The sequence below is a fragment of the Triticum urartu genome, chromosome 4A (assembly GCF_056163025.1).
Source record: "Triticum urartu cultivar PI428250 chromosome 4A, HENAU_Tu73, whole genome shotgun sequence".
NCBI classification, from domain to species: Eukaryota; Viridiplantae; Streptophyta; class Magnoliopsida; order Poales; family Poaceae; genus Triticum; species Triticum urartu.
This window is the reverse complement of record NC_141876.1, coordinates 589,721,488-589,792,133: the sequence shown is the minus strand read 5'-3', so window position 1 is coordinate 589,792,133 and position 70,646 is coordinate 589,721,488. Positions and strand designations below refer to the sequence as shown.

General features: G+C 48.1%; 4 protein-coding genes across 8 annotated transcripts; 2 read left to right on the top strand and 2 right to left on the bottom strand.

Moving 5' to 3' along the window:
* Positions 1-25,443: 25,443 nt before the first annotated feature.
* On the bottom strand, positions 25,444-33,909 carry LOC125553014 (putative RNA 3'-terminal phosphate cyclase-like protein). 5 transcript variants are annotated; one of them, XM_048716749.2, is made up of 6 exons: positions 33,576-33,907; positions 33,350-33,499; positions 32,549-32,730; positions 32,290-32,471; positions 31,968-32,178; positions 25,444-25,576 (listed from the first exon to the last, which is right to left on the bottom strand). In XM_048716749.2, exons 1-6 carry the CDS (start codon positions 33,772-33,774, stop codon positions 25,538-25,540), a joined length of 963 nt encoding a protein of 320 aa, XP_048572706.1. In that variant the 5' UTR covers positions 33,775-33,907; the 3' UTR covers positions 25,444-25,537. The 5 variants fall into 5 exon arrangements, with proteins under 5 accessions (XP_048572706.1, XP_048572703.1, XP_048572707.2 ...); XM_048716746.2 differs by lacking the exon at positions 25,444-25,576 and adding an exon at positions 28,167-28,838 and having other exon boundaries at positions 33,576-33,908; XM_048716750.2 differs by lacking the exon at positions 25,444-25,576 and adding an exon at positions 31,092-31,518 and having other exon boundaries at positions 31,956-32,178; positions 33,576-33,909.
* On the top strand, positions 29,109-30,948 carry LOC125553013 (uncharacterized). The gene is made up of 3 exons (XM_048716745.2): positions 29,109-30,117; positions 30,225-30,264; positions 30,391-30,948. Exons 1-3 carry the CDS (start codon positions 29,226-29,228, stop codon positions 30,689-30,691), a joined length of 1,233 nt encoding a protein of 410 aa, XP_048572702.2. The 5' UTR covers positions 29,109-29,225; the 3' UTR covers positions 30,692-30,948.
* Positions 33,910-61,694: 27,785 nt separating the features above from the next.
* LOC125553015 (Pectin lyase-like superfamily protein) lies at positions 61,695-65,886 on the top strand. The gene is made up of 7 exons (XM_048716751.2): positions 61,695-61,966; positions 62,048-62,178; positions 63,218-63,538; positions 63,786-63,906; positions 63,997-64,171; positions 64,265-64,335; positions 64,866-65,886. Exons 2-7 carry the CDS (start codon positions 62,161-62,163, stop codon positions 65,591-65,593), a joined length of 1,434 nt encoding a protein of 477 aa, XP_048572708.1. The 5' UTR covers positions 61,695-61,966; positions 62,048-62,160; the 3' UTR covers positions 65,594-65,886.
* A 373-nt stretch (positions 65,887-66,259) lies between these two features.
* LOC125553016 (guanosine deaminase) lies at positions 66,260-69,014 on the bottom strand. The gene is made up of 5 exons (XM_048716752.2): positions 68,748-69,014; positions 67,997-68,056; positions 67,633-67,823; positions 66,672-66,776; positions 66,260-66,584 (listed from the first exon to the last, which is right to left on the bottom strand). The coding sequence occupies exons 1-5, from the start codon at positions 68,761-68,763 to the stop codon at positions 66,396-66,398; spliced, it is 561 nt and encodes a 186-aa protein (XP_048572709.1). The 5' UTR covers positions 68,764-69,014; the 3' UTR covers positions 66,260-66,395.
* Between the last annotated feature and the right edge of the window lie 1,632 nt (positions 69,015-70,646).

Sequence of the window (70,646 nt, the reverse complement as noted above, 5' to 3'; positions counted from 1 at the left end):
AATACCTTACAGAAAAAGTGCCTATAAAAAGGCGTGATTGCAAAAAAAATAACAGGATTGTACTGCTTATTGTAGGGGCCACAACTGAAGTGGCGACCCTTAAGCAGGCGCTGTCTGAGGCCAAAAAGAAAACGGCCGCGGAGCGCACCGAGCGAGACAGACTTGGGGCTCAGGTCTGCGAGGTGCAGCAAGAGCTTCAGGCTCTCATGAAAAAACATGAGAGTTTGGAGCTTGAGTCAAAGGCGCAAGCATCCGAGCTCGTGACGGCCCTTGAGACTGCCAAGTCCGAAGCCCAAAAGGCCCTCCAAGAGTTGGAGGAGATGAGGAAGATAGCAGCGGGTAAGGCATTCTTTATGCAAAGCAGAAATATAAAAGTAAACTACTTGTTACTTACCCGAATCCGGAGCTCTCCAGGGGCATTCGCAGATCTTCCCCGCAGCGTATCCGACGCCGCCACATTCTACCGAGTTGAAGAGGGCGGCTCGACGGAGAAGGTGTTTTGGTCTCAGTATTCTGAGGCCGGACACCCTGTGCCCTTGAGCGACCAGCTGAAACAGCTGGTCGAGCTCCACAAGGCGGCCGAACAGGCCATGAAGGGCTTCATAGTTCGGCTGTGGCCCGGAGAGGCCCTGCCTGGGAGCTATTTCGGGCTGGTGCGGCGGCTGGTGGAGGCCTGTCCGCGGCTCGAGGTCATCAAGCGCTTCGTCTGCATCGAAGGTGCCCGTCGGGCCCTTGCCCGTGCAAAGGTGCACTGGGGTAAGCTGGACGGTGAGAAGCTTGTGAAGGACGGGCCGCCGCCGGGGAAGGAGCATCGCAAGCCCGAGAACTACTACAAGGATGTTCTTGTAGGTGCTCGCCTTGTGGCAGATGAATGTATCAAGGATGTGATTTTTGAATGAACTCGCTCGTGTTTATCCTGTGCACTGAAAACTTGTTCATATGCGCTAAGCAATGCTTATTGAATTTAAAATATTACTTTTTGTGCGGCCGTTTATCAAAAAATTGAGAGATGGCCAGTCGTCGGCTTCTGCCCCCATGCCACTAGTGCTGGGGTGTTCGGGATAAACCTGAGCGCTCTTTTTCCCATAGTTGGGTCCTTCGAGGGAGGCGCTCAGCACAACGAACCAGGCAATCGGACTATAATGCTTGAACACTCTCACTTAGCCATAGAACTCTATAATTTTAAATTTCGGCGAAGCCCCTAGTTCGGAAGACCGAGTTCGGGGCGCTATCCACGCCTTGGCTGGACAAAGCCAGCTCCTCGCTCGAAGCGGCATAAGTCTTTAGGGACTCGAAAAACCTCTCAAACAGCGACCGGTCTCTCGCCTCATCATGACAGTCAGTTTTAGCTTTCTCCACTGAGGTGCTTAACCCAGCTGAACTGGGGCACAATCGCAGTGGTTCTCCTAGTGCTACCTTAGCCGATATAGCGGAACGTAAGGCACCAAAACATAGGAGCCGGGAAAACCCAACTATTGACCCAAATCATGATTCGGAGCCGATGCATCTAGTGCTATAAGTTCGGGGTGCCGCACTTGTGAAAGTGTACGGACTTCTCACACCATAATGAGGGGTACTGAAGCCCCTGGCGTGTTTGCCGTACCATGGTGTACGGGTGCAATCAAGTCATTTAATAAACATATATGTGAAAAGAGGATAATGCAAAAAAATAGACAAAAAGCTATGCATTGTTTATAGAGAGGCTATTTATCAAAGCCGAACGATACAAATAGTGCGATAAGCAAAAAGATATTGGACTATTTAACATGTCCTGACCAGGGGCAGGCCGCGGAATTGTATTCAAAACAGGTATACTGCTCGTAACAGAGACCACCTGGGAGTTCCATAATGCGGCATGGCTTGTCTGCCTCCCTGGATCTTGCATCGTTTTGTGCGGCAGTCGAATTGCCGAACAGGTCGTCCGAAGTATGGAGTCCTAAAAGTAAGAAAAAATTAAAAAAAAGAATCCGGCAGCCCCTAGTATGTTTTAAGCCGTATTTTGGGCATGCCGTTATTGTGCCCCTTCCCCTGTGCCCATGGTATTTCAAGGGCGTAGTTATGTACGTGAGGCACTGGTTTCGCTATGTCGCGAGAGCTGGGGTTGGGGCCGCATTGCTACACTTGCTCAGAGCGTGCCAGGCGGTCCTGCTGTGGGTTACTCCGGGCGCGCTTGGTAGTGTCTGGCTTTTTAACGGCTGGACTGGAGAATTGCCTAAGAAGGCTACATTGTACTTCCGCTGCGAGAGCCGCCATGTGCTCCTCCGTACGGAGGGAGCGTTCGGTGTTTTCGTTGACCGTGATTACTCCTCGAGGGTCTGGCATCTTGAGCTTGAGATATGCGTAGTGCGGCACCGCATTGAACTTTGTGAATGCGGTTCGTCCGAGCAGGGCGTGATAGCCACTGCGAAACGGGACTATATCGAAGATTAACTCTTCGCTTCGGAAATTGTCCGGGGATCCGAAGACCATGTCAAGTGTTACTGAGCCTGTACAGTTGGCTTCTACACCTGGTATAACGCCTTTAAAGGTCGTTTTTGTGGGCTTAATCCTTGAGGGATCTATGCCCATTTTCCGCACTGTATCCTGGTAAAGCAGGTTCAAGCTACTGCCGCCGTCCATGAGGACTCTTGTGAGATGAAATCCGTCGATGATTGGTTCGAGAACCAATGTGGTGAAGCTGCCATGATGGATGCTAGTGGGATGGTCCCTTCGATCAAAAGTGATCGGGCAGGAGGACCATGGGTTGAACTTTGGGGCGACTGGCTCCATCGCGTATACGTCCCGTAGCGCACGCTTCCGCTCCCTCTTGGGAATGTGGGTTGCGTATATCATGTTCACCGTCCGCACTTGTGGGGGAAAGCTCTTCTGTCCATTGTTGTTCGGCGGCCTGGGCTCCTCCTCGTCGTCGTTGTGCAGCCCCTTGTCTTTGTTTTCGGCTCTTAACTTGCCTGCCTGCCTGAACACCCAAAAATCCATGTTAGTGTGATTAGCTGGCCTTTCGGGGGTGCCATGTATCTGGCACAAGCGGTCGAGTATTCGGTCCAAACTGGACGGGCCCTGAGTATTCTTTTTGAATGGCTTTTTCCGCTGACCGGATTTATAGCCTCTGAATCCGGCATTGACTGCCGTGTCTTCATTGATGTCGCTGCTAATGCGGCGTTTTTGCTTATTCCGACGTGTCCTGCCACTTTTGTCCTTGGTATCTGAATTACCAGGGTTCTTTGATAAGTTGTTACTGCGAGCTAGCCAGCTGTCTTCTCCCGCGTAAAAGCGGGTCATGGGTGTCGTGAGGGCTGCCATAGATTTCGGCTTTTTCTGTCCCAGGTGCCGGGCAAGCCACTCATCGCGGATGTTATGCTTGAAGGCTGCTAGGGCCTCTGCGTCCGGACGGTCGACTATCTGATTTTTCTTTGTTAGGAACCGTGTCCAGAATTGCCTGGCCGATTCCTCTGACTGCTGAATTATGTGGCTTAAGTCGTCGGCATCCGGTGGTCGCACGTAAGTGCCCTGGAAGTTGTCGAGGAATGCGGCTTCCAGGTCCTCCCAAGAACCGATTGAGTCTGCTGGCAAGCTGTTAAGCCAATGTCGGGCCGGTCCTTTAAGTTTGAGCGGGAGGTATTTGATGGCGTGTAGATCATCGCCGCGTGCCATGTGGATGTGAAGGAGATAATCCTCGATCCATACCGCCGGATCTGTTGTGCCATCGTATGGTTCGATGTTTACGGGTTTGAAACCCTCTGGGATTTTATGATCCATTACTTCATCCGTGAAGCATAGCGGGTGTGCGGCGCCTCTGTACTGGGCTATATCACGACGCATCTCGGAAGAGCTATGTCTGTTGTGTTCGGCCCGGCCGAATTTGTTATATCCGGAGTGAAGATCATCGTCACGTGCCGTAGGGAGCCTACGTGATCCGTAGATCAATCTTGTTTGTCTTGCCTTATCCTCCAGTACGTCTCGCAGGTCTGGCGCATTTTCCCGTGCCTTAGTTGAGCGGCGTCAGGGCATGGCTTGGGTGGAGGGCCGAGAGGCCTCTCTGTCGCGGCCGCGAGGTGGCCGGTCTGCCATGTCGTGCGCTGGTGATGTAGGTGCTTCCTCCTCTGATCGGGGTAGCGGCCTGCGCTTTGGGTAACTCTTGGAGGGGCGTTCGAGTTCATACTCTTCGGCCGCAAGGACTTCAGTCCATCTGTCAGCTAGCAAGTCTTGGTCAGCTCTAAGCTGTTGCTGCTTTTTCTCGAGGCAGCTTGTCGTGGCTAAAAGCCTGCGTTTGAAACGCTCTTGTTTGGCGGGGTCTGATGGTACAACGAATTCGTCGTCATCGAGGCTTGCCTCGTCTTCGGAGGGAGGCATATAGTTATCATGCTCGACCTCTTGGTCTGCCGCTCTCTCATGAGGGCTGGCTTCTCCATCTTCCTGTGCCGAATCTTGCTGGGGTGGGTGTTCTTCGGCGCTATCCGGGGTAGTATTATCTCCCGTGCCGGAATCACCGTTTTTGCTTTGGCGGAATTTAGAGCGGCGCCGCTGACGCCGGCGTTTTGGCTGTTTCTTGGAGGTGTCATCCCCCGCTGTTCCATCGCCATCTCCATCTTTTGGAGTATCCACCATATATATGTCATATCACGAGGTGGCCTTCCAGCGCCCTACAGGTGCCGGTTCCTGTTCGTCTCCTACATCGTCGTCCATACCGTCGATGTCTTCAGAGCCGAAGTCAAGCATGTTGGTTAAATCGTCGACAGTGGCTACAAAGTGGGTGGTGGGTGGGCTTTGAACTTCTTCATCGTCCATATCCCATCCTCGCTGACAGTAATCCGGCCAGGGCTCTCCTGATAAAGAGAGAGACTTGAGAGAATTCAGGATGTCGCCAAAAGGCGAGTGCTGAAAGATGTCCACGGCGGTGAACTCCATTATCGGCGCCCAATCGGATTCGATTGGCAGGGGCGCGGGGGGTTCGGAGTCCGGGGAGGAGTCCGGATCCTCGGAGTCACGGGTCATGCAGAGTGCGGGGCTGGCGCTCGGCTCGATCGCCTTTGAGATTGCAGCCCCCGAGGTGACGTCCAACCGCTCATCCTCGATTGGCGCAATAGGCTCCGAGTTAGGGGTCGGAACCGGTGCATGTGCGGCCTCCAGGACACTATCCAGAGGCAGAGCTAGATCATGCCCCTCGAGATAGTGCGGCACGCTTGGCCGTGGCTCGAACCCGTCGAAGATCAAGTCTCTGCGGATGTTAGCCGTGTAGTTTAAGCTTCCAAACCTGACTTGATGGCCAGGGGCGTAGCTTTCGATCTGCTCTAGGTGGCCAAGCGAATTGGCCCAGAGTGCGAAGCCGCCGAAGACGAAGATCTGTCCGGGGAGAAAAGTCTCACCCTGGACCTCATCGTTGTTGATGATCAAGGGAGCCATCGGGCCTAAAGGCGACGACACAGAGGAACTCTCAATGAAAGCACCAATGTCGGTGTCAAAACCGGCGGATCTCGGGTAGGGGGTCCCGAACTGTGCGTCAAGGCCGGATGGTAACAGGAGACAAGGGACACGATGTTTTTACCCAGGTTCAGGCCCTCTCGATGGAGGTAATACCCTACTCCTGCTGGATTAATATTGATGATATGGGTAGTACAAGAGTAGATCTACCACGAGATCAAGGAGGCTAAACCCTAGAAGCTAGCCTATGGTATGATTGTTGTATATGGAGTTGATGTCCTACGGACTACAACCCTCCGGTTTATATAGACACCGGATAGGGTTAGGGTTACACAGAGTCGGTTACAATGGTAGGAGATCTTGAATATCCGCATCGCCAAGCTTGCCTTCCACGCCAAGGAAAGTCCCATCCGGACACGGGACGAAGTCTTCAATCTTGTATCTTCATAGTCCTGGAGTTCGGCTGAAGGTATAGTCCGGCTACCCGAACACCCCCTAATCCAGGACTCCCTCAAGCAAGATTAAGGAGAAACTCTTCTTCGGTCTTCCAATTTGAGAATGACAACGAGAAACACCACCATGAATTATTTATACGCTCCGAAAGAATCAAAAGCAAAGAGATTTAGCCAACGATGAAAAGAATTTAACCGATCTTGGAGAAAGGCGTTTGACTGATGATAATTCATTCTTACGTCAAACTTTGAAAAGAATTTAGGATAGCTCCGGAAAAAATTAGAAGAGTCAGGTAAGATCCTGGGAAAAGACCTGTGGGTTAGGGCCCACTCAAAAGAAACACTGTAGAACGATTAAAAGAGAGAATGCACCGGTTAAATTAAAGGCTTGAATGAGATAACATCCTCGAAAGATCTTGAACGAAAGTAGAGTGGAAACACGAATCTTCGAGATATCTTGAGCACTCCGGAACAATTGAATAGCAAGCGGGGAAGATTAAGAGGTGCACCGGCATAAGTAAGCATTGAAACGAGGAAAACATATGATCAACAAAGCTTGACTTGAAACCACCGAAGAAGAAAAGAATGAAGAATGATGAACTTGAAGCTCCACTAGAATCTTCATGAGAATCACCGGATAAGAACATTGACGGAAAATAATGGAGAGACTTCACATCAATAAGAGGATACTTGATAAAGACATCCGAGTCCTCGAAGAAAAAGGGTGGGAGGGTGGGAAAACAAAGGTAATTTGGGACGGATGAAACAACACCGTTAAAAGACTTGAGTTGATCTTGCGGATGTTGAAAAAGATTGGATCCACTAGAAGAGAAGCACACCAGTTGAAAAAGGAATTGGCATGATAATCTTGATTATGATGAAGGATTGGTATTCACATCGGAGTATGAGAACACCATTTAGGAAAAGTATGGAATCAACACTTGACTTCGAAGCAACTCGAATACCACAACTCAAAACAAAAACAAAGGATTGGCTTGCAGAATAAGCCGGAACAAACATATGATAGAGATTTCGTCTGAAGTTTTCGTGGTGGGGCCTACACGGGCTCGATCGTACAGCACCATCATGTACAAGGCAGTGCACATGACATACGAAGCGTCCCCGAGTCAGCATAGCCAAGGACTCTTTAAGACACAACGAGACCACTATAAAACCGACCGTGGATAGGCGGACCACTAGACGTCGAACCCCAATTTCATATCATACATCTGTCAGAAAAATATCCTAAGAGCTACTTGAATTCCCACTTATAAACTCCCAAAATTCTCCCAGTTATGCAATCAGGTGTTGGGGATACAGGGGAAGCATAATATCTCACCCAAAACTAGCAAATCCTACATCCAGGTGTATCCATCCTTCAACACATAACCAAGAAACCTTCGGAAATCGTTTACCTCAACCTTCGAAAAGCATCTGTTATACAAGTTATGGCAATACTCCCGAACTCCCGCCCCAGTACTGGGTGGCGTCGAGGTTATCTCACCAACAACTGCATAAAAGAGATTTTCGATGTCGGTGAAACTCAGGTATTCTAGAACTGCAACGATAAAATTGTGACGACAACACCTCGGAGCTCAACTCCTCGGGACACTGCCACAACCCCTAAATGACAGGAGGCACCAAGAACAACATTCTCGTCACAAAACCATCGGAACGATTCCAAGATACCCGTGTGATCCAAAAAAAATTTAGTGAAATTTGAGAAGAGAAGAGTCAAAACTCTACGTCAGGATGCCTCACCAGAGCGACGAAAGGACTGAGGAGTAAAAAGAATTCCTAACTCTCCGATATATATAATTCCTAAATGACTCAAAACATTTTTCTAGACTCAACAACGCCAGCGATTCGATCAAGCAGGGGGATCCTAAGTCGGGGAAGGCTCTGATTACCAACTTGTAACACCCTCGATGCGGCCATATCTCCCACGTGTCGAAGCACGACTTAGAGGCATAACCGCATTGAAAGGAATGTCGCAAGTGAGGTAATCTTCACACAACCCATGTAATACATAAGGGAAAGAGATACATAGTTCGCTTACAATCGCCACTTCACACAATACAAGAATAAAGCATTACATCATACAGATACAATCAAGGTCCGACTATGGAACCAAAATAAAAGACGACTACCCCAAATGCTACACAGATCCCCGATCATCCCAACTGGGCTCCACTACTGATCAACTGGAAACGGAACAACATAACGAACACGGTCTTCATCGAGCTCATCCTGGAGCTCGGTTGCGTCACCTGCACGGTTTCATCGGCTCCTGCAAACTGGTTTTGGAAGTATCTGTGAGTCACAAGGACTCAGCAATCTCACACCCTCGCGATCAATACTAGTTAAGCTTATAGGTAGGGTAAGGGTATGAAGTGGAGCTGCAGCAAGCGACTAGCATATTTGGTGGCTAACATATACGCAAAAGAGAGCAAGAAGAGAAGGCAAAAGCATGGTCGAACAACTATGATCAAGAAGTGATCCTAGAACAACCTACGTCAAGCATTACACCAACATCGTGTTCACTTCCTGGACTCCGCCAAGAAGAGACCATCACGGTTACACACGCGGTTGATTCATTTTAAGTAAGTTAGGGTTTAAGTTTTCTACAACCGGACATTAACAAATTCCCATCTGCCCATAACCGCGGGCACGGCTTTCGAAAGTTCAAATCCCTACAGGGGTGTCCCAACTTAGCCCATCACAAGCTCTCACAGTCAATGAAGGATATTCCTTCTCCCAAGACAATCCGATCAGACTCGGCATCCCAGTTACAATACATCCTCGACAATGGTAAAACAAGTCCAGCAACACCGCCCGAATGTGCCGACAAATCCCGATAGGAGTTGCACATATCTCATTCTCAGGGCACACTCAGATGAGCAATCCGTACAACTAAAACCAGCCCTCGAGTTTCCCCAAGGTGGCGCTGCAAGGGGCTCTAGTTTGGACCAACACTCAGAGGAGCACTGGCACGGGGGATTAAAATAATGATGACCCTCGGGAGCGCGACTCCCAAGGGAAAAGAGGCTAGGTGGCGAATGGTAAAACCAATGTTGGGCATTGCTGGAGGAGTTTTATTCAAGGCGAACTGTCAAGGGGTTCCCATTATAACCCAACCGTGTAAGGAACGCAAAATCCGGGAACATAACACTGGTATGACGGAAACTAGGGCGGCAAGAGTGGAACAAAACACTAGGCATAAGGCCGAGCCTTCCACCCTTTACCAAGTATATAGATGCATTAATTAAATAAGAGATATTGTGATATCCCAACAATAATATCCATGTTCCAACAAGGAACAAACTCCAATCTTCACCTACAACTAACAACGCTATAAGAGGGGCTGAGCAAAGCGGTAACATAGCCAAACAACGGTTTGCTAGGACAAGGTGGGTTAGAGGCTTGGCTTAACAATATGGGAGGCATGATAAGCAAGTGGTAGGTATCGCAGCATAGGCATAGCAAAAGAGCGAGCAACTAGCAAGCAAAGATAGAAGTGATTTCGAGGGTATGGTCATCTTGCCTGAAATCCCGCAAGGAAGAAGAACGAGTCCATGAAGAAGATAAACGGACGTAGTCGAACGGTTCCCCACAAACGCGACATTATCAGAACCAACCCGAAGAAGCAACATCGGAAAGAAGCACACAACATAGTAAACAACCAACACATGAACATGGTATGATATGATATGCGGGATGCGATATGTGATGCATATGCATGATTTGGAAATGAATGATTAAACCTGACCTCAACTTGGAAAACCAAGAGTGCCACTGGAAAGAGGAGTTGATTTCGGTTGAAATCGATATAAAGGTCACCGGAATCGGATGCACGGTTTGGAAAAGGCAAGCAAAACGAATATGGCACCGGTCTGCGATTAACAGCAAGTAGCCTTGTAAATGCATATAGATAACTATGCTACAGCACTCAAACATAGCAACAAAATACATGGCAGGGATACACTCATGATGATTGACAAAAGATGAACACTAAGCTATGGCTAATTCACTCATTAACAGGTTCAAACAAGCATGGAAAAAGAGCAAAAGATAACAGGTTTCAGACTTAGTGAAATTAACAGCATGTCAGGAATTTATCATCTGGAAGCAATGTTTAGAGCATGATAACTACATGCTACGGGAACATATCATGGCAAATCAAGGCATGGCATGAAGCTCCTCAAAGTATAAAACAAAAGTCCCTTAGTGACCATGAGCCAAAAGGGATCAGAAAATACAATTGCAAGCATGTGAACATAGCAAAAACATAAACAGATTCAGACACTAGAGCATGGCAAAACAGATAACAGGTAGGCATGTTTACGAGCTCGATACACTCACTACAAAGCATGGCATGATAATCTAAGAATACATCCATCAAGAAGACATGGCATAGAATCTAGACATGGCAAGAACAACAACATAGCATGCACGGATCAATAGCAACATCCTCGGCAAAATCGCTAAACATGTCAACAATCTGCCAGGAACATTTAATAGCAAAAGTAGAGCTCGATTGACTCAAGCTAGGGTGCTCCATAAATGCAAACAAAGACATGGATGGATAGAGAACCACAATATTAATAAAACATCCTTACTGATCATGCCCAAAAGATGCATGGATCACTAGGAAACAACATGAACATATGGCATAACAACAAAAACAGGACAAGGACTTAGTGAAATTCTAAGTCCCTGAAATCAGCATCATTGAGTAAGCTACTTTGCATGCTTGTGCTAGTCACCACAAAGATCACAAAAATATATGGCATACACCCCTGTAAAGATGGCATGGCATATAACAAAACACATGTAGAGCTCAGGATCATAGCATGCACACAATAATCATGGAAAAAATGACAAAAGGCCATTTGCTGAAACAGATCTGACATATTCATCACATAGCCCTCTTCCAACAGCATTTCGGGCATCAAGATGAGCTCAGATGAAAATGATGCAATGAGATGAAATGATGTACTCGTCGAGACGAACATTTTGATATGCTACACGCGCGAATCAGAGCTACGATGAAGAAGTTAAGGCATGACGAAGTATGCAAAATAATTAGGGTTAGAGACGAAAAAGTCAACCGAGGGGGATTTTCAGATCTGAGATCCAGATCGGGCGGCACGTGGAACGAGGAACGCCGGGGAGCTGTTCGCCGGAGTGGTTGAAGACGGCCGGAGCGAGCGGGGCCGGCCGGAGAGGAAGAAGGAGAGCCCGGGCGGAGGAAGCTCGCCGACGAGGGGCTCGGGCGCGTGGTGGAGCGGGCGGGCCGCGGCGGTGCGGTGCGGCGGTGCTGCACCGGCGAGAAGGCGCCGACAACAAGGTGATGGCGATGGCGGTGGGGAGCTTGGATGGCGGCGCGGGGGAGGCACGGCCTCGGCGGCGGCGGGTGCTCCCAGGCGCAGGGCGGTGAACGGAGCGCGGGGCGCTCGGGGCCCAGGGCGGCTCGGGCGGGCCTCCCACAAGCCTCAGCAGCGCCGGCGGAGAGAGAGGGAGGCGGGGACAGGTGGCGCGTGCTGGTTGGAGGAGAGCGGCGGCGGAGACGACATGGCACGCCCTGATTCGTCGGGGTGACGCGTCCGGCGGACATGTCCGGTGCGGGTTGGACGTGTCCGGCGGCGCGAGGAGGGAGATGGCTAGGGTTTTGGGGAAAAGATCCGAAAACGAAAATGAAGGGGTCTATATATAGAGGTAGAGGGAGCTAGGGAGCTCCAAATGAGGTGCGGTTTGCGGCCACGCGATCGTGATCGAACGGTCGAGATGATGGGAGAGGTTTGGGTGGGTTTTGGGCCACTTTCGAGGGGTGTTGGGCTGCAACACACACGAGGCCTTTTCGGTCCCTCGGTTAACCGTTGGAGTATCAAACGATGTCCAAATGGCACGAAACTTGACAGGCGGTCTACCGGTAGTAAACCAAGGCCACATGACAAGTCTCGGTCCAATCCGAAAACGTTTAACACCCGCACACGAAAAGAGGTAAAAAGGGACACCGGGTGACATAGGAGCGCCGGATTGCAAAACGGACAACGGGGAAAATGCTCGGAAGCATGAGACGAACATGTATGCAAATGAAATGCACATGATGACATGATATGCAATGCATGACACGCAAGCAATGACAAGGCAACAACAGCGAATAACTGGAAGACACCTGGCACATCGGTCTCGGGGCGTTACAGGTAGGTTAGCGGCGGCTAGGTTGGAGCGCCTGGATCGCCCGCGGGGGGCGACACGGGGCTGGGCTCGATTCAGTTCTGGTGGATCCAGAGACCAGATTGCTAGCTTTGCTTTCTATGTGGATTTTCCACATAACTTGGATAGTTAGCTTTCTTTGCAGAAACCAGCCGACTCGGGTTCAAGTCATAAACATGTCAAACATGTGTGCTCACTTGTCATTCTCAATTTTCACCTCCCGTCTCTAGTCGTGCGTACATCCGACCCCTTCGCCTCTTCTCCAAGAAAAAAAGGCGGCTAGGGTTTCTGCCTCTCGATGGCAGTGCCGCCGATCTGCCTCTTCTTCTGTGGCTTTAGGACCATGGGGGCGCGATGGATTCCGGTCCTTAACAGCGGGAGGGCTCCATTTTAGCATATGTTTCTTTGAGTGTTGCTATGGTTTGTGTCCTGTTCGGGAAGAAGAGACGACGGTGGATCCCTAAAAATGAAATAAGATTCTCCCCGCCTAGACCCCGTCCCAGTGAAGCATATATCATCGTCGGAGGATGTGTGGAAGTATGTCTCTGGTGGATCACGCAGGATTTGGGTGATTATTTTTGGTGGATCCGTTCGGATCTTCGCTTCGTTCATCAACGTCATTGTGTTTTTAGGTTGGATCCTTTAGATCTACGCTTCTCTTCATTGGTGACGATTGTTGTTCTGGTGCGCTGGTCCAATGGGGCCTTAGCACGACGACTTCGTGACTATCTACTACAACATGTTTTACCCGACTCCAGTGAGGAAGTGGTGATGATGGCGGCGCGCCTTTGACTCGCTTTAGTGATTGTTGTCGTCGTTAGGTGGCATACGAATTTGAGTGTAATTTTTATTATTTCTAGTGTTCGTTGTACTACCATGATTGTTGATGAATATATTAGAAAAAAATTCATATTTTTTTCACCGGCTCAGTTTTCATTGGCGTTGGCAAGGGGTTCAAGAAAATGGAAGCAAGTTGGGCCGGGATAGGTACTCTCCGTTTATTTCTTCGTCTTGAAGGAAAAAGGCGACCGCACTGGTGCCTCCCGCCAGAAGAGCTTCTCCGCCGTCGTCCTCCGATGGCTATCCTCCGCCGGTGATCTCGGTTGTCAATGGTGAGGGAGTTGTCAGATCCACGTGTGTGGATAGTTTTAGGCTAGACTAGTTTTAGTTTTTAGATTGTTCATCGTCTTAGCTTTGGCAGCGGTGATGACAACGCTTAATAATTTTTTTCAGATCCTACTCTGATGAGGCGTTCGGTCCTATGGTTGGAGGTGGATCTGGAATCCAGACTGTTCAAGTAAGGATGGTGCAGCAGTGGCGGCATCCTCGTGGTGGATTTGTGTCCTTGGGCTCCGGCATTGTGATGACGTTTTCTCCAACACCCAATGATGAATCTTGAAAGAAAATGAAGAGGAAGGTGTTGACACACGAACACGTCACGTGTACCCTCGATGCCGGGGGTGATGCACCGCAGCTCATGTCGAAGGAGACCCGACCGACAGCGCGATACGCAAGACAGTCGGCGGGCGCTTTTGCAGACCCAAAACCCCGCGCACCCGGGAGGGACCCCGTCAGGGATTGCAGCGGCTATGGGCTGCCCTAGGTCGATTCGCTCACCCTAGAGCCTCGAGACTCGCAGCTCTCAAACACGAAGAACAGCGAAGAACGAGAGAGAAAAAACGGTGGGGAGATAAAACGTAGACTAAAAAAGTAGTATATTGATTTGTTCGATTGTGTGTTGTTTCAATCGGCCGTCACCCCCAACATATATAAGAGGCGGCTGGACTTCCCGTACAAGCAAAGGATTCATCTAGGCTTTCCATACAAGAAAATTACATTAATTCACGTCCTCCAGTTCTAATTCCAATCCAACTCGGATTCAGCCCGTATCTGGCCCAAACTTCTGTCCTGTTCCTTGTACAGGCCGTGGAATTTGCATATAACCTCCGATTGAGAAGATCAAAGTACCAAATTTATGAGCCTCGACGAGACGAACAACTCTTTTGTTGATCATTTTTCCAAATAAGATCATCTTCAATACTTTACGAGGTCATTTTTAACTTTCGGCCGGATTTGGTCATGCAGTTTTCTTGGTGGTCCGAGTATTTCAGCAACTCTACAGGTTGTATACTAGCTCAGATGATGATGACTCCAAAAGCAAAGTTGACCGTTTCGACGATACGCATAACTTCCGTGTAGAACACTTTTCTATCTGAGATCATCTGAATAACCTTTCGAGCCCATCTCCAACTTCTGGTCGGGTTGACCCCGGCAAGCTTTCCACCTCGGTAAGCTCTCTAGCCCGGCAACCTTTCACCCCGGCAAGCTTTCACATCGGCAATCTTTCACGCCGGCAAGGTTTTCACCCCGGCAAGGTTTTCACCCCGGCAAGGTTTTCATTCAGCCGGCAAAGGCCAAATAACTCACGCGACCTATCGACACTTCCTAGGTGGGTGTCTGGTCCCTCACGTCACTTTTTCACGCAAGGCCAGCCCGCAAAGTGTTGCCTCTAACGTTTGCATACGAACTCGGATTGGGAAAAATTTTATATCAAAATCGATCGTTTCGATGAGACGAAAACAATTCGTGTAGATCATTTTTCCATATGAGGCCGTCTTGGGGCGCAATCAGCCGAATAGTGTTCTAAATACAAAATCTCAGTACTTTGAACACAACTTCGGCCTTAGAGATGAGACCGGCTGGTTATGGCCCAAATATCAAAGTTTCTCCTTTTGAAGATACATAACTTCCTTATTTTGAACACTTTTTATTTGAGGCCATTTTAATCATGTTTTTGACCATGCCAAAATCCGGCGTCAACACATGCCCTCCTGTTTTTCGGCAAAGTTTGTGTGCCGAAAAATAACTTGCGCATAGCTTGTTCTAAGGACGATGTCAACACTCCATCGGCCATTTATTTTCCTCAGGACGATAATCAGGTATCGGCCATGTTTGTGCTAAGGGTGATAATCATATATCGGCCATTGCCTACTTAGGCTTCTTGCCACACACTAGGGTGGTATTTCTTCAAGTACTTGCCATTGAGAGCTCGAGGTAATAGTTCCCCTTGTACGGATTCCACCAAATAAGAGTTTTCGAGAACTATTCTTGTAATCCTAAAAGGGCCTTCCCAACTTGGAGACCACTTCCCGAATTTTATGTTTCTTGAACCAATCGGCAGAATTACTTTCCAGACAAGATTGCCAACTTGAAAATTCTTCAACTTAACTTTCTTATTGTAAGCTCTTGCTACCCTCAACTTGTCCCTCTCTATGGCCTTTAAAGCAGCCAAACGTTTATCGGCAACCTCATCAATATTGTCCATCATCAAGTTATAAAAGTCTACCGCCGATAAATCATTTTGTTTGGCTATTCTCAAAGCATTCAAATTTACTTCCACCGGTAAAACAGCCTCTTGACCGTATACTAGCTCATATGGAGTCACTTTCGTAGCACCATGCCTTGAGATCCTATGTGCCCACAAAGCTTCAGACAACAACTCATGCCATCTCCTTGGATTATCCTCATTCTTCTTCTTGATGAGTTTGATTAAAATTTTATTGCTAGGCTCATCTTGTCCATTGGCTTGGGCATAATATGGAGAGGAATTGAGCAACTTTATGTTATAAGATTCGGCAAATTCTCTGACTTGATGTGACATGAAAGATGAGCCTTGATCTGTAGTCAACGTTTGAGGAATGACGGATCTATGAATAATGTGCTCAGTTATGAATTTAATTACCTCTGTATGTGTCATGTTCTTGAGAGGTACTGCTTCAGACCATTTAGTGTAATAATCGGTTGCTACCAATATGAACCGATGCCCCTTTGAGGAAGACGGATGAATTTGTCCAATAAAGTCTAAACCCCATCCTCTAAAAGGCCACGGCTTGATAATGGGATGTAACATAGCAGCAGGAGCCAACTGAATATCACCAAATTTTTGACAAGCTTCACACCCTTTATAATATCTGAAGCAATCATTAATCATAGTCGGCCAATAAAACCCAGCACGTCACAGTAACCATTTCATCTTGGGGGACGACTGATGAGTGCCACAAATACCTTCATGGACCTCTCCCATAGCAATTCTCGCTTGGTCCTCATCCAAGCACTTTAAAAGAACATCATCAACTGTTCAGCGATAGAGACCATCATCTCTCATTGTGTATTTTGAAAGCCATGCACCGAACAGCCATGTCCACCCTTCTACTAGGATCACACAATAATCAATGATGGGTTTCCTCCAGTCTTAATTTTCTCCTGCATTGAATATTTCATTAGTGGCCGAAACGGTGGGCTCCGGTTCGGCCTCCCCTATGTTGGCAAGACTAGACATCGGCTTTCCAGAAATATGAAACATGCCATGATCAACATGATAGCATGATGCTTGTTGTGGCAACTCATTTGCTTTCCAATTGTCATGTCTAGATATATGAGCAATGCTAAAATAATCCAAAGTAGAAATTATATCTAGACATTTATCAAGATAAACATTAAGTGATTCGTCAAAACATTGAAAGACTTTGGATATTTGTTGCACTACTAATAACGAATCACCATAAGCCTCAATATGTGTAACAGCTATAGCAAGTAACATCTCTAGGCCGAATAATAATGCTTCATATTCAGCTTAATTGTTTGTACAAGAATATTCTAAGCGGCATGATGCTTTAAAAACAACACCATGAGGAGATATGTAAACAATACCAACACCATGGCCATTTCTACAAACTGAACCATCAAAATATAATCTCCATGGTACTAGTGAGACCAGGTTTACATAAACATCATGATTGCCATCAACCCGATGTTCAATAATAAAATTAGCTACGATTTGGCCTTTCATGGACTTTAGAGATTCATAGGCCAAATCATATTCAATAAAAGCATAAGCCCACTTGCCAATTCTACCACTAAGAATTGGTCTATGCAACATGTACTTAATGACATCGGTTTGGTAAGCCACTATGCAAACACTCGGCACTAGGTAATGTCTCAATTTTGTGCAAGCATAATACAAGCATAGACATAACTTTTCAATAAATGTATACCTTGTCTCAGCGTCCAATAAACGGCGGCTCAAATAAGTGATGACATGTTCTTTTCCTTCGGTTTCTTGAGTTAGAATAGCACCAATAACTCCTTCATCTGCTGCAATGTAAAGCCTGAAGGGTTCCCTATGTTTGGGTGCTTTCATCACCGGAGGAGTGCACAAATAATTCTTGATCATATCAAATGCTTCTTGTTGTTTTGCCCCCCAAGTGAAATCAGCATCATTCTTTAACCGAAGGATAGGAGTAAACGCATCAACCTTTCCTGACAGATTAGCTGAGAATCTCCTCAAATAATTGACCTTGCCAATGAATTTTTGCATATCTCGTTTGCATGTTGGAGCCTCCACTTTCTATATGGCCTCTATTTTTTGGGGATCAATCTCTATGCCATCTTCATGAATAATGAAACCCAAAAACTTGCCAGCTGACACGCCGAATGCACACTTTAAAGGATTCATCTGCAGTCCATACTTTTTCATTATTTCAAAAGCTAAACGCAAATTAGCCAAGTGAGATTCAAAAGCATCCGATTTGACAACAATATCATCAATATAGACTTCAAGTATGACACCGAGTAAGTCATGAAAAATCAAATTCATAGCCCCTTGGTGTGTGGCTCCAACATTTGTTAATCCAAATGTCATCACTGTCCACTCGAATAAACCAAGGAAACCAGGGCATCGAAAAGTTGTCTTGGACATGTCCTCTTCGGCCATAAAAATTTGATTGTATCCGGCATTGCCATCTAGAAAGCTAATAACCTTATGTCCAGAAGCATCATTAATAAGCATATCGGCTATTGGCATGGGATACTCATGTTTGGGTGTAGCCCTATTCAAGTCTTTGAAGTCAATGCACACCCTCAACTTGCCGGATCCTTTCTTTTCCACTGGGACAATGTTATAAATCCACTTGACATACCTGCAAGGTCTGATAAAATTAGCTTTAAGCAAACGACCGATCTCCTCCTTGATCCGGTCATATGTTTTTGGGTTAAACTTTCTGGCCGATTGTTTATATGGTCTAAAACCAGCCTTTATAGGTAACCGATGCTCCACTAGTTCTCGGCTTAAACCTGGCATCTCATGATATTCCCATGCAAAGCAACAACCATATTCTTTCAATAGCTCGATTAACTTGGCTTTCAAATTTTTGTTTACAAACGTCGGTTGAGCGATTGAACCATCTCCAATATCTATCTCTTCTAATGGATCGGTCAATGTAAAACCTTGTCCAAGTTTATCCATGTCATCCAACTCCTCTATAGACTCATATATATTGTTCTCGCTGGACCGATATTTTACAAGACGTTTTTGTAACCACTCGGAACTAGAATCCATTTAAACATATCATACCTTGGAGCCGATTACATTCAGTCGGCTTTAAAGAGACGGGCACGAAACCATTCTTAGTCGCGCTGAGAAAATCAAACTCTGACAAGTCACGCCCCGTCAAGCAAGTAGCATTAGGGTGTTGCCAATCCACCGATGCATCGGCCAAAGCAACATAGGCCGAGTTATCCGCATGAATGACTTCCACTTCATCATCAACCCACTGGATCAAAAACTGGTGCATAGTGGATGGCACGCACTGGTTTACATGAACCCAATCACGGCCTAGTATGATGTTGTAGTTACCTTGCACCTCAGCGACAAACAATGCAGTAGCCAAAGTTTTGCTTCCGACTGTAAGCTCCACATACATCACACCTTTGGCTTCAGTTTTCTCTTTGCCTTCAAATCCATTGAGCACCATATTCGTCTTTATCAGCTCTTCATCAGGCAAACCCAGTTTCTTGAAGACCGAATAGGGCATAAGATTTACCACAGCACCACCATCAACAAGCATTCGACTGAGTGGCGATCCGTTGATATGACCTCTGAGATACAACGGTTTCAAATGTGTCACTGGGTCTTTTGGTTTCTCGAATATTGTGTTTTAGGGCCAAAATCCAGCTGAGCCACCTTCCTCATCTACAGCACGAAACTCAGCGGGTAAGTAATACACCATATTAAAACCCATACCTTTATGAACCGGTGTAGACTCGTAATCTAACATATCCTCCTCTTCCCCTGGTGTATCCACCAATTTTAAAATTTGTTCGAGCGAAGAGGAAGAAATAGGTAATGTCGACGATGCAATGATTACATCGTCCTCTTTTGGTGGTGTAGGTGATGTTGTGATAGGTGTAAAAGCCATTGTATCTTGTATTTTTTTAGGCCTCCACATTTGTTTTGTAGGAACCATGGGCCGACTATCATTGAACAACTTATCCCTTTGCTTATCGGCCTCTTGTTCTGTCATTTCTTAACTCCTTAACCTCTGTAGTTTCCTCTTTCGTGTCTTTGTTAGCCCTGGAGGACACCACTTTGGATGAGTGTATTTAGGATCTCTCGTCTTTACTTGGCTGGTGCTTGCTTCATGGTCATTAGCCAAGTGCTTTGGCGCGATAGCAAGTATCGGCTCAGTCGGATTGCTATGCATAATCGGCTGCTATATGGTGAATGTTTCGGTGCCCAAGATGAGTGAGTCGGCATCGATTTTTTCCTTGCCTTTGCTTGACTCGACCGTTGCAGCACTTGGCGACTTAACACGCCATTCTTGCTTGCCGACCCTTTTTTGATTATCTTGCATTGGCCGATTGACACCATTGTTCAAACGGCTTCGTGTGGGATAAGAAAGTCTCTCATGAATGGGCCTCCTCAGTTCTGCCCAACCCGGATGAAAAGCATAAGGGGCCATTGGGAGCTGCCACCATCCTCCATTGAAGTCTCCCATGTAGTATGGCACATAGGGGGGTGGCGGCATCCATGGTCCTGGCACCCACGACCCATATGGCCTTGCATGATGCTGAAATTCTTTCCGAGGAGGTGACCTTGAGCGCTTCAAATTCGATGAGCGGTTAGAGCTAGAACCGGTCGCATGATTGACATACCTGGACAACAACATATCAAAAGTTGTCTTGATTTTCTTGTGCTGCACTTTAGCTTTATTCGTCTTCCACTTACCAACCTCTGGATTCTTGGGCTTAACAAATTTGACATGAGTGTTCTCTTGCACTTGTGGTTGCCCCCCGAGTGTCGGATTCTTGATGGTGATCTTGATTATCTCCTTGCCACCGGGTTGCTTGTCAAGCACGACTTGTCTCCCCAAGACCTTGTTGCCTTCCTTGTTTTTCGTGGGCTCACCAACAATGATATTAGCTTTATTAGTAGATTCGGCTACCTCCGGCCGGATGAGTAGCTTCTTCCCCTCCAAATCCATGGTATTCATTGGAAAAGGTTGTTTATCAACTTGCATCTCAAAAAAATTCAATCGTCCGTCATTAATGTACGATTGTATCTGTCGTCGAAAACATTGCAATCGTTAGTAGCATGAGAAAAAGAATTATGATACTTGCAATAAGCACGCCATTTTAGCTCTTCAAATTGCGGTAAAGTATGAGATATTCTAATAAACTTGGCTTGCAACAAAGCATCAAATATTCTATCACACTTAGCAATGTTGAAAGTAAATTTCATCTCTTCATCACGATTCTTATGAATCAGTTTCAGATCATTGCAAGTAAAGGGTTTGGCCTTAGATGACCAAACAAATTCAGTAGCAAAAACATCACCCTCATCGTCCGAGTGATCACTATCATATTCAACCATATTCATCTTTGGACGATCGGCTTTGTATCTATGCACTTCTTTGAGATCTTTGCTTCGGCTTTCCTGAGCCAAAGCCCTTTGTAAGACTTGGTTGATATTTAAGAACTCATAGCCTTCTAGCTTTTCTCTAATGGGAATCCTCAAATCACTCAGCACTAGGTCCGCCAAGTCCCTCTCGGTTATCACCAAACTAAAACACCGATTTTTTGTTTCTCTAATGTTTTGACGTAATCGGAGACCGATTCATCATGCTTCTGTTTAACCGATGTTAGATGTGACAACTTGAGTTCATTGTCGCCGCTATAAAAGTGATCATGAAATTTCTGCTCTAGCTGCGACCAAACTCGAATGGAACCATGTGGTAAAGAAGAAAACCATGAAAATGTGGTACCAGTTAATGATAAAGGAAATAAATGCACTTTCAATCCATTTAATGAGCCTGCCTCTCCCAATTGTGCTAAATATTGACTAACATGCTCCCAGGTGGTTTTTGTGCCTTCTCCATTAAACTTAACAAAATCTGGAAGTTTATATCCTGGAGGGCACTGGATGGCATCAAAGTACTCGGGGTACGGCTTTTGGTAAATCCGATTCCGAGGTAGCTCAACTCCAAAATTCTCTCGAAGTATCTTAGCCATATCCTCTCTAAGATTAGCTAGACCATCATCCATAGTGGACGATGCAGCTTGTGGCAGTGGCATAGAAGGAGTAGGGTTACTAGCTGTAGGTAGGAATTGTGGCATGTACATCGACCCATAATTTGGTAGTGGTCGAGTGGATGTGGTTGTAGGTAGGGTTTGGTTCGGCGTTGCCACCGAACTTGTCATGTTCATAATAGGATTAATGGGTGCAGCCACAATCTGATTTGTTTGGGTAGGATAATAAGTCATCGGCATGGGAGGCGCCGATGAGATAGGTAAAGCTAGATTAGGGTTTTGCACACTAGAAGCTACACCATCATTACCACTAGACGATTAAGATATATTCTTCTAAGCATTAGTATTTTCTATGAAAGTTTGATAGACTAGATTGTTACCATCAGCAATACAACTCTCAGTCTCAGCCCACTGCTCAGGAGAAAAGGTAGTACTCACAGAGGGTATAACCTGCTCGGCTTGAAGAGGAGGGAACTTGATTTCTTCAATCAAAGTGATGTTGCCTTGGCGATCCTTCTTGAACTTTGTAAGGAATTCCTGCAAGTCCTTCTCCTTGCGCGCCTTCTTGTACTCCTCATAGACTTCGCAATGATCGAACGATGTCTCATCAAGACTGGGCTTGATGATGTTATCGGCGTCTACCTCAGATGGCTTGGGAAGATCGGACATGGTGGATGATGACGATTGATCTTCAGTCCCCAACGGAGTCGCCAAAAAGTGTGTTGACACACAAACATGTCACGTGTACCCTCGACGCCGGGGGTGATGTACCGCAGCTCACGTCGAAGGAGACCCGGCCGACAGCACGCAAGATAGTCGGCGGACGCTTTTGCAGACCCGAAACCCCGCGCACCCGGGAGGGACCCCGTCAGGGATTGCGGCGGCTATGGGCTGCCCTAGGTCGATTTGCTCGCCCCTAGAGCCTCGAGACTCGCAGCTCTCAAACACGAAAAACTGCGAAGAACGAGAGAGAGAAAACGGCGGGGAGATAATAGACTAAAAAAGTAGTATATTGATCTGTTCGATTGTGTGTTGTTTCAATCGGCCGTCACCCCCAACATATATAAGAGGCGGCTGGACTTCCCCTACAAGCAAATGATTCATCTAGGCTTTCCTTACAAGAAAATTACATCAAATCACGTCCTCTAGTTCTAATTCCAATCCAACTCGGATTCAGCCCGAAACTTATGTCTTGTTCCTTGTACAGGCCGTGGAATTTGCATATGACCTCCAATTGAGAAGATCGAAATACCAAATTTATGAGCCTCGACGAGACGAACAACTCTCTTGTTGATCATTTTTCCAAATAAGGTCATCTTCAATACTTTACGAGGTCATCTTTAACTTCCAGTCGGATTTGGTCATGCAGTTTTCTTGGCTGACAGAGTCTTTCAGAAACTCTACAGGCTGTATACTATCTCAGATGATGATGACTCTAAAAACAAAGTTGACCGTTTCGACGATACGCACAACTTCCATGTAGAACACTTTTCTATCCGAGGTCATCTGAGTAACCTTTCGAGCCCATCTCCAACTTCCAGTCGGGTTGACCCCGGCAAGCTTTCCACCCCGGCAAGCTCTCTACCCCGGCAAGCTTTCTACCCTGGCAAGATTTCACATCAGCAAGCTTTCACACCGGCAAGGTTTTCACCCCAGCAAGGTTTCCACCCCGGCAAGGTTTTCATTCAGCTGGCAAAGGCCAAATAACTCACGCGGCCCATCGGACACTTCCTAGGTGGGTGTCTGGTCCCTCGCGTCACTTTTTCACTCAGGGCCAGCCCGCGAAGTGTTGCCTCTAACTTTTGCATATGAACTCGGATTGGGACAATTTCTATATCAAAATTGATCGTTTCAACGAGACGAAGACAATTCGTGTAGATCATTTTTTCCATATGAGGCCGTCTTGGGGGCGTAATCAGCCGAATAATGTTCTGAATACAAAATCTCAGTACTTTGAACACAACTTCGGCCTTAGAGATGAGACCGGATGGTTATGGCCCAAATATCAAAGTTTCTCCTTTTGAAAATACAGAACTTGCTTATTTTTGAACACTTTTTATTTGAGGTCATTTTAATCGTGTTTTTGACCATGCCAAAATCTGGCGTCAACAGAAAGGGTGGGGCAATGTTAACGGTTTGACGAAAATGGCACTAACTCGCAATTTTTTAGTTCAAAATAAGGTTAAAATTTTGATACTGGCTGGGCGAATACTAGTAATTTTGTTTTTCCAATTTTTGGAAGGGGTGGGCGGGCTCGAGCCTGTCGAAGCACCCCCCCCCTCCCCCTAAATTCGCCACTATCAGCACCGGCCGGAGCTTGGGAGGTAGTCTAGGAGCGGATGCAAATTGTGATCTACGTCGGCGGCATCTGGAAGATGGTGGATCGTGTACTGGCTTCGTGGTACGTGGATGGCAGGTGTGGTTTCCTCCTCCATCGTCTTAGTCATGTAGGAGTGCTAGGTCTGGAGTTTGATGGCGTGTTCGGAGTGTTGCCCCGGTCTAATCGTTCAACGGTGATGGTTTCGCCTCTGGCGAGCCACCTTGGAGGTTTGCAGAGCTGCATATCAGCGATGGAGCCACGTCGAGTTCGAGTGTGAAGGTGATCCGTCATTTTTTTGTGGCTGTTGTGGTGGTGCCAGAGGCAGGTGCCGAACATTGGTGTCAAGCTCAGAGGTTTATTCAGTCTTGTTTGTAATTTACTTTTTGCCTAATGTTTCTTTATGCAAAGTCTGACGTTCTGCTATTTGTTCAGTTTTGCTAGGTCGATGCGTAGGTGGCTTACACTTTAATCCTTATGATATAAATAAGACACATATTACCTTGTAAAAATAAGAAAAACCATTCTAGTGATCCACTTTTTTTCTTCTCCCATACTTCCTCCGTCTGCGAATAAGTGTACATCTAGATTTTTTCCTAAATCAAAGTTTTAAAACTTTGACCAACTTTATAGGAAAAAGTAGCAGCATTTATGGCACTAAATTACTATCGCTGGATTCATTTTAAAATGTAGTTTCATAATGTATCAATTTGATATCATATATGCTACTACTCTTTTTTATAAGGGCATCTCCAACAGTCGTATGATCATCGTTGGTTAAATTGCCACCTAAACTATTTTGATGACATGGCACATAATAAAAGAAGAGAGTGAATGAAACCGTATGAATCTGAACCAACGCTTCAGGCACAAGCTCCGAGGCAAGTTTATTCATTTATTCAACATTTAGTGGACCCGCCTAATTATTTAACATATGCTTAACATACGCCACATTGAAGAGCCTGTATGATGTGATGTTGGCTGCTGACGTGGACAATTATACCAATGATTAAACATACAAACTATTGCAGATGCTCTAAGGTTGGTCAAAATTTTAAAACTTTAATTTAACATAAAAGTTAAATGTACACTTATTCATGAACGGAGGGTGTAGCTGCTAGGCACATGCACACACCGGGAAGAAAGCCGCGCAGCACGTGCGTACGATCTACGAGGGGCCGGGGTGTCAACGCGGCCTCGGCATGGCACGGGCTGGTGGATCGAGCGAAAGAATGTTCCAACAATCCTCACTCGACTTGTATTAGGACCGCATGAACATAATCACGGTCATGTCGAGCATGCTATTGGTAGCTAGCTGGCCATATATTACTCTCACTCCTACCACCTTTTCTTCTTCTTCTGCCTTTTTCGTCAAGTCAGTCAGACCGACGTGTGCATTGCATGCATGCTCTCTCGTGCAGCGCCGTGCGTGCGAATCGTATCGATCTCGATCGGGCGCCCCGCTAGCTCCTTTAATCCTCTCTTAGTTTAATCAACGACCCCCCAATACCAATCGTATAGACCGATCCATTCACAATCCTTCTTGGCCTTAGCTGTTAAGCAAAGTGCTGCCTTTTCTCTCTATCTTTCTGATCCCTGGCTTAGACTAGTCCCTCCCTACCCTCCCCCACTTGGCTCTTGCCTCATCTTCTCTTCCATCTTTCCTTCCTCTTGATCCATCGCCCAATGGCTAGCTACGTGCTTTAGCTGTTTCTTTCTTTCTTCCTTCCTTGTCCATGGTTCATTGCAGCGGATTTGCTCAAGACTAGCTGCCAGGGTCAACGCAGACCATGCATGGTGGCACCTGACAAAGACCAAAAGTTTGTTTGAGACACATATCCATCCATCCCGGGTCCAGTTGAGCAAGTCTGGCGGTCATTCAGTGGGAATAAAAACACAATTGCTCGATCCAGTTTATAAGAGGATACCAGTTTGCAAGTAGGACCCATCTGTCATGGGTTCATGTGTTTTTCCCTAATAATCCCCAAGTTCAAAACACATTTGATTCAATTCGATTTCGTTTCTATTCATTTTGACAAAAAAATTGTCAGAGTGCGACTTTTACATTGATAGACTAACTAATAATTAGTTAAACTATAAACTAAGTAGCTCATAGTTTGCGGCCACAGCCACCATGGAGTCGGTGACTGGGATTCCCCGGCTGCGGCTAGTTGTGACCATGACTGGCGGGGACGGTGCAGGGTCAAGTGGGAATGCAGCAATGTGGGCCTCGATAGCCTAGAAATGCGCCTCGGCGGCTGCGTCCCAGGCCGGCCATGCATTGGCGGCGATGGGGGGCGAGCGCGCGGTCCCAAATCTGTTGCTCCCTTTTCGTCGTATCCTTCGCAAGCTCAACAAGGGCCACTCCATCTGCTCCCAATAGGAGTCTAGGGGATCCACCGGCTTCTTCTCCTCCACCTCATCTTCAAACCGAAGATGTGGGGGAGATCCTTCCTATGCACCATTGGAAAGGAAGAGGTGGAATGGAGACGGGCAAGAGGGGATTGGGAGGCACCGGAAAAGGGCAATAAATATAGGAAAGAGGGGAGGGTGTCGGCCTTCCGCGAGTGCCATTAATATAAGAGGGCAGTTGGGGAGCTGGGAGGCGACGGGCGGCCATGAAGGGGCATGCTTCCTAGTGAGAAACATGACCGCGTCACAACCTTACTCCTGGGCTGCTCACACGCAAACTAAGAAATGTTGTCGCATGGCGGCCATCAAACCGACAGTCATGGGAATCTGATGGAGGACTCACGCCATAATGGTTGGGTGGTTGCCTTGCCAATGGTGTGAGAGAGGCTCCACTGCTTCAAATCCCGCCTGTGGCACAAGGCGGAAGAAATTGAAACCTCCCTCACACGCTAGCAGTGGGGTTTGAGCAAGCTCCAAACGAGGCCTCCACATCCTTCAAATGTGGAGGCTGGGAGGCCCCATATGGAGGGGACTCCAAAAATATGGCGATTGAGTGGTGGATGGCAAATCTTCTAGAGTGGGTTTTTAGCCCTTTGCCCCCCATATTGATGGTTATTATGCAGTTCAAGGCCTTTTGGTGACTCTGCCATAGTTGCTCTGATTCTCTCTATCCGTGGGAAATATGCTCCATGCTTATCAAATTATAATGCATATAAGTTTTGTCGTAAGTTAAATTTTGTATAGTTTGATCAAGTTTATAAACAAAGTCAATATCTACAGTGCCATATCGGTACGAGATTCATCATGAAAAACATTCTTATATGGTATATGTTTCGTGCTGTAAACGTTCATAGTTTTTTATAATTTGTGTATTCTCCAATTGTTTTTATACAATTAATATAAGTGCAGAAATGGAACCTTTGTCCTTCCTTGGTTAGTAGCTTTATACAAGGAAAACATAGCCAAGCAACATGTTGATGCGATCGATCTCATGATGTGTTTCTTTGATAATGATTACCTATATGGCAATGTAGCATATGCCAGAGTGGGGCAAGAGAGAAACCGTGTACTCTATTCTCTACCCAAAAATCACCTGAAATAATCATAGCAAAGGAAACACCGCAAGTTCTCCAGTCAGCACCTTTGCTGTCATCATCAAAGTGACAACTCCACATAGACATGTGCGCTACGTATGGTTAACAATATCACAACCCTATCTATGACGATAGGCTACGAAAAAGATTATCGCCGCCGATGAGTTCGATTCGACGACTTTCACGCGAATCGAATCGATCGAAAGTGGTCCCAGATAAAATGTTGATAAGCAATGCGAGTGCTTCCATCCGGTGTGGCCAGAAGGACTTTAATGGCTGGCACTGTTAGCATTGCGTGCTAACAAAAAGCAGCTGCATACAGGTCAGATCAGATCATAATCCTAACTTTGGATAGAAGAGGGGCCGTATGACACTTATAATCTACTAGCAGCCAAAGCCCTGCAATCCGCCCCCCTTGATTTCCCTGTCAAAATGATGTGTCTCGAGACCAATCATAACACTACTAAATTTTCATATATAAACTATGTTCATGGTTAAATTTCAGAAAAAGTTTCTTTCAGGTGGTGATAGAGGAAACGGTATGCAACCGGCCTGCATCCTGCTGATGTAGCCAGGTAGGTAGCGCTGCTTGCCGATTCTGGCAACCAACAAGGAACGCAACAGAATGTACTGAACCCTCTGATTCTGGCAGATTCCTGTTGCCTCACAGTTCAGGGTTCAGAAAGCCACGGCAGCTTCATACCTGCATTGGTCCAGTGGATTCCAGCATCTAATCCGTGTAATTAATTCTTACTCCCTCCGTAAAGAAATATAAGATCGTTTAGATCGCTAATATAGTGATCTAAACGATCTTAATTACATTTCTTTACAGAGGGAGTACATGTAAATTCTCTGTCTGATCTTTCCACTCTCATCTTTGGCCACAAATAGCTCGCCGCGGCCGTTTCGCAAAAGGGAAACGGCAAGAACCCTCTCTGGCTAGAGAGATGCACACATACACACACAAAAAAAAAGTGATTCCAGAGAGCAATGGTGCAAATTAAGCAAGAATCCAGTCCTTGAGGTGCTAGCTGGTGCATGCACATGGCATGAGCAACCAAGAGCAGCCTTTTTGGAGCCCATCTGGTATGCCCCAACTGGTCCAGACACTGAAATTTCTTCTTCTTCAGAGCCAAGTCTGCCACTACCAGAACAGCAAGTCTACTTGGATTGGATTGGGTTGGAGACACAGTGATCATCAGTGCAAGGCTACTAGATCAGGACCATTTCTGTGTGTGAGAGACAGTCACCAAGGAGAGAAAGCACCTTTGTCGTCGATTGGACCTGAAAACCTCTGCCGAGAGCAAAGCATTTTTCCCTTTTGTGTGACTGCCTGTTGACAAGAACAGCAAGCAAATGACTGTCGCTTGCCAGTGTGTGTGCAGTTACATCACACCCTCACCACCTTCTACATGTATGCTTTTCTCCTGATGAAAATAGGGATGCCATTGCCACCCCTTTCTGAATCAGCATTCCAAAGAGGCAATGCACATAGATTTCCTTTTCGCCGTAGCATTTCGCCGAATCGTCGGCACAAACTCCTTTGTGCATCTTCTGCGACTGAAAGTGAGAAGATAACATGGAAAATCTATCTTATTATTAAGCGCCCGGCGCATCTTTTCTTTTTTTTTTCTCTCGACAGCAGAGGATGTGCACATGTATTTGAAAACTGAAATGCTGTTTCAAAGCAGAAAGAGAAAAGGAGCATCATGCATTGCGTTGCATTTTCAAATTGCAAGTATTATAATCTGAAACGAATTACGATCCGCTTTGCCGCCTTTTTTTTCTCCCCTATTGCTCGTGCTTTTCCGCTTTGTATCACGCACCTCCGGCCTTTAAATTTCGCCTTTGGTGAACGAGCTCCTTTCTCCTCGCATTTCCAGCTCCGTTTCCTCCATAGCCTAGTCAGCAAGCATACTGCCCTCACCATTGCCGATTGCTTCGTCAATGGCGGCTCCTGCTCTCAGCTTGGTTTTGTGTATGCTCCTGCTCTCGCACGGTTCGGCGCAGGCCAGGAAGACCGTGCCCGGCGAGGTGGTGCCTGCCGCGGATCGGGATGGAGCGTCGGGCAGGGAGAGGTTCTTGGGTGGTGGTGTGGAAGGTGCCGCGGGTGGTTCCCGGCGCCGGAGGGAGCTCCTTGCGGGAGCAGGGGCGACGACGACGCGTGACGTGTTCGCGCCGGTGACCAACCCGGTGACGGTGCCGGCGACCAACCCGGCGTCCCCAGGCGGCATCGTCACCGTGCCGGCGACCAACCCGGGCACGGGCACCGGGTCCGCGACCAACCCCAACCTCCCGCCGCTGTACCCGGAGCCGTCGACGACGCCCGACCCGACGACGATGCCTGCGCCGTTCTCGAACCCGGTCGCCGCGCCGACCATGCCGGCGCCGTTCACCGCCCCGGTCACCAACCCAGCCACGACGCCGACGTCGGTGCCCGGCACGGCGCCAATCACCAACCCGGCCACGACGTACCCAGGCGGCAGTACCGGTGCCGGCTCCGGCGTGGGGAGCGTGCCGACGACCCCGGTGTACCAGGCGCCGGCGACGACGGTGCCGACGCCGACCACGGTGCAGCCAGCGGCGGGGGGGACGGGGCAGTCAACATGGTGCGTGGCGAAGGCCGGGGTGACGGAGGCGGCGCTGCAGGACGGGCTGGACTACGCGTGCGGCATGGGCGGCGCCGACTGCTCGGCGCTGCAGCCCATGGGCAGCTGCTACAACCCCAACACGATGCAGGCGCACGCCTCCTACGCCTTCAACGCCTACTACCAGCGCAGCCCCTCGCCGGCCAGCTGCGACTTCGGCGGCGCCGGCATGCTCGTCGCCACCAACCCAAGTAACCAAACCCTCACTCCCACTCCATCACTTGATCTTCTTCAGCTGACTCTGAAACTGTTTTGCAACGCCTCCTGATTATCACTGACGAGCTGCTGAATTATTCAGGTTCAGGAACTTGCATGTACCAGGCATCATCAGGTTCAGGGTAAGAATGAACAATTTGTTCAAGACATGTCTCTAGAACACATGATCTTGTCAGGAATTTCAAATCAAACAGTCAAATTCTTACACTTGTTCTGCTAAGCTGATCATGCAACTGTGACATGTGCAGTTCTGCCGCCGGCTACAGCCCGGCGGCGACGGGCACCACCTCCGGGCCGGTGGGCGTGACGCCGAGCTTCGGGCCGGTGGGAACCACGACCGGGACGGGGACGGGACCGGCGGTCAGCAGTGGAGGGTCAGGCTCGACGGTGCTGAACGCGAACAACTACCCAGGCGGGACCTCGATGTACGGCCCGGGCAACCCGGCCGGCTTCTCCGACACCAGCAGCGGCGCCGCCTCCCTGAACTGCAGCTGGGTCCTGTCTCTGATCTGGATGTTCACCTTTGCTTATGTCAAGGTGAAGGTGTAGCATCCATGTGCTGCTGCTGCTGCTGCTGATGTGCTCTTCTCTTGTTGACATGATATTCACTTGTGTACAGAGATGGATAAATGAATTCAGAGGGGGGAGAAGACTAGATAATTTTGTGCCTGTGTGTGTGTGTGTATTGGACTAAGCTGAGCAGAATGTTGCTTATAGCTATGAAATAGTATGTGTTAGGTGAGCATGGAGTTCATTCTCTATGAACTATGTTATGATATCAAATGATATTCTTCTTGCAAGCTTCATCTTCTTTTTCATCACCTTTCATAATAGACCTTTCGACACTGAGTATAATGGCATGCGCGATTTGCAGTCACAGATTGCTAGATGTTCCAGGCTAGTAATAAGTAGGAAGTAAAAGCACACCAAAATGTGTGCATGCTGAATGCTAACACCAAATACCAGAAATCTCGATGTTAAAAGCTCACGCCCATGTTTTCTCAGGAGACAGAAGTAGTTGCTCTATTAGATCTATGATATACGTGTACTCTATAATATGATCAGGCAGATCCATTCTGGATCAACTAGCTTACATCAAAACTACTACGGGGAAGATTCTCGTGATGCGGTTCCAAAACATTGTTTTCCATCCTAGATGAGGTTCATGATAGTTCTGTTTATGAAATCTTCCGAGCAAGATTCTTCACTCCCGCACCAACACATTTTAGAGTGACCGTGTTTGAGTTTGGGTCGGGCTTGATGATGAACTTGACATCAAGGAACTCCTTGATGTTTCGAAGTGATTCTATAGCGCGCAGTGTCATCATGTGACTTAACAGAAGAAGAAGCATTTTGAAGCAAGATTCACAAAGAGCCATAGAAGGAAAGGCAGATAAGATATAATCTTGCCAAAATGAACCAAGGACTAGGTTGGCAGAAGAACTTGCATAAAACAATCATTCTAACGGACTACATCCATGCAAACTATGTTCAGTTTAAATTTGTAATTCTTATCCAGCTTTCTGGCTGGCTTTTGAGTTAATACAATGGAAGAAAGGATTCCCCCTGCTGTGTTCTCGAGGGGGAAAAAGTGCTAGAATTGCCAATTTATCTTCCTACAACATCATCAGCCAAAATAAAATGACCATTATTATTGCAGAACGGTCCAGGTGCTTCAGAGTAGACAAAAAAACACAGTAATGATTGTGAATCATACGAGAGGCGTGTAAAGAAAACACAAATTATCAGCCACAATATAAAAATATCTGCCACCAGCCTGCTAAATAATATAAGAAAGGAATAAACTGGAATGAAAATACCAGACCTGGTGTGTTGAGTCAACAACTCCTCCTTGAGCCACCTCTTCTAGCAGCATCGATGCAACTTGCTCACCAAGATCCTCTGGAGACATTAGCTCAGGCTTCTCAGATTGTTCACTTATTTCATCAACATTGGGATAGCTCACAGTAGCATCTGCAGAAATCAGACAGCCTGTTGTGGTCTCAGCAACTACAGATACGCCATAGCCTGCTGACCTGCCAAAAGATGAATCCATTTAAATTTTTGAATAGCAGGACACCAGGAGATAAAAGCACAGTGTGTCACTAATAAAATTCAACAGGTTCTACTTCAAGCTGGAAACGTACAATCCACATCCACCAGATGAACTAGCTCTATGATCGGTGAAGATATGAACATCCGGAATGAACTTATTGAAGAGTCCACGTGCAGCATAGAAGATACGGGTTACAATCTGTGCAGATACATTCGTTGAGAATGCTACACCTCTTATCCTCTTTACCATTCCTTCATCAATCCAATTAACTGCCTGCAAAAACACTTGATATTAGAACGGGAATGTCAACAGAAATCATGAAACATGAGCAGAAGTAAGCTCCAACACACCTTTAGTGTACTGTTTATATTGGGAACTCGGAGAAGCACTTCGCCACCACCACGAGGAGGAGCTCCCCGGCTTTCAATTTTGAGCTCCAGCCCCTCAAGAGGAACGCCAAAGTGCTTGAGCATATGCAACGTAACCATCCGGAAAGTATCCACAGAAGGGTCCTTTGTATCATTTGTGATTCCTAAAAACAATGGCATCACATTTAGACTCCATACTAAATTCAGAAGCAAAAGGCGTTGTATGATCAGTAACGGCGATGGCCATCAACCTTCTGGAGAAATTGTGATTCCTACAAGCATGGCATCGAATTTAGACTCCGTAAAGGTGCTTGTATGATCAGTGACAACGATGACCATCAATTTTGTGCAGAACTAAAGAAGTCGTATTTTAGATGTTGGCTTATGAAAGCTTGTGAGGCCTGATGTGAACAGAGCATCTCCATTAGGAAATATGAACGGCCACAAGGATGATGAGTTCATGAGAAAGAGCTAAAAGGGTTTGCTTACTCGGCGACAGTGAATTCAGCCAAATAAACTAAACCCCAATAAAATCACCTTTGTCAAAACAATCCACACCAGAACAGGGTCCACTCAGACAAGTGATAAGTCACATATACACCAACAGAAACAACCCATTGGGCCGAACAATGGATCAGACTGGATAACGAATAATTCTATCTAGAACAACCTAATCGCACAACCCCTGGCTGCAATTGTATCGCAATTCCGGAGTTCCGGTAGAAAACATGGCAATCAATCAATCGAACTCGAGCAGAAACAGGGTAAGCAAACGCCCTTCACCTTTGAGCCGAATCGACAAGGGCGACCTGGCGAAGAGGCCGAGCAGAAGGAGCGGCTCGATGAAGTAGCCGATCCCGCGGTGCGCCCCGCAGTCGTGCTCCAGGTCCTTCCCGCCGACGACCACCCCGGGCTTGTACCCGACCTTGGTCCCTGCGAGAACCCACCAGAATCAGCCACCAGCCCAAATCGAAGCCCCTGAAGCGGTCATAAGTCGGCGGTCCCTTGCCTGTGTCGTTGACGTCGATGACGTGCTGGTCCGAGACCTTGTGGATGAGGTGGAGGAGGGACATCTCGTGCGGGCGGAGGCCCCCCTCGCCGGCGCGGATGTCCTTGATGGTGATCGGGGTGGAGGTCAGCGTCGCCAGCACCAGCCGCTGCCGGAAGTCTCGGCTGCCCGACAGCCTCCGTGACTTGTCGCGACCCATCCTCGCCTGCCGCCGGCGCCGGAGACGGTTGGCTGCTCGCTCGCCTCGCCGGGACTCGTGCGTGCGCCGGGGGCGGGGAGGGCTTACTATTTTTGTTTTAGAACAAGGGGAGGGCTTACTAGGGTTGGTTTTTTTTTTTTAGAATCTCGCTTTATTACTGATTAATGTTCAAGGGTACAAAAACAAGGTCGCCGGTCTGGCCTAGCCAGGTGTGACGGCCAAAACCTAAAGATAAAGCATACTTTGCGAGATTATGGGCCTCCATATTGGAGGTCCTATACTCATGATTAAAAGAACATGAAATGAAGCTATCTGCTCTAGCCTTGATCTCCTGGACGATGGCGCCAAAATTTGCTTGACTTCCTTCCCTGATCGCATCAATCGCCACCTTGCAATCCAAGGCCACCAAAACTTGGTTGAGATAGAGATCTTCTGAGAGAGCTAACGCCTCCCGGATAGCCAATGTTTCAAGCACTTGAGGATCACGAAGGCCCCTCAAGGTTAGTGACGAAGCTCCCAAAAACAGCCCCCCTGCATCCCTGCATATTACTCCAACTGCACCAAAAGTGCCCGAACGAGACACAGCTGCGTCCACATTGATCTTGAAGTGGTCAACAGGTGGCGGTACCCACGTCGCAGGCCGTGAAATCGTTGTCACCTGTGTTCCCACCTTCTTCTTCATGAATTCTATGTCTGACAGGTAAGACTTGATGAAGTTGTCCGTGGAAAAAGGGGTCTGGAAGATCTCTTCGTGTATAGCCTTGCGTCGTGAACTCCAAATAGCCCATAAGGTGACAATCAACACAGTAAGCTGCTCTGCTGGAAGTGTTTCGCTCATAGCAAAAAGCCATAGTCGTGCGTTTGGTTCTGTTGTTGCCAGCATATGTTCCACCAATTCGCCGTCAGACAAAGCCCAGACACAGCGGGACGCACTGCAATCCAGCAAGGAATGGCGCCAACTGTCCCGACCTCCACATAGTGGGCAAACACTCGAGGTTGCCATGTTCCGATGGTTTAGAACGTCACCCGTCGGGAGCGAGTGGTGCGCCAGTCGCCATGTGAAGACTCTCAACTTCGGTGGTACTGCCACTTTCCAAATGGAGTTCCACCCCCGCAATTCAGCTGCAGAGTTTGAAGGATCCTCCCGTTCTTCTAGCCATGCCTCGCGCCCAAGCTTGATGCTGACAATCATCCGGTAAGCAGACCGTACAGAGAAACGTCCCTTGGGGTCATTATGCCATGCCCAAAAATTGTCCACCTGCCGAGTGCACAATGGAATCTGTAAAATAGCCTCAGCATCTAGTGGTATAAAAACCTGCCTGACCACGTCCTCCCTCCATTCAGCCGAAGTGTGATCAATTAACTCTGACACCATCTGTGGAGGAACATCCACCGGAGATGTAATCGGCCGCATCATTCCATTCCGAGGAATCCAGCTATGATTCCATATGTGCGTGGAGGCTCCATCCCCAATCCTTCTGATGGCCCCATTGATGATTACATCCCTCCCATCAAGTATAGAGCGCCAGATCTGTGAGGGATGCGGGCCTAATTGAGCGTCTAGAACAGAGCCTTGTGGGAAATAAACAGCTTTAAGGATTTGTGCACTCAATGAGGACGGATCATTCAAAAGTCTCCAAACTTGTCTGGACAGAAGTGCCAAGTTGAATATCTCGATATCCCTAAATCCCAATCCTCCCAAACTTTTTGATCGTGTCATCAAATCCCATGCAACCCAACAAGGTTTCCTCTTTCCCCTCTTGCTTCCCCACCAAAACTGACGGATAAGGGAAGTGATGCTATCACAAAGGCCCCTCGGAAGCCTGAAACACGACATCGAAAAAACTGGTATTGCTTGGGCCACGGACTTTATTAGAACCTCCTTTCTGGCAACAGATAAGAGTTTCTCCATCCATCCTTTTATCCTTTCCCAAACTCTGTCTCGTAAGTATTTGAAAGTGCCATTCTTTGACTGTCCCACATCTGTTGGCATGCCCAAGTACTTCTCACTAAGAGACTCATTCTGCACACTGAGTATATTCTTAATGTCCCCTCTAAGTGTCTCTGGGCACCCTTTACTGAAAAAGATCGATGATTTATCATGGTTTACTCTTTGCCCTGAAGCCAAGCAATAAGTATCGAGTAGGTTTGATACCTCATTTGCCCCTTGGATGCTAGACTTGAAAAGCAGCAGGCTGTCATCTGCAAACAAAAGGTGATTCACTGCCGGAGCCGTGGGTGCCACCTTTATGCCACCGAGCACTAATGACTGAGAACTGTGTTTTAAGAGGCACGAAAGGCCCTCCGCTGCGATCAAGAACAAGTAAGGGGAAATAGGATCTCCCTGCCTAATACCTCTGGATGGTGAGAAGCTCTCCAATCTCTCTCCATTAAACAGAACCGAGAACGATACCGAAGTGATCATACTCATTACGGTCTGGACCCATTCCGGAGCAAAACCAAGCTTACCCATGATGGCTTGTAGGTAAGGCCATTCCACTCTGTCATACGCCTTCATCATGTCCAGCTTGAGTGCACAAAAGCTATTAGACTTGGATCGGTTTCTCTTCATAAAGTGCAAGCATTCATAGGCACATATGATATTATCGGTGATTAACCTTCCTGGGACAAAAGCTGATTGCTCCTTTGAGATAATATCTGGCAATATCACTTTGAGTCTATTCGCTACAACTTTTGACGCAATTTTGTAGATAACATTGCAAAGACTAATAGGTCTAAACTGGGTAAGGAGAGTGGGGTTTTGTACCTTGGGGATCAACACAAGGACCGTGTCATTAATACTAGCTGCACTCTCCTCTCCTCGGATAATCCGAAGTACCACATTAGTAATCTCCTCTCCACAAATGTCCCAATGACGCTGATAAAAGTGTGCGGGGAATCCATCTGGGCCTGGGGCCTTGGTGGGAAACATCTGAAAAAGCGCCTGCTTCACCTCCTCGTTTGAATAGGGGGCACAAAGTGAAGCATTCATATCTGCTGTTACCTTACGAGGCACATGCTGAAGCACGTCATCCATCCCTTGCACTCCCTCTGTGGTGTATAACGTTTTATAGAAGTCTGTAACAAGCTGTTTCATCTCGGCCTTGTCGTCCACACGTATGCCCAGCGCGTTATGGAGTGCCCGGATCATGTTCTTCTTCCTCCTCAAGTTTGCCCTCATGTGAAAAAAAATTGTATTTCTATCGCCCGCTGCTAGCCACTAAATTCTCAATCTCTGTCTCCACATAATTTCTTCTCTATGATATAGTTCAACCAGCCGCTCATTAAGCTTCATCTCGAGATGATTTGGAGACGTCCTTGACGGAACACTTCGCAGCCTTTCTAGTTCACCTTTAGCCTTCTTGATTTCCTTTCTAACGCTCCCAAAAGTCTCATCATTCCATGTCGTGAGGTTCTTTGAGAGTAGTTCGAGCTTTCTGCGAAGTGCTTCCACTCCCCCATCTCCTTGATGCTCATTCCATCCAGAAGCAATAGTGTCACGCCAGGCTTCATGGGACTCCCACATCACCTCATAGCGAAAAATCGGTTTTGGACGTGCCACTGGTTCCTCATACTGCACCAAAATAGGTCCATGATCCGAGGAGGCTGATGTCAAGTGCGTTACGTTGGCCAAAGGGTACCGCGCTGCCCAGTCCGTCGTAGCCAGCGCCCTGTCCAATCTCACACGGGTGTAGGAACCCCCCGTCACTTTTTTCTCGAATGTCCAAAATCTGCCTTGATAGCCCAAATCCATCAACATGCAAACATCAATCGCGTCACGAAAACCTTGAATTTGTGCATTACTCCGGTTCGCAACTCCATCATGTTCCTCCGGCGTAACACTTCGTTGAAATCCCCCAAGCACAGCCAAGGGAGGTTATTCAAAGTTGAAAACCTTTTTAAAAGGTCCCAAGTCTGGTGTCTCAGATGAGTCTGAGCCTCGCCGTATACACATGTTAGTGTGACGCCCGGATAATTAGGCTACAGTAATCGCACGTTAATGGTGCCACGTCACACGATTACTGTTGCTAACCTCGCGTTAGTTCGAAACCGATCCAACTTCAAAATTGAATTAAAGGCAAACAACAAAAGTTTTCAGAAACTAAAACTAAAATGTTCAGGTTGTGTCAAATAAATCGTAAGTAGTAATGGTGGAGAAACCACATTTTTATAAAATATTTAAATGCTCTAAATTAACTAAAACAGCAACTTGAACAATTAATTAAATACCTTTTCAAGCTATAAGGTTACAAACTATTTTAATTAAATGCCAAAATAATATTGGCAGTGGTATATTTGGTAATGCTAGTTTAGGTACTATTTTTATATTTTATAAAAATAAAATAATTAGTAAACAAAATAGGAAACTAATAGACAGTAAAAGAAAAGTAAACAAAAGGTAAAAGGATTTTTTTTAAAGGTAAACAAGCCCCATGTTCACTGGACCCAAGCCACTAGAGCCGGCCTAGCCCACCCCCCCACACCCGCGGTCGATCCCCTCCTCTCACTGCTCCTCCGACCGGGCGCCTGGACGCGCTCCCACCCGACCGCCTCGCCGGCGACGCTGGGAGGAGGATAAGGCCGCCAGCTCTCCGACGCCTCGGCCCCCTCGCCTCCCACTTGCCTGCTCTGCTCCACTCGCCCCCCGCTCCTCTCCCTTCCCCCTCCTCCAGATCCATCGAGCGCTGCCACCGCCGTCGCTCCACCGTGGCCATGGCCAACGCCCTCCCTGGGCCTTGTCGAGCACGCCCACGCGGCCACCCGAGCCCCCTTCGCCTCGCCGACGTGTTCACGAGCTTCGCCATCGCCCTCCTCGTCTTCTGGTGCCACCCGTTGGAGTTAGGCGCCTCTGCTTCGACCGGATCGGGATCGTCTTCAACCTCCAGTCACCGGGAATCTTCCTCGATTTGAGCATCCCCTGCTGCTCCTAGTCACTCGCCGGGCCTCCGTGTGCCTTCACGGTGAGCCCCTCTGCCGATTCCCCGCCTTTCCCCTTCGAATCCCTCGCCGTAGGAGTCCCCACCCATGCTAGGCCATCACGTCCGGAGCTTCGCACTCCGCGCTCCTGGCCACGCTCCCCCGAGCCCTTGCCGCATCCGTCCGCGCCCCTGCGGCACCCATGAACGCCCGCCCCGCCTGCTGCCGTCCAGCCGCTCCCCTGCCTCGCGCCCGCGCGCCATGGTCGCATAGCACCGCGGCCACGCGCCCACCGGCCCGCACGCTGCTTGCGGCCGCTGCCGTTGCGTGCCTTCGCCTAGCCCCGTGCCTTCTCTGCTGCTGCGTGCTTGCTGCTCACGCACCGCTGCTGCTCTGCTGAATCTGCTGCTGCTTACTACTACTGCCGCCGCTGGTTGCTACTATGATGCTGCTCTGCTACAGTAACTTTCAGTTACTGTAGTAGTAGCTAGCTTTTGCGCTGCTATGCTGTTTAGCTCTCTGGACAGCCCCTAAACAACAACTCATCAAGTGCTAACATGAGTAAAAATAATATGAGTAGAACAAACTCCGTTTTATCCCACTGGACCAAATCCTTTCGATGCCTGGATTAAATCCTATGAAAATTGCAAAATGCTTTGTTGTGTTAACAGGGAACAGAAGTAACCCCTAGCTATGTGTTCCGTGTGTGTGCGTATGTGTATTCTGTGTGTGTGGCCGGCCGTGACTAATTTCCAGCCATGTCCAATTAGTTTAGGATTAATTAGTAGTTAGGTTATCTACTAGTAGATGACATGTGGGACTCCCCCTTGATTAAATTAGTGAGTTGTTTTATTAACATTTGAGACAATGGCATATGGGACCAGCCTACACTATTCATCTTTTGACTATTCAATCTTTGATTAGGTCAACCCACCCCACTGGCCCCACTGGCATACTCATAGGCTAGAGTAACACTAGGAGGCAAAAATAATTACTGTTACAATTTCGAATTAAATTAAATCCAGTAATTTCTAGAAAATGAATTAAAACTTTAAAAATTAATATAAAATAATCCGTAGCTCGGATGAAAATAATTTATACATGAAAGTTTCTCAGAACGACGAGCCGAAACCGAATACGCATCCCGTTCGTCCGCCATGCATCCCTAGCATAGCAAACACGCAACTTTTCCCCTCCGGTTCATCTGTCCGAAAACGCGAAACACCGGGAATACTTTCCTGGATGTTTCCCCCCTTCGCCGGTATCACCTATCCCTGCGTTAGATCACCTCTAGCACCACGTTTGTCATGTTATAATTTGATTGCTCTGTTATTTATTGTGTTCCCCCTCCGTTACTTCTTTCCGGTAGACTACGAGACCGACGTCGCTGCTATCCAGTACGACTACGGAGTTGTCGACCCCCCTCTCTTGCCAGAGCAACCAGGCAAGCCCCCCCCTTGATCACCAGATATCGCCTACTCTCCTCTATACTGCTTGCATTAGAGTAGTGTAGCATGTTACTGCTTTCGTTATTCCTATCCTGATGCATAGCCTGTCCTTACTACTACTGTTGTTACCATTACCTGCTATCCTACTACTTAGTATAGAATGCTAGTGTTCCATCAGTGGCCCTACACTCTTGTCCGTCTGCCATGCTATATTACTGGGCCGTGATCACTTCGGGAGGTGATCACGGGCATATACTATATACTTTACACAGTTACATTACCTGTGGTACTGTTCGGAGTTGGGGGCTGAAGGGGCAGGTGGCTCCATCCCGGTAGAGGTGGACCTGGGTTCCCGACGGCCCCCGACTGTTACTTTGTGGCGGAACGACAGGGCAGGTTGAGACCACCTAGGAGAGAGGTGGGCCTGGCCCTGGTCGGCGTTCGCGGATACTTAACACGCTTAACGAGATCTGGGTATTTGATCTGAGTTTGGCCATTTGGTCTATACGCACTAACCATCTACGCGGGAGTAGTTATGGGTATCCCGGCGTCGTGGTATCAGCCGAAGCCTTCGTGACGTCAGCGACTGAGTGGCGTGCGCCGGATTGGAACGTAAGCCTGCTTTTGTATTAAGGGGGCTAGTTCTGCTTCCGGGCGCGTTCGCAACGTGCAGGTGTGCTAAGGGCGATGGGCCCAGACCCCTGTGCGCTTAGATTTAGACCGGCATGCTGACCTCTCTGTTGTGCCTAGGTGGGGCTGCGACGTGTTGATCTTCCGCGGCTGGGCATGACCCAGGAAAGTGTGTCCGGCCAAAAGGGATCAAGCGTGTTGGGGTATGTGGTGCACCCCTGCAGGGAAGTTAATCTATTCGAATAGCCATGATCTTCGGTAACAGGACGACTTGGAGTTGTACCTTGACCTTATGACAACTAGAACCGGATACTTAATAAAACACACCTTCCAAGTGCCAGATACAACTGGTGATCGCTCTCTCATAGGGCGACGAGGGGAGGATCATCGGTTAGGATTATGCTATGCGATGCTACTTGGAGGACTTCAGTCTATTCTCTTCTGCATGCTGCAAGACGGAGGCTGCCAGAAGCGTAGTCTTCGAAAGGACTAGCTATCCCCCTCTTATTCCGGCTTTCTGCAGTCCAGTCCACATATAATAGCCTTATTCCAGTTGATACCAATGCATACATATGTAGTGTAGCTCCTTGCTTGCGAGTACTTTGGATGAGTACTCACGGTTGCTTTCTCCCTCTTTTCCCCCTATCCCTTCTACCTGGTTGTCACGACGACTCCTACTACACCGGAGGTGCCTACTACTACGTGCTGCCCGCTGACGACGACCAGGAGTAGTTTAGGAGGATCCCAGGCAGGAGGCCTGCGCCTCTTTCGATCTGTATCCCAGTTTGTGCTAGCCTTCTTAAGGCAAACTTGTTTAATTTATGTCTGTACTCAGATATTGTTGCTTCCACTGACTTGTCTATGATCGAGCTCTTGTATTCGAGCCCTCGAGGCCCCTGGCTTGTAATATGATGCTTGTATGACTTATTTTATTTGTAGAGTTGTGTTGTGATATCTCCCCGTGAGTCCCTGATCTTGATCGTACATGTTTGCGTGTATGATTAGTGTACGATTGAATCGGGGGCGTCACAAGTTGGTATCAGAGCCGACTGCCTGTACGAATCCCCCTTCCAAACTCCTTGGCCGAAGTTGAGTCTAGTGACTGAAAAACTTTTACTAACATGGCTATGTGCCTTACGGGCCCATGTTGCCATTTGGGTGGTATTAGGATCTTTTATTCCTTGTCTATACTCTGGGACTCTGATCACTCTTCTATTCGGGGTAAAAGGTTTTGCTAACTCTAACTCTAGGTTCTCGTAATTACTTCCTTCCGGAGAGCCCCTTATTACAGATGATCGCCTGCTGCACCAGAAGATTCAGAAGATACTCCCCGATGTTATCCCGAGAACTTGTACTCATTGCGTTTGCAATTTCCTTCCACCATCAACCCCTATAGATAACTACATGCAATTGCCATTTTTACCTTAGTCCCTAGTTGCTCTTGTTATTACAAGATACCCCAAAATACTCGTTGTCGTTCCGAGAATCCTTGTACCTACTGCCTTGCAGTTCCTTGTCACCTGAATACAGCTACAAATTAATCCTCACACACACCGATGATTTGTTTCTCCCCAGTTGTTCATGTGTTTCATCAAAGTCTTCGAAATACTATTTGATCTTCCAAAAACCTTGAGCATCCTCTTGCTCTTGAAATTCTTGCTTGCTTGCATTATGGTTAATCCCATAAGTCTCGTAATCTTATTGGCATCTCTTGTCATTATCATTTTGAGTCCGTTGATTCAATTTGTTGCGAATGCTCGCAATTCTCAATCAGATCCTAGAATTCAACCTTCCGGCTCAGACGTCATTTTGAATAGGAGCTAGTTCTCGACCAATCAAATTGCCGTCGATTGTGCCCCTAAGTCTATTCAACTTATCCATCCTTGATCAGATGCATCTGCTTCTGATCCTTCGATTTGGAATCATAATACCTTTGCATTTAAGCTTCGAATTATTCAGATGATTCCACAACCTGTTGCATTTGCATTCTTTCCTCTTCTGGTTGAGTACCGATGCTCACATCAGATCCTTTGAGGACCACCGGATCCTTTGTTGGATTTTATCCGATAGCGTCCTTCATATTGAATCCCTTTGGAAGTTCTTTCTCCATTGGTAAATCCTATCCTCTGATTGACCAACCATGCTCTGCTTTCAAGCTTGTGGTAATTACTATTGAAGCTTGTGGTATATGTTTCCACGATACCCTGACGGGTTGAACATATGCTTTTTTTCTAATCTGTGTGAACCCGGAACTTACTACGGGTCATACTCTACTGGTGTTATGACGGATAAAATTGTCAACACCACAACTTCGTTGAAGGCGAGAAGTAAATGAAAGGTTATGCATTAAAGAAGTGGGAGTCGACCTTGAACTTTGTGTTCATGCCCATGGACACGATGTAGATCCTATCATAGAAGCTTCTTGCAATATTAACTATTTCCTTGATATAATATCCTTTGGTAACAGTGAATTGATCCTTTGCAATCGTGGTTTCGACCATATGTTCTTCTTAGATCCCATTTCTCGGGCAAGTTTAAGCACTTGTCTTCTGTGGATTAATACACCAGTCCAACCTTTACTTTGATCTTTCGTCAAGTATTACCCCCTGGTATCTCGAGGATATCATGCCATTGCACTACATATTATGAATTTTCGATGAAGTACTACCTTTCCCTGTCTTTGTCACTTCATGGGTTCTGGGTTGTTTGTCAACCGAGAACACCGATAAGTGAATCAAGTCCGCACTCTGATTCAGTAACTCTAAGTAATTTTCGTTTCTTACGAGTTTAATAATCCTTCCAGTCATCCCAAGCCTGATCGGCTATATCATTATCGTGCTAAATTTTAACTGAACTACCTGGTCCTTATTCTCAGAGCACAACTTTCGGTGATGAGCTAAGCTTACGTCGATCTTCCTTGTCTTATCGTTCCACCTTGAACGACAAGCTTGAATTCGAGTTTGTGTCCTACTCATAGTCCCAAGATCATTTCGCTTCATCATTCCTTTGACTTGATGTCATCGTCGATCGATTACATCTCCAGGAAACCTCTCGACAGAATTTGTCGGGATCATCATCAACATTCTGAGCTCTTCTAGGATATCAATTGAATTCATGATGAGAAATACCATCCTTTCCCTCGATGATTGGTATTATCATCGACCACTTTATTGCCTTCCGTTCAACACAAACTTGTCCGTGTTTTGTGTTATACCTTGAGTTCCTTGCTATCCAGCATATGTTCTTCTTTACCTTGGAGTATTACCATCTTTTTATGTCAAGAATGTCGTGAGAATTTCACCACCTCTTAAAAATTCTTGGTATAGTGATACTTCTCACCTTCATCATTCTTTCGTGGTTCCCGTGTTGATTCTAGCCGGGATACCAACAGGTGAACGCTGTTGCTTGATTCTGTACTTCTAGCAACCATATTGCTTTGAAGTTAATGGTCGACATTTCATTCTTCGACCATTGGTTATCGAATCACCATTCTAACATCGGTCATGCTACCTAAGCCCATAATCCGGGTGCACCTTTCAACCAATATTTAATTGAGTTGTTTTCCTTGAGCATACCTCATTATATCATTTGATCTGACAATGGTAATCTCCTTGTTCACATGATTGTGGAAATCCATCATTCTAGAAATTTTATGGATTGTCGCTGAGTCCATCAGCCACCTCCTCATCCTCTCCTTGGTTTAATGATGAACTCTTGTTTCGGAACTCGCTTCCATAGTTCTTTTCCCGAGGATCTTACATTGTCATCTCGTCAATTTCTGTTGCACCTTTTCTTCTCTGGCATCCCGAGTCTGAGGTATCCTGACACCAATCGGACCTGAACCTTGGTCAGATATGATGGTTGGAACATATTCCCAAGAATTATAACATTGGTCTTTAACCCGATAAGGTGATGTCATGCCTAGCACACCTGGCCGGAGGACCTATTGTTATAGTTTTCCTTTTCAACAAGGTTATCCATTCTTCCATGAGGAAATTGTAAGACTTATTCTATAAGTTGTTCCTGATGTATCCTTTGTGTATCCAAAGTCCAACCTTTGCTTGAAGACCATGTCAATACTATCACGAAGCATGTCTATGGTACTCCGATTTTCAACAAGAGCGTTTGAAGCCCAGTGCTAAATGTTTCTTGCTCAATTATCCAAACACCGTTGTATGGGTAAGGTCATGAAATTCCTCTCCCATTACCTAAATGGTTTTCTACTTTCTATCCTATCATGGATATCATGCACTGCTTGTCCTTGGGAAGGATATACCCCTGAATTATGTGTCTAAACACATTTTCCCTTCCATTGTTTGGTTTAACCCTTCTTGAGATCTATATGATCCAAGAAGAATATTCTCCTGCTTAGGTAAACACCTCGGTGTACAATTCTGTCAGCAAGACCCTGTTACTATTATTGATGACATTCTGGTAACCACCAATGGACGAGAACTTTGCCTATTGGTCCGCCTCGTTCAACGAGCGGAAAAATGGTTCTCTTCGCCCCTCGCCCTAGGTACCAACGTTGTTGCCAACAAAACTGACAGGCTATCCTCTGACATACTTTGCTATCTTGACCGTGCAAGATGTCGGCTCCCTTCCTACTTTCAAGCACATGGTGGGCCCATAACCCACAATTCCACAGGATCGAAACCTAACTCTCCTGTACACCCTGTTGTCAAAGTTATTCCTCACACTTGACTTTGTATGTAATTCACGGGCCACCTGCCTAGTGATCTATTCTGGTATCAGACGCAATACTTATTCTCGTTGCTCTGAACCCCTTTCACCTTCTGATTAGGCCATTGAACGATTGCCTGCCCATTGGAAACTTCTCATGGTACCTTCTTACTTTACTCTCGATATTTTCTTAAGTTTAAATTCGAGAGTTACTTCCGACACCTCCCTCGATGTTATCGACCAGATAGTTGACCTTGCAGAGGTCTGTTCTCCCGGAATACCCACCCTTTATTCTCTCGTAAGTACGATGGAGTTCCTGAGGAAAGGATGCCGACTGCATTATCATGACCTGAAGCAGAGAAATGAAGACATCAATGTATTGGACCGGCCTCTTTGAGAAGAGCAAGGCAGAATGAGAAGACCCGCTAGATTCGTTACCAAACCTTCCCCCTTTCACTACCTCTTAAATCTCGGGACGAGATTTCTTGTAGTGGAGGAGAATTGTGACGCCCGGATAATTAGGCTACAGTAATCGCACGTTAATGGTGCCACGTCACACGATTACTGTTGCTAACCTCGCGTTAGTTCGAAACCAATCCAACTTCAAAATTGAATTAAAGGCAAACAACAAAAGTTTTCAGAAACTAAAACTAAAATGTTCAGGTTGTGTCAAATAAATCGTAAGTAGTAATGGTGGAGAAACCACATTTTTATAAAATATTTAAATGCTCTAAATTAACTAAAAGAGCAACTTGAACAATTAATTAAATACCTTTTCAAGCTATAAGGTTACAAACTATTTTAATTAAATGCCAAAATAATATTGGCAGTGGTATATTTGGTAATGCTAGTTTAGGTACTATTTTTATATTTTATAAAAATAAAATAATTAGTAAACAAAATAGGAAACTAATAGACAGTAAAAGAAAAGTAAACAAAAGGTAAAAGGATTTTTTTAAAAGGTAAACAAGCCCCCTGTTCACTGGACCCAAGCCACTAGAGCCGGCCTAGCCCACCCCCCCACACCCGCGGTCGATCCCCTCCTCTCACTGCTCCTCCGACCGGGCGCCTGGACGCGCTCCCACCCGACCGCCTCGCCGGCGACGCTGGGAGGAGGATAAGGCCGCCAGCTCTCCGACGCCTCGGCCCCCTCGCCTCCCACTTGCCTGCTCTGCTCCACTCGCCCCCCGCTCCTCTCCCTTCCCCCTCCTCCAGATCCATCGAGCGCTGCCACCGCCGTCGCTCCACCGTGGCCATGGCCAACGCCCTCCCTGGGCCTTGTCGAGCACGCCCACGCGGCCACCGAGCCCCCTTCGCCTCGCCGACGTGTTCACGAGCTTCGCCATCGCCCTCCTCATCTTCTGGTGCCACCCGTTGGAGTTAGGCGCCTCTGCTTCGACCGGATCGGGATCGTCTTCAACCTCCAGTCGCCGGCAATCTTCCTCGATTTGAGCATCCCCTGCTGCTCCTAGTCACTCACCGGGCCTCCGTGTGCCTCCGCGGTGAGCCCCTCTGCCGATTCCCCGCCTTTCCCCTTCGAATCCCTCGCCGTAGGAGTCCCAACCCGTGCTAGGCCGTCACGTCCGGAGCTTCGCACTCCGCGCTCCTGGCCACGCTCCCCCGAGCCCTTGCCGCATCCGTCCGCGCCCCTGCGGCACCCATGAACGCCCGCCCCGCCTGCTGCCGTCCAGCCGCTCCCCTGCCTCGCGCCCGCGCGCCATGGTCGCATAGCACCGCGGCCACGCGCCCACCGGCCCGCACGCTGCTTGCGGCCGCTGCCGTTGCGTGCCTTCGCCTAGCCCCGTGCCTTCTCTGCTGCTGCGTGCTTGCTGCTCACGCACCGCTGCTGCTCTGCTGAATCTGCTGCTGCTTACTACTACTGCCGCCGCTGGTTGCTACTATGATGCTGCTCTGCTACAGTAACTTTCAGTTACTGTAGTAGTAGCTAGCTTTTGCGCTGCTATGCTGTTTAGCTCTCTGGACAGCCCCTAAACAACAACTCATCAAGTGCTAACATGAGTAAAAATAATATGAGTAGAATAAACTCCGTTTTATCCCACTGGACCAAATCCTTTCGATGCCTAGATTAAATCCTATGAAAATTGCAAAATGCTTTGTTGTGTTAACAGGGAACAGAAGTAACCCCTAGCTATGTGTTCCGTGTGTGTGCGTATGTGTATTCTGTGTGTGTGGCCGGCCGTGACTAATTTCCAGCCATGTCCAATTAGTTTAGGATTAATTAGTAGTTAGGTTATCTACTAGTAGATGACATGTGGGACTCCCCCTTGATTAAATTAGTGAGTTGTTCTATTAACATTTGAGACAATGGCATATGGGACCAGCCTACACTATTCATCTTTTGACTATTCAATCTTTGATAGGTCAACCCACCCCACTGGCCCCACTGGCATACTCATAGGCTAGAGTAACACTAGGAGGCAAAAATAATTACTGTTACAATTTCGAATTAAATTAAATCCAGTAATTTCTAGAAAATGAATTAAAACTTTAAAAATTAATATAAAATAATCCGTAGCTCGGATGAAAATAATTTATACATGAAAGTTGCTCAGAACGACGAGCCGAAACCGAATACGCATCCCGTTCGTCCGCCATGCATCCCTAGCATAGCAAACACGCAACTTTTCCCCTCCGGTTCATCTGTCCGAAAACGTGAAACACCGGGAATACTTTCCCGGATGTTTCCCCCCTTCGCCGGTATCACCTATCCCTGCGTTAGATCACCTCTAGCACCACGTTTGTCATGTTATAATTTGATTGCTCTGTTATTTATTGTGTTCCCCCTCCGTTACTTCTTTCCGGTAGACTACGAGACCGACGCTGCTGCTACTGCTTGCATTAGAGTAGTGTAGCATGTTACTGCTTTCGTTATTCCTATCCTGATGCATAGCCTGTCCTTGCTACTACTGTTGTTACCATTACCTGCTATCCTACTGCTTAGTATAGGATGCTAGTGTTCCATCAGTGGCCCTACACTCTTGTCCGTCTGCCATGCTATATTACTGGGCCGTGATCACTTCGGGAGGTGATCACGGGCATATACTATATACTTTACACAGTTACATTACCTGTGGTACTGTTCGGAGTTGGGGGCTGAAGGGGCAGGTGGCTCCATCCCGGTAGAGGTGGGCCTGGGTTCCCGACGGCCCCCGACTGTTACTTTGTGGCGGAACGACAGGGCAGGTTGAGACCACCTAGGAGAGAGGTGGGCCTGGCCCTGGTCGGCGTTCGCGGATACTTAACACGCTTAACGAGATCTGGGTATTTGATCTGAGTTTGGCCATTTGGTCTATACGCACTAACCATCTACGCGGGAGTAGTTATGGGTATCCCGGCGTCGTGGTATCAGCCGAAGCCTTCGTGACGTCAGCGACTGAGTGGCGCGCGCCGGATTGGAACGTAAGCCTGCTCTTGTATTAAGGGGGCTAGTTCTGCTTCCGGCCGCGTTCGCAACGTGCAGGTGTGCTAAGGGCGATGGGCCCAGACCCCTATGCGCTTAGGTTTAGACCGGCGTGCTGACCTCTCTGTTGTGCCTAGGTGGGGTTGCGACGTGTTGATCTTCCGCGGCCGGGCATGACCCAGGAAAGTGTGTCCGGCCAAAAGGGATCAAGCATGTTGGGGTATGTGGTGCACCCCTGCAGGGAAGTTAATCTATTCGAATAGCCGTGATCTTCGGTAACAGGACGACTTGGAGTTGTACCTTGACCTTATGACAACTAGAACCGGATACTTAATAAAACACACCTTCCAAGTGCCAGATACAACCGGTGATCGCTCTCTCACAGGGCGACGAGGGGAGGATCATCGGTTAGGATTATGCTATGCGATGCTACTTGGAGGACTTCAGTCTATTCTCTTCTGCATGCTGCAAGACGGAGGCTGCCAGAAGCGTAGTCTTCGAAAGGACTAGCTATCCCCCTCTTATTCCGGCTTTCTGCAGTCCAGTCCACATATAATAGCCTTATTCCAGTTGATACCAATGCATACATATGTAGTGTAGCTCCTTGCTTGCGAGTACTTTGGATGAGTACTCACGGTTGCTTTCTTCCTCTTTTCCCCCTATCCCTTCTACCTGGTTGTCGCAACCAAATGTTGGAGCCCAGGAGCCAGACGCCACCTTCGACGACGACTCCTACTACACCGGAGGTGCCTACTACTACGTGCTGCCCGCTGACGACGACCAGGAGTAGTTTAGGAGGATCCCAGGCAGGAGGCCTGTGCCTCTTTCGATCTGTATCCCAGTTTGTGCTAGCCTTCTTAAGGCAAACTTGTTTAATTTATGTCTGTACTCAGATATTGTTGCTTCCGCTGACTTGTCTATGATCGAGCTCTTGTATTCGAGCCCTCAAGTCCCCTGGCTTGTAATATGATGCTTGTATGACTTATTTTATTTGTAGAGTTGTGTTGTGATATCTCCCCGTGAGTCCCTGATCTTGATCGTACATGTTTGCGTGTATGATTAGTGTATGATTGAATCGGGGGCGTCACAGTTAGCCTCCATGGTTCTCGGCCTTCCTCTTCAACCTTCGCATCAATATGATAAACAGAGTCACCCAAAATCTCAAGACTTATTGTATTATTCCAGAAAATTCCAATTCCTCCGCTTCTACCTCTACTATCTATTGCATAGGCATTATCATAGCCCAAATTATTAGCCAAAGCTTCTACACGCGCACCCTTTATTTGTGTTTCCATGATACATAGCACGGTAGGGGTAAATTTCTTCGCCAGGTCGCGAAGTTCTCGGACTGTCGCGGCTTTACCCGCACCGCGACAGTTCCAGCAAAGGGAACTCATTGTGCCCGGCGGCACTCCTCGAGGGAGCCCGCCGATCCTGCATTCGTGTCCTTGCCTTCATCCACTCCTTCTGCCTCCTTGCTCGTCATTCCCTCGAACAAAACCCCTTTGTTAGCCCCATTCTTCTTGGGTCGCTTCACTTCCTTCCGTGGGGAGACATAAACAAGCGGCATAGGGGGCACCCCCGGGGGGCAGGTCGTTACTACAAGCGCCGTAGAGCTCACAGGAGCATCAGCATCAGCTCTCCCGTCGGCGGACTAGGTTGTGCCTGCTGATGGATTGTTCTCAAAAGACTGTCTCTTGTTGCTTCCAACTGGTGCCCTTAGTGTCAAATTCGGCGCTTCGGCCAACACCCGGTGCTCACTCGGCCCCGACTCAACAGAAGCCTGTGCAGCACCTGTCCTTTCCTCCTGCCGGCCTTGCTCGCGATGGACTTCTTGCTGGTTAGCGTTGAAGCGCCAACTCTAATTAGGGTTATATTGCTCTCGCCCTCTGCCTCTTCCACCTGCGTTCCTTGGGCCACCTCGCCCCCTCTGAGTGCCAAATCCTCCTCTTCCCGCTTGTCTGAAGCGAACATTATCGGCCAACACAAAATCGCCCCACTCAAACTTTGTTTCGTCGTGAACTCCATCCCCGCACTCCTCATGCCAATGGCCACATTCACCGCAGTTATAGCAGAACACTGGAAGTTTTTCATACTTAACTTGGTATCTAACCCTTTCCTCTCCCTTCTTAGCAGTAACAAATCTCTTAATTTTTGCATTGACATCAATCTTCACCCTAACACGGACAAATTCACCAAAGTAGCCTGCCGGTAGTTTCAGCTGGACTTCCTCGACCTCTCCAATCCGTGATGCCATCCCCCTGACTGCTGGTTCGATAAGAAAATTGCCAGGCAGCCTATGGATCTGCGCCCATACTGCCAGCTTGTCCAGGATGATACTATCAGGATTTCTAAAGCCATCATATTCCACCATAATAACCGTCTGATCTCTAAACAGCCAGGGACCCTCAACCATGGCCTTGTTCCAGTCCCCTAGACATCCAAACTGAGCTGTGAACAGATTGTCCTTGATCTTCCTCCACACCACCGGTTTTGCTGGGTTCCATGCGGCACGCATGTCCCCATACAGAGCATTAGGGCTAAAGGTCTTGGAAGTGTGAACTCTGGCTATAGCCAGCCACTTTGCCGGCGCCTCCAAGTCCGGCAATTCCTCCTCCCACACAAAATCGTCGTCTTCCTCCTCCTGCAGATTCAGCCTGGCAAGCAGCTCCTCCGTCGTCTCCTTCCCCTGCCGTCCATGTGAACTTGATTCAGCCGCCATAAGAAACCAATCTATCCGTCACCGTAAAAAACCCTAGATCGATCTGCTAGAAGAAACACGCGAACCAAGGCCGGGGAAGGTCGCAAGGGACCCCCCTTGATCAGCCCGAGTATGTCGAGCCCGCTAGCGAAGATCGACTGGGGGAAGAGGTAAAACCAGCGGCGGCGCCGGAGTACGTAAAACTAGGGTTGGTTTTGTAAATCAGTTGCCATATTCTCGGAGAACCAGGCCCAATCAATGGGCGAGTGAGGCGGGCCTCGGGAAACGGCCGGCTTAGAACCATGCCCAGTGGTTTAGATCGACACAGCCCATTGTGTAAAAAAACAATACAGCCCATAGAGAGACGTGACACCGATGAATGTCGAAAACGCTTTTAGGTCTCCAGCACAGATCACGAATTTGAGCCGTATACTGATCCGGGCACCCGAAATTCCAAAAGTCGGGGCAAGGGTCCGAACGTCCACCATGTTGAATTCCAAAAACCCATCATCCAGAGGCCGCGCAATTTCATGATCCGGTATTGTTTCCGTGCACTCCTGCCACCATTCATCGTGCGTTGTCAACCTCAACACTAACTACTTGTTCATAGAGTCGCAGTGGCCATAGCTCGTCCAGCCATGATTTTCGTTCGAGGAGCCCTCGTCCGGCGCGGCTCGATCACTGTTTGGCAGAATACCTCCCCCAAGCTGGACGGAGGCCACCGATGAGGCAATGATGAACATGATCCACAATGTGGGCGGCCACAAGGACGGATAAGTTGAGGACAACTGTTCGTCGTAGTTGGAGCCGCATACTCGATGCAGATGCAAAGAAGAAGGGAGGTTCGTCGTACTCGAACAAAGAGGACATATTGGTGTGCGAGGCATTGTTGGCCACAAGTGTTTATCCGTCTCAAGGCACGGAGCTTGGCAAAGTGTGAGCAACAAAGACAACAACAAGAACAAAGAAGAGTGAATGATTTTTATCATGAGCAAAAGCATTGCCCCTCCATGATCGGAATGCAAAGTCGCCAAGCCATCGTTTGTACACCATTCAACATGAGGTCAACAAGTATAGCGGCGCATAAAACAAAGCCTATGGCCAGGTGGCATGTCACTCCCCAAGCTGGTAAGTTTCTCTTTCGTGATGCTTTATGTGTTGGTAATTGGATTGATCGACTCCCTGTTGTAGCTTATTGGTCATTTTGTTGCCTTGCTTTGCTAGCCAAATGTGCCTCCGCCTTGTACCGCAAGGGCGAGGGCAAGCCATTCACTTTCATGCATTTATAGTTTCAAGTTGAATGGTCAAAGCAAGCGGGCAGTCATTGCCCATTCCGCCAAGATCGTCAACATTGAAGCCGGTGGCGACGATAGTGTTGATCCAACCATCGGAAGGCTCGCACCGGTCACCCGTGTGCCTAGGTTGAGGGCAAGGACAAGGACCGGCATTTGCTACTCACGGTTGGAGGGCCTCCGCCGCCCACCGATGTCCGTGGACATTTGCGAGCGAAAGTTTGATGATCCGCATTGGAGATGCCTTGATCCCATAACACCATCACATAGACGCGGTCACTGAAAAATCATTTGGTCGCCTTTCATCCTCCATTGGCCAGCCAAACCCTATGCAAAAAATGGCATTCAGTGCAGTGCCCAGCAGGGAGTGGATGAGTAGACCCAGCTGGGTCCAAACTTTTCGGATCAGTCCAGGTCTCACCACCACACCCACTGACAACAGAGTGACAGTGCACACACACACACACACACACACACACACACACACACACACACACACACGTACTGCATGAGCTCATGTATGCACACCACATGCAGCCATGTGCATGGCAAGACATATGCATGGCACACTCACTGCTTGCTCGGTGCTCTGTATTATTGCCCTCAATCAGTCCAGCTCCTCTCATCTCTATCTTCTTCGTCATGTAGTAGCACACACCTTCACTGCTCGTTCGACCAGAGGCTAGCCTCAGTTCAACCCACATTACATATATGGACTTAACCTGAGTTCATTTTTTGCCCGACCCGAACATTCAGATCAGATGGGATCAAAGGTAGGTAGGCAGCCAGCTCCGAGTTAATCATCAAGTTAGCATGTCATTCGCTGTCCAGGAGATGCATGCATCTCGCCGATCGATCCCGACCGACGCTCTCTGTCTTTTCATGCAGGTGACACACAGACACTGATGTGATCCCGCTGTACATTTGTGGCTACTTATTAGGGGGTGCTCTTCTCGGCCAAGCTAGATTCAGAATTATTGGTGCATTGCCATGACGACCATGCAACTGCAGTTGCTGCACATACGCCCCGAGTGTTCTGTTCTAGTCGGATTATCAGGCAGTGCATCCATCGGTAGAACAATGGAGAATATAAACACTCACTGGTGATCAGTAGTAGCTCAGTTGGTGTCATGTCGTCGATCCAATAGGACAGCCAAAGATGCCAGCAGAAGGAATTTGTATGTGTCGGCTGCTGATCAAGGCTTAATCCCGGATAATCAAAAATACTTACCGCTTTTCTATATAAACACATCTCATGCTACCTTGGTTCTTGTCAGGATCTGGACTGAGAGTCCATGTGCATGCATCTGCCTCCACAAGCAGGCTCCATGGTCCATGCTGTGCAACTACAAGCACCTCCTATTAGTTTCTTTTTTTACCCGTCAATGATTGCCGCCCTTGGCTTTGGTCTGATCTGCATAGAAAATTAACCGTTGGTTGACGCATGCATGTGCACCGGCCTTCTCTTGTGTCTGGGGGCTCATCGCCTGCCTGCCTCCTTGTCTGCTGCGATGGAGCTTTGCAAGTAGCCAGCGGCAGGTCCCAATCAAGCTGGCTAATGATTCTCACAAAAAAAAAGGATGGTTAATGATTCTTCTTCTGTCAGTGTATGCAATGTAATGTACCTCGCTGGCTATAGTAATTGCTAACCAGGGAGATGAGATCAGTGCCCAAAAAGTGCGTCTCCTTCCATTGGCCGCCGGAGTCGACGGATGGTTCTCGCCGGATAAATTAACCAGAGAAAGCTAGTAGTTAATCGCCGTCGATCAAAGCTTTGCTGCTGCATACCTGCATGATGGCCAATGGGACATCAGGTTTAGACATGATGCATGCGCCGGGACCTACCTAGCATCAGTACGATCGATCGGCTAGGCCGGTCGCTGAGACAGACAAAGATCCAGCGCAATTATATATGCTTGGGCTAGCGACCCTTAATCTTTAAGGCTAGTATACTTTGCAGCCGCATGCCTCGCCGCGGCCCATTGATGACCTTAATTACCTGACAGCGAAAAGGTAATGTAGTACTGGTAGTATTGTATGTGCATGGCGTTGCTGTAGTTCATCATTCGTTCGCAAGACGTACGTTAATGGCCGGTGATTATCAGTCATAATCTACTCTTTTTCTTCCCGGGCTGAAAATGTATGTATAGGGATGTTGGCCGGCAAGGCTGGTTGGACTTGCCTGTCAATGGCGTCATCGCGTTCACGCGCGTGCGCCTGGCCTTGGGGCCATGCGTGCCGCTGACAGTCGCAAAGGTTTCAGTGCCCTGGGGCTTTTGGCTGGAACTGTGGACGCACTCGATCGGCGCTTCGGCGGCGTATCGGTTGATGCGGCCGAGGCCACTGCCGCCGGCCGGCGACCTGGACGGAAACCTGCCGGCCGGAGGACCCGCCGGCGAGCCTGAGCCTGATCTCTGCGTGCGCACGTATCGTGTGTCAGCCAGGCATATGGATTTACTTTCCAACAGTCAAGCGGAGCAGCACACGCAGCCAGTAGGCAGTTCGCCTGAAGCCGACGTACATGTGCTGGTGAGCTAGGCCCCGCCGGCGACGCAGTAGTAGTACGACGTCTGCTGGCTGGGTGCCGGCGCACTGGTCACGGCGAGGCGGAGGTGACCGTCCAGGCAAGATGGTAACTAGCATCCGTCTTGTCTTCTTTTCTTGGGCGTACTGCGTCCGTCCGTCCGTCCTCTGGACTCTGGAGACGACGACCGGTGCACGCCCGGCATGGCATGGCCGCTTCCGCGGGCTTTCGAGGCCATGAACTGTAGCAGCGCACTGTGGAGCGGCACGTTGCATCCGGAGCAGGTAACTCATAGCCGGCCGAACAATGTGGTACGTAGCAGCATCGATCGATCCATCTTATCTCGCGCGGCGAGACTGAAAGAGCCACACGTACGTACGTACATGTAGTCGATCAATCAATGCGTCGGCGTCGGCGTTGCCATGCCGTCCAGGGCGACGATCCATGGCTGTGGCATGTGCATGGATGTCACGCAGTGGCATGCAGGCTGCGGTTGCGACGCACCGCACGCGTAGCCAGCCAGCATGGACGCCATGGATGGCGCCAACAGCTAGCTAGCCAGCGCACATTATCTCACGGCGTTGGCAGAAGAGAGGGGCGAGTAAAATAACGGCGGCGGCGCGAGGATGCGTTTATCTCTGGGAGCAGTTGGGCAAGCATGCAGCGGTAATCTGCAGAATATTAGGCGAGACTACGTTATTGATCGCTCCGGTAGTTACCACCACCAGCATCCGCATACTAGTATACCCCTACTCCGTCTCGGCATTCTTGTGTTATTTTTTTTCATAGCAATATGTGTCTCATTCATATCATGAAAAACAAAGTACAAGTCACGTAAGAACCGACATGACAAAACTGAAAAGATAGCATAACATCTCTGAGCTTGACACCCACGCCCGTCACCTGTCTTCGGCACCACCACAGCAACCACCGAAGAAAAGAATGATGGGTCACCTCCTCACCCTAAGCTCGACGCGGCTCCATCGCTGATATGCAGCTTTGCGGATCTCCAAAGTGGTTCACCAAAAGTAAAGCCATTGCCGTTGAACGAATCAGACCGGGGCAACACGCCAGACACGCCATCAAACTCCGGGTCTGGCACTCCACCATGACTTAGACGCCGAAGGAGGAAACCATACCTGCCATCCATGAACCCAGCACATGTTCTGTCTTCCAGATGTCGTCGATGCAGACCACAATCTGCATCCGCTCCTGGACTATCTCCCAAACTCCACGCCGACGTTGGAGCAAACGCCGTCGCGACGACGAAAGCCGAGGACATAGGTCCGCCACGAGGATGCCGCCGCCGCCACGCCGTCCTTACTTGAATAGACTGGTTTCCAAATCCATCCCCAACCATAGGACCGATGGCCTCGTCAGGGAAGGATCCGAAGAATCTTTATTCAGCGTCGTCATCGTTGCCGCCGAAGCGAAGATGATGAACAATCTAAAAACCTAGACTAAAAACGATCCACGCGAGTGAATCCGGCGACCCCCCCCCCCCCCTCACCATCCGCCGCCGGAGGACGACGCTGAAAGAAGGCCTCTCCTGGCGGCGGCTAGGGTTCCAGCCGGCAGGGAGCAGGGTGCCGGCATTCTTGTGTTAGATTTGTCTAGATACAGAGGATCTAGTCACGTTTTAGTGTTAGATACATTCGTATCTACACACATCTAAGGCAAGAATTTTGGTACAGCGGTAATATTTAACAAGGTGATCCATTTTAAGAAACATTTAAGAAGGCGATGGAGACACCGGGCATGGCCAACCGGCCTGGTGGGCGCTTGGACGGTGGCGCCACCGGAATCACACGACCGGCCCTGCGCAAGATTCCCCACACCACAGGCAGAGCCAACCGTGAGCGACGGTGAAGTTTGCGGGTTCGAGGTTGTTGGGCGCGGTGGGCCCCCAGAAGGGCACACACCACGTTTTGCCGTTGCCAGGCGTGGCCCACGGCGTACATACGCGGAGGGCACCCTGTCCGCCTTGCCTTACAGCGGGCCCAGGGAGGCAGGCAGGCCCAAGTGCCCGCTCCACTCCACTCCTGCCGCCGCTGACAGCAACACCGTGCTCTGTCTATCTACGGGCCTCCATCTTATTCTCTCATTTTCCCTTTCTACTTCATCCGTGGTCGCGCGAGATGGAAGGAAAATGAACCCCACGCCACGACGCTGGTGAGCTAGACCAGACCTAGTCGAGATGGACAGCGCCATGCCCATGGCCATGGCCTTTGGATCCTCGCGCCAACCAACGGAAAGGGAGGGAGTTGGTTGTTGTGGCACGGGCATGATGGCACGAGGCCCTAAGCCTAACGCGGCCAGCTCGTGTGTGGTGTAGTCATGTTGGTTGACTCGGAGGTAAGAGCATCTTCAGCCGCACCCTCAACAGACTCTCTTCAGACGATTTTACCGCACCGGCGTCGAAAAAACGGTCCAGTCATATCTCAGAAGTCCGTTTTTCGCCGGCTCGAGATGAAACTGGTGCCGGCGGACCCAGGCCGAACCCGGCTTCCTGGGGCGTCTGGGGCGCCGGCACAAGCGAAAAGGGCGCGTGGGTCCGCCCTGTCGGCGAGGCGAGCGCCTCTTCCCGTCATGTCTTCCCGCGTTTTCCCCACTTCCCTCCCGTACTCTTCCTTCCTCCCGCCAATCTCCCTCCCGCTCGCCTCCCTCCCAGCCGACCGTCATGCCACCAAAGAAGTACGTCGCCCCCCGTGCGGCGAAAACCGCGAAAGCCTCCGTCGCCCCCCGTGCGGCGGCAACCGCGACGCCGAATTCAAGTACCTCCACGTCTACAAGCGCATTGACAAGTGCGAGAAGTGGGCGGAAGTCCGACGCACCCTCGACAAGGCCAAGGAGACCTACAAGCCGGACGCGCCGACTCCTGGCGCATCGGAAGGGCGGCCGGACGGCAACAAAGTTGCCAAGAAGGGGAAATACGACGACACGGCCCCCACTCGAGTGCAGGAGTCCATCGAGCACCGCCGCGCCGACGCGCAGGCCCGGGCCGTTCTTCGTGAAGAGAAGACCGAGGCGCGGTGGTTGGCGTTGATGTCGAGCAGCGCCGTCAAGTTCGACCTGCTTCGACCGAACGTCGCCGCGAAGAAGAGAAACACCGACTTGGCTTTCCTGCTGGGCGGGGCGGACATGCTCCAGAGCACCGATGAGGCGGTCAAGGCGTGGTACTTGGCGGAGCGCGGCCTCATCCTGAACCAGCTTCCCTCGACAAGGCCGCCGACGCCGACGCCGACGCCGAGCCCGCGTGACGACGCCTCCACGACGCCCAGCACCACTGAAGCCGCGCCGACACCGCCCAGCGCAGAGGCTGCTCCGACACCGCCAAGCCCGCGCACGCCAACTCTGTTGATGCCTGGGGCAGAGCCCGCCGAGTGATGCGCACGCGAACTTCTGCCGCTCTATTTTTTGTACGCCGAACTGTGGCTTGCGATCGCCCGACTTGTGGCGTCTTTTGTGAGCGGGAACGATCAAGTTCGATTTTTTCACGTCCTGGGGGCGGCACCTGGAGGCGTGACTGGGAGCTAGATCGCCCCCAGAGACCGAACTAGCGCCGGTTCGCTTCAGACCATCCTTTTTTAGCACCTTAAAAGGGCGAACGGCTGGAGATGCTCTAAGGTACACCGACCCACGTACCGACTCACCTTGCCCGCCGCGAGCTAGGTTCCGAACGCGCATGGTTTTCTCTTTCCGCATGATTCGCTGGGTTAATCGGGCAACCCCTCGTGATATTCATTTATATGTCCCGAAACACGCCTACAACAGTGCGCGTACCTGGACATCTACACATGCACCGTAAAAAGGAAATGGAACGGTGCGTTTCTCCTTTTCTTTTCTATGAGCAAGGAAATGCCTCTCTTTTTGAAAATGGTTGCGATCCAGCGCTCGCGCAGCGCAAGCCGTTGGATCAACTGTGTCGGACGGAAAACGCATGCTCTATTTCTACAACATGACCTTTGTTGCAATTTTTTTAAACGCAACATGGGCTCGGTTGCAGTGACCACGTCCCCATGTGCATGCCTGGCGCGTACATGACCACCCAGCATCGCATTGCTCATGGCGCGTTCGTCGCAGGCCGTCGCTCCTGCTCACCCAATCTCTCGACGCCTCCACCAACTTACGCCCTGGCAGTCTCCACCCTCGCGATGCCCCATCTCGGGCACCACTGCCTACCACCAGATCTGTGGCACCCCGCCACCGGATCGGCTCACCCTACAACGCCCCTGCTGCCATGGTAGCCGCCACGACCACCTTTGGTCACCGGTGCCAATGGCAACAACAGTGGCGTTTATGTAACTTCATACTTCTCACAATTTTTTCTGAAACATCATCTATGTTGCAAAACTTTCTTCTGCAATAACATCTATGTTGCAAAAAAAAGTGATGATAAAAAAATCTGCAACATTATCTTTGTTGTAAAAGTTTCTGCAACATAAGCTCTATTACAAAGGGTTCTGCAACGTTGCCTCTATTTGCAATGGTGAGGTCAACCTCAACTGCTGGATGATGCCATGTGCCAGCCAAATCTGATGGCTCGCGAGCCGGCCGATCTTTTAAAAAGATCAGCCGATGGATGCGTAGCACATCCCTTTTCTTTTAGGGGTATGCTATGCGTCGACTAGTAGCCCGCAAATCTTTTTAAAAAGATCTATCGGTCACGAGCCGTCAGATTCGCGCCAACGAGTGGCCGAGCGTCATCCTCCATCATTGCAACAGAGCTAATGTTGTAGAAAACTTTGCAACAAAGCTAGTGTTGCAGAAAATCTTTGCAATTGTTGTTGCAACATAGATCATGTTCCATACCCCCCTGCCTCACACATTGCAACAAACATAATGTTTCAGAGACATAATCTTTGTTGCAATCAATCGAATTCCAATTGAGAGAGAATCGGAAGGCGAGAGCACGCATTGCAACAACGATTATGTTTCAGAAACATCATCGATGTTGCAATCCATCATATCTCAATTGAGAGGGAGTCCGAGGAGAGCACACAGTGGGAGCTTGGGCACGAACTCATGTTTTGAGAGAGAGAGAGAGAGAGAGAGAGAGAGAGAGAGGGGGAAGGAGAAAGGGGCTGGCGACGGTGGCGCAACTCGGTAGCAGCTTTCTCGGGTTGAATCTATCCATGGTGGATCCATATGTTTGAGATGAGAGAGAGTGCTAGGAGGTAGATGACCAGATGAGAGTGGCTAAGGTGAATTCAATCTTTGTCAAAAAGATAAGGGATGAGAATACGAAGGTGGTATGCAGGCGCCACGAGGGTACGTACGTGGATCTTGCCTCATCCAACGACGTATGGAGTGATAGTACAATCAAAGTTGTTCACATATACAACTCACCCCTAAAAACGCACGCACATACACCCTATCTCTATGAGCAACTCCAAGAGATTGAACCAACATAGCATCTTAAGATTGACGAAGTCATCATGTGCGCCTTGTAGTCCACGTGACGTCTCTTCTACTGCAGAAGCATCGCCGAAAAACCAGAAATAAAATCCAGAAAAATGTGAGCGTGAATGTCAAGTCTAGGACTTGAACCTCGATAGGCCGTGGATACCGTTGTCCTCCTAATCATTCAACCACACGTAGGTTCGCGCAAGAAAAATGCTACAATTCCCCCAATAGTGTTGCTTGTCAGCGAATACCGGCCTAACGGTCGCCTCCGGTGCCGTCCTACTCGTGCCGCCTTTGCCACTCTAGGTCATCCCCCTAAATCCCATTCTCTGTTGTGGCAACCACCCATCACCTTGATGTCGCGCCCGTACGGTCGATCCTCGGGCTCGTCTCCTTAAATGACTATGTGGATGCTATGTCTCTAGCTGGATCCCGGTTCACCCTCCTCGATGACACCACAAGCCACTGGGCCATCCCGTCTCTTACCCGTTGCTTTCTTTCAGCGCCGTCTCCGTCTCCGCCTATGCCTAAACGCTAGACTCGACCGAAACATGAGAAAACAAAAGCAGACGACACTAGCTTGATCTGTAACCAGTTACTAGACACCACGACGATGGACAATCCCGCCATCCCGGCATCCCACCCGCTTCACGATTCCACAACTCGTACCCATTTGATAAATCAGATTACATTTTTCGGAGACGCCCGAAAAAAAAAGATGCTGCACATTTATAAGTATGGTGGGTATATAGTATGAAAAACCAGGGCCAATATGGTAACAGAAAAATGAAAGGAGAAACAGAGGGAGGAAATTTGGCCACAGATGGGTGTCACTTGGCCGGGGTTTTAGGGTGGAGTGGGTAGGGAGGGGTGGGGATGCATCTCATTCCCCTCCCGTTCCGTTTGGTGGCGGCTGGCAGGTTATAAAACCAGGCCTCTGCTCCTCCTCTGCGCTTGCCGCGACCTTTGACTCCTCCTGGTACCAGCGGATGGCGCGCACCACCGTGGCGGACTGGCTGGCGGCAGCATGATTGGATCCTGTCTACCCTCTGCCCACCACATCACTCCTCCCCCCTCACTCACCCAGTCCACCTGACTCGCTCCTCTCCACCCTCCTCACCGAGCGGAAGAAGAGGAGGTTCCTCTTCCCGATCCATCTCCGTCCGGCGGGTGAGCCAACGGCGCCGGTTTGTCTCTGTTCTTTCGTGTCTTTTTCTCTTGATTGATGGGGTTCGTGTCTTTTGTTTGCAGTTCACGCCGCCGCCGCCGCATTCAAGGCGCGGTTTTTGACCGGACCCGAGTTAAGAGGGGGCGTCGGTGGGGAGCAGCAAGGAAGGGGAAGAAGATCTGTCGCCGCCGGCAAGATGGGGAGATCCGCGTCTGTAAGTGTTCCTTCCTCGATCTCTTTTCTCGGACGGGGGAGGGGAGATGGATCGCAGATGGATGGCTGGCGCCTGGTTTTGGTTTTGGTGGCGGCGGCGGCGGTGGGATCCGTCCCCCATTGCCTTCTCCGTGCCTGCCGTTGGTGGATTGGTACCGGTCCGGTGGCTGGGCGAGTGGCGTTGGTCCTTCCTGCGGGTTGATCCCCGCTGGCATCGGGGCGTGATCCGCCCTTCACCCGGCCCGTGTTCAGAGGTGGATAGAATGTGCGTACTGAGTTGTATTCTGTTGTGTCCTGTCTGTCCTCTTGCCTTGCGTGTGCCACACCAAATGCTTGCTTGTGTCCACCCACGATAGCCAATTCAGGAATCCGGCGGAAGTGATGTTGCGCATTTGGGAATGCATTCATGATGCCTTGGGTTTATACATGTGTTTGCAGGGGCCATTAGTTAGTGGGGAGCAGAGGGGATAAACCAGATGAGATTTGGCCTGCTTGGCTTTGCTGGAGGGTTCTGATGCTCGTGAGAAAAAGTTCGTTCAAACATAAGAATGATTCTGTTCTCGGTGAGGCGTAATTATGGTGTAGTGCGCCCTGTCCTCCTGCCCTGTCGTAGCATGTGCCTGATGCCACACGCTTGGTTGTCGATAGCGAATTCAGAAATTGGAGTGAAATGATACTGCGCATTTTGTGGGTTCAGGATGCCTATACATGTGCTTGCAGGGACCATTAGTTTTGTGGGGAACAGGGGACATAAACGAAGATCAGATTAGTTTGTTGGGCTTTGTTGGAGGTGTTCTACGTGTACGGATGCTTGTGAGAAAAAGTGCATTCAGACATAAAGAATGATTTTGTTCTCTGTGAGGCATTGTTTTGCTCCATTTGTGTTACCTTGCGTGTCTGTGGAAACAGAGTAGAATGAAGCCTGCTTGCAACTCTTCGGTTCACATGTTCCATGTTGTTGCTAGTATTTTGCTTTGGTTATTTCAAATATGCGAATACACGATGACTGTTGACGTTACTCTCTTTGGATTTTTTGCTAGGTATTTCAAGCCCTTTTGGTTTTCCTAATAACAATAATTGAGACCCAATGGTCCAGCGTATCCGGCATGTACTGCGCGGACATGGCATCGACCGTCTACCGACCACATAGTGTCACTATAACTGAGTTTGGTGCTGTCGGGGATGGCGTGACTCTCAACACCAAAGCATTCCAGAATGCCATCTTCTACCTCAATTCATTTGCGGACAAGGGTGGCGCGCAGCTCTTTGTGCCTGCTGGAAGGTGGCTGACAGGCGGTTTTAGTCTGATCAGCCATCTCACTTTGTCGCTGGACAAAGATGCAGTAATAATCGGATCTCCGGTAATATAGCTCATCGCTCTTTGCACATAATAATTTGCATCCTGTTACTATTTTGAATTGTATGCTTATGACATGATGCGCATGCCCGTGATATCTTATACTGTCATGTTGATTACAATTTACTCTAAATGAAAAACTATATATGTAATCTTCTTATGTGCTTTACAAAATGATGTTTTCTTGAAGTGGTTACCGAACAAATAGTAGTAAATTCCAACTTTATTGATTGAAAATACTGTATCTGCAGCACTCATCTGATTGGCCTGTTATAGACCCTCTTCCATCCTATGGGCGCGGGAGAGAGCTCCCCGGAGGAAGGCACCAGAGCTTAATTTTTGGCTCCCATTTGACAGATGTAATAATTACTGGTTAGTAGCTAACTTGTGTCTATGCTTGCATCAGCGACCTTTTATTACTATGCTGGTTTTGCAAGTGCTTAAATGTGGCACTCTTGGTAGGTGCTAATGGGACAATTGATGGTCAAGGAGCCATTTGGTGGGATTGGTTCCATAACAACACACTGAACTATACTAGGCCACATCTTGTCGAGTTGATGTACTCCACCAATGTTGTTATATCAAATTTGACTTTCAAGAACTCCCCGTTCTGGAATATCCATCCTGTATACTGCAGGTTGGTGTTTCAAATACTTGCTTTCTTTTAAAACTTAAGAATTTATCTGCAAATGACAATTCATTACCTAGAGTGCTTTTGCTGAATAAACAGCCAAGTTATTGTCGAGCACGTTACAATCCTAGCACCTTTGAATTCGCCAAACACCGACGGCATTAATCCAGGTAATATGAAGCTCTGAATTGTTTCTTCCACTTGAGGTCTCTATCCCTGTTATTCTTAGTGTTATACCTGTTTATGTCCCTTTTTACGCCGCTGTGTCTTGGGAGCACCAAAAGGAAGAAAAATATCAGTTCTTGCAATATAATTTCACATGCCCCTTTTAAATGTTATTTTCCTTCCATTGTGTTTTGAAAGTTAACTTTAACTTGCATTTATAACTGAGATTCTAATAAATATGCAAATATTCTTTTGTAAATTGATCACACTATGTTAGTACAGATTGCAGCTAACCAGTTGAAATAATTTACTATCTTGGGCAAAGTTACTTTGCCTTACGATGAGATGCACCTGTAATCTAAATATGAAAATTTGTGTTAATTCAGAATATTGCCAACATTATGTATTGTTTGAAATGAAACCATAACCTAGTTATTTGGATGTACTATGCACAACAGTTTCGAGGCCATCTTATTATGCAATCATAAAAGGCTTAAATCTGTCCTGTTACTAATGCAACTCTATATTTGTCCAGATTCGTCCACAAATGTTTGCATCAGTCATTGTTATGTCAGAAATGGAGACGATGTTATTGTCATCAAAAGTGGTTGGGATGAGTACGGCATTTCTTTTGCTCAGCCTAGCTCCAATATCAGCATCAGCAACATCACAGGAGAAACTAGGGGTGGTGCAGGAATTGCCATCGGAAGTGAGATGTCAGGTGGCATATCTGAAGTCCGGGCTGAAGGCCTCCGCATTGTGAACTCATTGCATGGAATCAGAATCAAGACCGCTCCAGGACGTGGAGGGTATGTAAGGAACGTCTACATAGCTAATGTCAGCATGCACAATGTTTCGATGGCCATAAGGATCAATGGAAACTACGGCGAACATCCTGATAACAATTATGACAGGAATGCTCTCCCCATTATAAGCAACATCACAATTCAGAACGTTGTTGGCGTTGATGTTGGTGTTGCTGGCATCTTGGAGGGCATTGAGGGCGACAACTTCAGCAGCATATGCATCTCCAATGTCTCCCTCAGCGTACAATCCAGGCATCCGTGGAATTGTTCGCTTATTCAAGGATATTCAAACTCTGTGACTCCAGAGTCGTGCGAGCAACTCAGAACAGATTGTGAAGAGACATCGATCTGCTATGACGGTGGCAGTTCTTTAGCCGTTGGTTCACGGGCATCCATACATAATAAGCCTAGTGCCAACATATTACTAAATTCATTATTGCAGTTGGTGTCGCTGTAATGTAGGTAGATATAGATGCTTGTTATTTGTTGCAGAGGGGCTTGCGTCATCGGATGCATCGTGTTAGCCATGTATATCTTATTTTTGCAATCAGTTTTGCTTAGAATGCAATTTGTTTCTTTGTATATAGATGTGGAGATGAGTGTCAGTGCTAGCTTGTTCTGTCATGATCTTGATTTGTTCTCTGTTTCCAAAGCCTTGTTGGAGCATGAGAACAAAAGCAAAATTACTGTAATATTTCAGTTTTGAGTCATAGATTTAAGAACAATTAGATATGTTCAGTTTTGTGAGCAGGCTTCCTTCATTGCAAGTTGAGTATGCATGGTTGAAATGCAGGAGGAAACTCACTTTTAGCAAGTAAAGGTCTAAACACTTACACAGAATTAAAACATATTCAATGATTGCTGCTATGCAAATAACGAATCAAAAAACATCAACTGAAATGCAGGAGGAAACAACCAAAAACATGCGATGGCTAGAAAAACAGTATTCAGTTATTTCTGCTATGTAAAAATTATGAAATGCCGTATTTTTTTAAGATGGGCTGATGATGAAGGCCTTATTATCACCAGGAATGTACCCAAATTAAGAAAGATCAAATGAAGGAGCAAGGTAGTACTGATCCTCCTCGAACAATAACATACTTATTTCTGAGAAATAGAAGCGTAATGAGAATCAAATGGTATATTCAAATTCATAGTTTGTGGTCCATCACCAATGACAGAATGTTGACAATTACATTATTTTTTCTGAGCATCAGGGTCTTTCATGCTGTGAAATTCTACCATGTCTTTGCTACACATTAGTACATTCGGAATTTCTCCTTGGTGTTCTCAAAGACTTGTTCAGCAAGCAGAGCTCCATTCCCATCGGCTCGCTTGATCTCCATGTTGGCCTTCTGGTAGAACCCAGTTCCTCTAAGAGCATCAGCAATGAAGTCGTCGAATCCAATGGCAATAGCAGCTTCCGCCTTGGCTCCGTACACCAGCCTCTGCATTGAAGCATTCAACAAGATTGCTCATTAAGGATTAGACAAACCATATTGTACCAGATGAGGAATGGTAAGGTAAGGGCCAACCTTGATCCGGGATAGATGAACAGCCCCAAAACACATTGGGCAAGGTTCACATGATGCGTACATTTCGCAGTCCGACAGCTCAATCTTCCCAAGCTTTTTGCAAGCCTAGAGTACAAGCGAAAACTGATTGTGTGAGACAGATAACCAGACAATGGAAAAGAACCAATATAAAATGCAAAACTGCCATGCATTATATACAGGCTCAGAGGGAATATGAACCATACGACCTAGTGCCACTGACAACAGCCCTTAGTGGATTATTCCGAAAAATAAATGCATGTTCTTGTGTCAAAATAAATATGTTATATTTTTATCCACTAATGTGGACAGTGTCTACTCTGTTACCATTCAGCAAGGAAATTTTAAAATATAAAGGCTATCCATCACTGATAACTCATCAATTACCAAGCTTTCTGATGAAAATTAAAAGAAACAGTTGTTAGGCTGGTAGAGTTTGTTTGCATCACCATGGAACTTTATTTAGCCCTGTCTTCAACAAAGTATATAACACGCTTGAACACTCAACTTTATGTAGTAGCACTGAAGTAGCATAATTTGACAAAGTGGTACAAGATAATATCACCACTAACGTGAGCATCAGGAAAGCTGAAAATCTAAAACATGAAGATGTACAAGAATGGACAAAGAGGCTAAAACATATTCTGTCTCATCTGTGTAGACAGGTGAGCACAAATAACAAGTACATTCTGCAAGAATGATGTGGTGCTGGTTCCAAAAGCATGAAGCCTGAATTGGATACAGACTATATCGACAGGTGACAGTAAGCACCAAGTAGTTGGTGAGAACTAGTTTCATATGCAGGAAGAATCAAATGGCCAAATGGGCACAACCTATATCAGCAGGTGAGGCTACCACAAGGTAGGAACTATTCAGTACCAAAATGCAAACAACAAGCGTCAAGTAGTTGGTGGGGATAACCTTTGGGCACATGGAACCCTACCTCTCTTATTGCAGTGACTTCAGCATGGGCAGTTGGATCGGTGTTGTTCAAAACCATGTTATGGCACCCAACTATTACTTCGTCGTTGCGGACGACGACCGCGCCAAACGGTCCTCCATGGCCACAGTCAACTCCTTTGTACGCCTCTTCTACAGCTTTCGACAAGAACTTGTGATCCCTATCTTGTACGGCTGTTGAACGAGGCAAAACATAAGCATAAAGAAGAAAGCCTTTCTGAATAGCCCCCCAATTACAGAAAATAACAAATGTAGCAAAGGGCCCTGCAATGGTCAGATATGCCTTGCCTTGCAGAGTTGCAGTGTGGTAAGTAAGAACTAGAGGGAGGACAAATGGTAATTAGTACCTTCCTGATGACCGGGAAACGCTGAAGCAACTGCGATAGTTCCATCCCTGGTCTCCACAACTGCGGAAGACCAAAGAAGATGATTACTGAGGCAGCCATGTTATTTCATAATTTGCACAGGATTTTCCCAAAATCTGGTAGAAGAAACTATGAAATGCGTACAAGGATTACATCACATAAACAAACAAACAAACAAACAAACAAGACTCCCAATGAACTTGGAAGGTTGTAAACAGTTGCAGGGCAGCCCTTGAAGGAGTGACTGCGTGTGATCGGAGCAGAGAACAAAATTGTTAACCAGAGCACAGAACTGGCAATCTATCTACAGGCCTAGTTTGTTTTCCCAATGCTAGGTGCAGTACGATTTTGTGTGGCAAAAGTAAGAGACTTCCCAGATGTGGCAAAAGCAGGGCGGTGGCTTTGCCTTTTATGCTATCGGCGCCATTGCTCTGTTTTGGGTGGGTGGGTGGGGTGAGGCCGAAGCAGAGCAGAAACAAAACAGCCGCATTTCCCACCCCCCGTCCGGCGCGCGCCCCCGCTCGGATCCGCCCCACGCTCGCCGGATCGACCGGCGCAGCGCAGGAGGCGGCGACCCGCCGCCCCCGAGAGCGATTAACTAAAAGAAGAAGGAAAGCTAGCACGCGACCGATCCGGAGCAGGACGAATTGCCGCCGGCCGGTGGCGATCCGCGGGCGGGCGGGCGGATGGACGGATGGACGAGAGAGCGCGGCGTGGGTGTGCGTATGCTCACCCTTGGCTTCCTCCATGGCGGGCGAGTGAGGGGGCGAGCGGGCGGGCGGATCGGCGGCGGAGCTCCCCGAGCGAGATGCGCGTCGGGCTGTTGCGTGTCTGCCTGTCCGTAGGAACGGGAATTGGGAAGGAAGGAAAGAGGTGTGTGGGTCGTCGTGGACGCGTGCGCGGCGTGTAAATAGGGCCGCGCCGGGCCACTGGCGGAGTGCCGGACGCAACCGGATAGGGATAGAGAGAGGGAGGCAAGCAAGCGCCGACGCCCGCCGATGGTGGACCGGGAGGGCGGCGCGTGACGGACGGCGGTGATGGAGCGGCGGGGCGGCCCACCGTCGGTTGGCATGGTCGGTCGGTCGCGTGCATCACGCTGCCGCGGCGCGTTCGCATTTTACTCTTTCCTTCTGACGACGTGGGATGAGCCGACACGAAAGGCTGACGTGTTCGTGGGATGGGATCGGAACATGGCCTGCGTCGCCGGGATTCTTCTTCATCCTCCGCCGCACATGTGCGACTTTTTATTGGAAGAAAGAAAAAAAGGCCGTGAGACCCAAGATCTCTCACCCTTTCTGTCTAAGCAGAAAGTGTGTTCTTTGCGAGTAAAAGGATTGTGCTAATCAACGGAGATCATTACAATCATGTTGGCATACGGTGCCAATTTCATCAGGTCCATGGCGCCCACGCACGCCGTACTCCTATGAGCAACTCCCTTTGATTCACGGGCAAAACATTGATCACATCGAATCAAACGTCTATAAATCCAAACAGGTCTACAGAAAAAATATACCAACTTTTTAATCATCAAACTGGTTTCATTAGACTCGGTCATAAGATATATGTCCACGCTACCTCCACTCCATAATGTTTGTGGCTGACCAAGCTTATATGCTAAATAAATAAAACATGAAAGTGTACTTGATGATGAATCTTACGAATACTGATTTTGTATTATGGATGTTTTTTCTTTCTCTACTTTTTGTTCAAACATAAATATGTTTGACTTTTAGAAAATAAAAGAAATATGCACTGCATTTTGGAAGCCAGAGAGTACTACCTCCTTTCCGGTTTGGAAGGCTCGGAAATATCCCTATGTTCATGGTTTAACAAATGTCTCATGACTTTTATACCACAAATGTATCGTTAGAAACTTCAAATGTTATATTTTCTAATGGTATAGCTTGGATGATATATAATATGTATTTCATTGGTAAGATGGACGACCTAGATATAACCGCAGGACCTATAAACCGGAAAGGAGGGAGTACTATATATAGTTGAGGTGTTCATGTGGATGTTGTTTTTGTATGAGCTTGGTAAAATTTAAAGATCGCAGAATATGAAGACCTCCTTCAAATGTCCTGTAACTACGATCTCCATCGAAATTCGCCAACTGGTTTGCTGCGGAGACTCCAACTTGGTAAAGCAACAAGTGACAAAAACTCTTTGCATTCAACTCCTTCATGACACTAGGCAGTGTACAATGACCTTCCAAACAAAATTACCAACCCTCCTTCTCTTCTCCATCCGAACCACTATCTTCCTTCCAAATTTGTCCACCAACTAAAACAACATTAGGCCCCTGTGCTTGTTGATCCAATTGTTGAAGCACTCATGCTAAATTTTTTGTCACATAATCCACCTTTGTTTTGTCACATAATCCACCTTTGAGGAAGTGGCTAGACCAAAGCCTACTGCGTATATTTTTTTAAATACTCTATTGTTTTAAGTTTTTTTAAGCTACCCACAGAAAAAACAGTTTTTTCTCATGCATGGCTGCCATGTGGACTTCGAAAGCTTCGGGAGTCCATCAATACGTTGTTGGCCACATATTGTCTTCAAATACTTTACGATGAAACTTTATCTTAAAGTTGACAACCAGGTGGCGCATCCATTCCCTATGTTCAAC

What these genes read in the sequence shown, in the direction of transcription:
- LOC125553016 (XM_048716752.2), bottom strand. An exon ending in GTTTCCCGGTCATCAGGAAG is followed by an intron (nt 67,824 to 67,996) that starts GTACTAATTACC and finishes CTCGTTCAACAG; the next exon opens with CCGTACAAGATAGGGATCAC. An exon ending in AAGTCACTGCAATAAGAGAG is followed by an intron (nt 66,777 to 67,632) that starts GTAGGGTTCCAT and finishes CTTGTACTCTAG; the next exon opens with GCTTGCAAAAAGCTTGGGAA.
- LOC125553015 (XM_048716751.2), top strand. An exon ending in CAGTAATAATCGGATCTCCG is followed by an intron (nt 63,539 to 63,785) that starts GTAATATAGCTC and finishes CTGTATCTGCAG; the next exon opens with CACTCATCTGATTGGCCTGT. An exon ending in GACAGATGTAATAATTACTG is followed by an intron (nt 63,907 to 63,996) that starts GTTAGTAGCTAA and finishes CACTCTTGGTAG; the next exon opens with GTGCTAATGGGACAATTGAT.
- LOC125553014 (XM_048716750.2), bottom strand. Translation starts at nt 33,774, where the DNA reads ATGGGTCGCGACAAGTCACGGAGGCTGTCGGGCAGCCGAGACTTCCGG. An exon ending in CATCGACGTCAACGACACAG is followed by an intron (nt 33,500 to 33,575) that starts GCAAGGGACCGC and finishes GGGTTCTCGCAG; the next exon opens with GGACCAAGGTCGGGTACAAG. An exon ending in CTTGTCGATTCGGCTCAAAG is followed by an intron (nt 32,731 to 33,349) that starts GTGAAGGGCGTT and finishes CATTGTTTTTAG; the next exon opens with GAATCACAAATGATACAAAG.
- LOC125553013 (XM_048716745.2), top strand. Translation starts at nt 29,226, where the DNA reads ATGGCGGCTCCTGCTCTCAGCTTGGTTTTGTGTATGCTCCTGCTCTCG. An exon ending in GCTCGTCGCCACCAACCCAA is followed by an intron (nt 30,118 to 30,224) that starts GTAACCAAACCC and finishes TGAATTATTCAG; the next exon opens with GTTCAGGAACTTGCATGTAC. An exon ending in CAGGCATCATCAGGTTCAGG is followed by an intron (nt 30,265 to 30,390) that starts GTAAGAATGAAC and finishes TGACATGTGCAG; the next exon opens with TTCTGCCGCCGGCTACAGCC.